Genomic DNA, 72,089 nt, shown 5'->3' on the forward strand with positions numbered 1-72,089 from the left:
AAGAGCCAACGCCAAACCCATTGGTTAACACGTCAGATCAATGGGGGGGTGCTTCTGCTCAGAAAGTTTCAACCTCGGGCGTGGACTACACTGCGTGGAACGGTGTGGACTGAAAGGTGAGCCAAGTGCTGCCCCGGGCAGACGCGGCTGTCGTGCAAGGGCATTTCCAGGCAAAGGCAGGAGGGCTGGCAGCTCCCAGGAGAGGCCGAGGGCAGTACCACGTCTCCCCGAGCACCCTGTGCTTCTGTAGGATTTAAATTTTAAACTAACTGCGCACATTTTCGCTGCTACCCGGAATTTTTATAAAGTGAAGAAAGAAAACCAAAATATCAATACTGAATCCTAACATGGCAGGTTCCCTCTTTTACGAGAAAAATGCGGAATCAGAGATGTGAATCTCTCTTTAAGAAAGAGATCAGTTTTGATTACAGAGAACCTATTAAGCAATCACTCCAATCTAAAAATACTGTCTGATCAGGTGGGGGCGATTGCCTTTCTCTGTGCTGATAAAAAAGGCAAAGAATACAGAATATTCAGGATCTATGGAGCCCGAGAGAATTACTGAATGGCTGGCTGATCAGGGGCCCTCAGGTCAATGGTGCTAAGGATTTTCATCAAAATTTAAGGACACTGAAAAAACACAAAGACTCTGTTATCAAGTTGATTTGCCCGTATCTGAAATCCGACACCCTAACTTGGGTTTGTGTGGCCCTCAAACTTTGCTGACTGCAGAAAGTCACGAACATGCCTATGACGGGACACAGCCACAGCTCATAAACCGCACCTACCACTGTAATCTCTAAAAAGTAGCTCAGCTCAGAGAAAATGTTTTTCTTCTTTTCTGTCTGGAATGATGTCCTTTGTTTCTCTGACCAAAGATTCCGGTGCAACTTTGGGTTTGAGACAACAGCTCACTCTGCTGCCTTCTCTTGCCTGTGACGCTACCTTCTAGCCCACACTTCCTGTTCTCCTCTGTAAAAGGTCAAAAGTGTCATCAGATATCATCCTGGCTCTCAGGGAGCTTAAATGTAAATATGTGATAAGCACCGCACTCAAATATACAGTGGTAGTATGAGGCGATATAGTATATGTAAAATGGTACTCCATAGACTAGAATGACATGCTGACACGTGTCTCACCACCACTAAGTATCTGATAAACTGAAGAAAAAGAAGAATGCCCTCCTGTGTTTGGTTTTCTGTCACTCAGACACGGCACTCCTACTGGGCACTGCCGTTTGTTGCCTGGCACATTCTGTGGTTTCATAGATACGGGTACAAACAATCCCCCTACAGTCTTTGTGGACCTTGCACTGTGAAGATGAAAAGATCTGCACTCAGAATGAGACCAGACACACAACACACAAGTACAGAAGCCATTTCAATTTTAATTCAGAATCACTATTAGCCCTTTGGTATTCTGGTGATATAGTTCTAAGTTAGAAGACAAAATTGTTGAGAGGAAAGTTGAGAATTTCAAATGCAACTTAAAATTACTACACTACATATTCTGCGAGCTGCCACGTTCCAGTGTCTCTAGAAAAGGAAAGCTCTTTTCGTTTCTAAGTATGAGAAATTGTTCATGTTCCTCCCTTTGGTCTCCCCACACTCCTCACCAAACACCACCAACAAAAAGCTAAAAGGATGACAACAAATGCAAAATAAAAAAGGAAATTTAAATAGTATGAAATTAGTTTTTATTTTAACCTCAAAATAAATGCTTAACATTTTTCCAAAACTAAAGATGAACACTTAGAAATAAGGGCGGAAGATTATTTTTTCCTTCCCTGGGGAAACCAGTGAGGCAGACGTTCTAACGTGGCTTGCAAGGTTCTTTCATTGGACTAGTCTAGACACACAGAAAAACCCTCCCCAACTTTTCCTCTATTGTTAGGTGTACCTACCAGGGTTATGGCTGGAAAGAGAAAAACCCAAAGCAACCCCCGGCCCCACCCCCGCCCCGCCCCAGCAACACAAACAAGGGATTTGAAAAGTTGGGAGAATCATTTAACATGTGACCTAGTGTTCATATAAAATCCTTCTAAGGAGGTTTAGTGAAGGTGCTATCCCTCGGCAACTCAGCTGAAGTTTCTGCCTGGTCAGTCGGTACAAAGCACGTCAGGCGGGCGAATTCACACCGCAGTCACTGGGCTGCCACGCCTCACAGCTCACCACAGGGAGGTCTTAAAGTTGAACTTCAGCTTCAGCAGGTACTTCAGACTGACCTGAGCGATATCATAGACGATGTACCTGGAGGGGAAGCATGTCAAGGTACAAACGGTTCCACGCGGAGTGCACTTGCTGCGGCTAAGCCAGCCTGCTGGCCACACCCTGCAAACCCTCACTGCGGGGGGGTGGGGGGGGTGGGGGGGTGGGGTGGGGGAAGGGCGGGGGGCGGGGGGTGTTCAGGTCTCTCACCCCGACCAGGGAGACCACTGCGGGGAACGACACACAACAGGATAGTCTCTAGCCAGCCTACCCCAGGTTAACTGGCTGCGTATCAGTGACTCCACAGCCCCAGAACATTCCTTTGGGCTCACACAGCACACTCGTAAAAGGATACTCGTTATACAGTAGACAGGTGTCGTTAACACCAGATGAAATCCCGGTCCCAAGAGGAACCTCTACACCATCCATAGTAATACTAGCTGAAGGGTCAGGGGTAGTTTTGCCCAAACCTGCAAAACAGAAGGCAGAAGTGATATGATTTGTGGCAACAGATGTTGAAAATGCTCCAGAGAGATGAGATTCTATGTGTTCATTTAAAAGACACACAAATCCCATCCCATACTGCATCCTTCTTCCAGACATAAAGCTGTAGGTATATTATCAAGTTCCAGGGTATCAGCCTTAAATGATTTTCGTAAGCATAGTAGTGGCCCTGGCCCTCTTTCTGTTGAGCAGAATTCCAAAGCCCTCGCTTCAACTAGTCAGTAGGAGGTCCTAATCATCACGGGCCATGAACTGCATCAATTCAAGAAGCTCCAGGTGCCACCAGAGGTCCCTCAATGCTGAAGCTAAGAGTCAGGTTAAAACCCAGAGCCAGTGCACCTGGTTACTGGAGCTCCAACCAGGACTCTCCTATGGCATTTGCGATACTAGTGGCAAGCATAGAGAGTCTTTTTTTTTTTTTTTTAAATGAACCTGTAATAGCTAGCCACAGGAACTATGGCTTTGGGGAAAAGAAAGCCCCCTCCCTGCGCCGTCCAGGGTGCCTGGGGCTGCAGCAGCAAGTTTCTGAAACACATTACCTTTGACACTGTGCTTGCCCTTGGGTAACTTGCTGATATGCGAAGCATGCTTCAGTTCATACCTATTTAAGAGAAGACAGGTTCAGAAGGGCCTCCAAGGTCACTGGGCTCTCAAACCAACAGTATGACTAGCAGAGCAAGGCCACGGGAGCTGCTGAGATAAACACTCAGAGAACCCAGTCCACCTTCCATGCTAGGAACTCCCTCCTTCTCTGGTTCTAGAAACTGACGGCGCAGCCCCTTTTGAACAGTTTATGCCCATGATCACTGCCAAGGGGCCGCTTTCAGGAAAGGGCCCGTTTAGAGCTGTGGGGTGGCTGGGCGTTCTGGAGGTTTCTGTCCAGCTCATGAACCTGGGACCCCTCCTGGTCTGTTACATAACCCTGCTCTCTTTGGGTTACGGTTGATAGGACCAAGGTGGACAATCAATCCAAGCTGGGCCAATCAGACTTCCTCTGCAGGGAATCTGGAACTGGGATTGAGATTCCAGTTCAATCTGAGCTGGTCTCAGACAGAAAATGTACACATCAGCAGGGGGACAGGGGCCATGAGGTGACCATCCTTTGTGCAAGTCAACCTCTCTGTTTCGCAGCCCACAGAAAGAATGGACACTGCCAGTTCCCGAGGCCTGGCTGTATTCCTGTCCTTGGTCTCGTGAGGCGTTGCTGTATCTTGTTTGCTTAACATGCACTGGCGTCTGATACGCACTGCCTAACTGGTGGGTCCTCTTAATCACGGTGGGGAATTCTCAGGATCAACCCCCAGCCAAGGGAAGCTCTCCTTCCTACAGCTCACCCCACCCACCCCCATCAACTGCCACCATCCCCAAAGCCAGGGTTACTCACATGTTTCCAAGGGCAACTTCTCCCAACAGGATTAAGCCTATTGGGTCTCCCTGGGATGTGTGGCAGTAGTTGGCACTCTTAGAGACCATGTCGGCGAAATAGATCCCCTTACCAAACATGTAGCCCGTCTGGAAGGATGGAAGAGGGACAGCTGAAGACCTTCTCACGGCAAGTTAGCAGCACCACCTACTACTGACTGCGTGTCCCCACTTCCCACAGCGCCCCCGGCAGGCGGTAGAGGCCCATGCTCCGGAGCAGGCTGTTCAGATCCCAGCTCTGCCGGGTACCCAGGGGCTGGGAGAAGTTACCTAATCTCTCTGGACCCCACTTCCTTCTCCGAACTGGGGGAAAGCACCCCAGGGGGCTGCTGTGAAAATTAAATGAGTTAATAACAGCTTCTTAGACCAGGGCCTGGCACGTGTGAACACCCAGTAAACATGGCTATTATATTTATTCCTTTTGGTAAGTGAAAACGAGGTTCAGAGAGGTTAGGCGTTTGCTACCACGCAGCACTCATGAGTCCGGTCATTAAGCCTCTTTGCTCCCCTCTTTTTACACGTACAAAACGAGGGGCTTGGAAGACGAGGGGCTTGGAAGACTATTCCTAAGTCCCTGCCTGGTGGGTCACGTCTATAACCCAGCAGGTGACACAGCAATCGCTCAGGTCTGGGTCAGGCTCTACTCATTTATCGGCACATTCCACCGAGGCATGTGCTGAAGCTCAAGGAGGTCCCCCGCCGGGAGGTGGGAGAGGCAGGTCTGAACTCAGCCTGGCCTGCGGCCAAAGTCTGCTCTCTGTCAGTCAACACACCCAATTAGCATTCAAAGCAGGGCCTGGACACTTACTTCCTTTGTTCCAGAAACTCTGCTTGATACGTGTGCAGCTACGCTCTCAATAGTGAGGGTCAGGAGAGGGACATCTGGCAACATTCACCTTATCAACCATGGCTACACCTACATCTTTAAACAAGGCCCCTTATTCACCGGGGCATGTGCACTTCTCACGCAAGTACCCACAAAGCTCTGGTGGAGACAGCAGCAGATACAGGCACTGCCCCCACCCCCCACTCTCCCCACAGCTCCCGGGCCAGGCACGTACCACAGGTGCTTCAGGTGGGGCTATCCGGAGGCCCTGGGACAGGATCCCGGCGAAGTTGGTGGTCCTGGACCCGTGCCACAGCAACCTTCGGTTATGCAGCTGCTTGAACGGCTTGTAACGCTGGCTCTCTCCTTCACGCTCTATCTTAAAGATCTGGTCGGAGCATTGAATAAAGGAGAGAGGCAGGAGGAACCACTTGTCACTCTGGTTAACTGGAGATCTGACTAGACACAGGAGAACCGACCAGCTGTCTGTCCCCAGAGCTGGAACACTTTAAGGCCTTCTGCAGTATGCACGGTGTTTCAATCAGGCTGGGACGGAGCAACGCTGCTACTCAAGGTCCCATTTAGCAGAGACTAGCTATTAAAATTAATGCTACGTGTAGGTGCACACTTGAGGCACTTTATTTTGGATCTCTGATAACAGTTCTGATTGCAAAACTAGGTTTCGGGGTAGGAAATGTCTTTTAAAAAAAACAGAATAAAAAGCCAACCCCAAACCATAGGACTATGAACTTGTGTGTTCCACAAACAACCGAGTCACTTCCTCTGGTGACTGTTAACTGCTCCTTTCTACCCAGGCCCAGGTCGGAGGAATGAGCAGGGAAGAGCTGGCAGGACACAAAGGGGGCAGAGGGAGGAGAGAGCCTTACATCCACGACTTCCAAGTCATATGCGTTGTGTGTGGTCGCGTGAGTGTTCTTAACATACTTCCTAATGATCTCAGCCTCTTCAGAATCTTTGTCCACCACCTAGAAGGAAGGCGCCTGGAAATTAGAGCAAGGGAGACCCCAAGAGAGCCGCACAGAGGCAGGAAGAACAATCACAGGCTCAGCTGATGCACAGGTAATAAACGGCCCACGTGGAGCCCGGGCGGGACAGAGCCAGCCTGTGTTCCGAGCCCTATCACGCTCGCTCCGGGGCAGGTGCCAGGCCAGTGCCCCCACCTCCCCAGGCATCGGCTTCTTCATCACCTATCTGGATGAGCCCAGTGTTCCTTCTGCCCTAAAACCCTGTGCTTTGGGATATCAGGAAAGCTAGAAACACGGGGCTCACTGTCTGGGAAGAGGGAGCCTCTAGAACAAGGAGCTGGCTCTCAGGTAACACTCCAGCTCACCAAGAGTTAAAACACCGGGGCCAGGAGACACCCTGCAGCCAAGACTTGCAATGAAAAGCAGCAGGGAGCCCACGGACTACAGGGGTTTTGACAATGGGGATGAATGCTCCATCTCTGGATCCTCAGGGCGGTGCACATCACGGCTCAGAGCAAACACCCACCAAATAACCATCAAGTAACGGAATCTCTGCCTAAATAAATGGGTGTGTTATGGGAAATACGACGTGTGTTCTCTTACATTTTCATACTCTTATCCAAAGTTAAGAGAATTCAGGAATTCTGGTCTTCCTCGTTGCCTCTTAATTAAAGGGCTTCAGAATCATAGATGGAGAGAATAACAACCCTTTCACGAAGAACCAGGCCGTTTGGTGTCCTACCCTGCATACACCCACAGACCTGTACTTTGTCCTAAGCACGGAGCAAAGACTCTTTCAGTGACGTAAACACACGACACCAGGCTCAACAGATCCTGGTGCACTTGAACCTCCTAACACTGCAGGGAAGGACACGGGGGCTGAGGAAGAGAGATGCGAGACTGGGCTCAAGGCCAGGGCAAGCTCGGAGCTGAGGCAAAAATTTCTCCTCCGGGTGGCTTAGGCAGGGTGATTGCTGCCCAAGCCTCCAGCACACCCAAGTTCAACGACTATGTGCACCAGTCGAAGAGCCACTTCGACTCCAGAGGACATGAACCCAGGCACCACAGTTTTATTACAGCTGCCGTCAGGCACCTCTACGTCTCAAGTAGGATACCAGTAACAGATCCTGCAGAGTTCACACCTCAACAACCTCCAAAAACAGAGACCCTCTCTAGATGAAGGGGAAGAACAAAACTTTAAGGCCCCACAAAAACAGGCCTTTACACTCAGTTGAGGCCGCGAACTGGAAGTCTGCCTCACAAACAAGGTGCTTCTTTACCGGTGAAACGCTCTGAGGTTCTCAGAGTATCACAAGCAGCAACACCTGGGAACCTGTTGGACGGTCAATCCTCGGACCCCAGCAATCTGTCCTAACAAGCTCTCCAGGAGATGCTGACGCACATTCAGGTTTGGGGACCACTGCTCTTGGGATGAAGGGTTTGGATGCTTCAGGAAGGGCAGGCCCTGTTACCATAATGTCAGTTCTGAGCTTCTCGTAGTTGACATCGATGGGGTCCTTGCTGCTGTCATCAGAACCACCCCTGAGCAGACTGTAGGCCACCTCGATGTCCAGCAGGTTGTCGAGCATTTCCACCTTGGCCTGGAGGAACACAAGAAAAACCCTGAGCTAAGGACCAAGGTGAGGGAGGAAGACTCACCCAGGTAACGTCCAACACAGAGAGTGACGAGGTGCCTCCTAGCTGCTCAGGGACAGCCCGCCATCCGTTCGCAGATGAACACTCCTAAGGATTTCTGGAATGCTAAGGAGGCTGGGAGAAGAGGCAGAAGCCACACGGTGATGGTAAGAACGGTCTTTCCTCTTGCACGCACTGGTTGACAGGTGGGGACTGATCACTGGCTCCCTTATGAAGCAGGGAGGGAAAGCAGGGAGGAAGACGCTCCCTCTCTCCTAAGGCTCCTTTTCCCCAGACTGACGTGGTCCAGGAAGGGCAGGAAAAACCAACCGTTCTACCCTTGGGCAGGCTCCTAATAGGGGTAGAAACCCCACTTCAAAACGAGGGCCCAGTGGTGGGCCTCCAGCACTGGCCGCTGCCCCCAGGGATCGTGACATGGAGGGGCAGTGGCACGGGAGCGACACCCAGCCCTGCAAAGCCCGGGACCCGGGGCTCCCTGCTGGACCTCGGTGCTACCTGCACGCTGTCTGAGTTGCTCAGGAGCGGAGGCTTCTTCATCCCGAAGTCGTGGGGGATCAGAGTGTAGAAGCGATTTGAGAGATCCAGGATCTGGGAGTCGCTGCTGCCCTGGGACAGAACCTTTAGGAGAGGGGACAGAGGGAACAGACTGAAGCAGCACTGAGTCCCCAGCACCTGGCCGGGCTTTCTCCTCTGGACGCTGGGTGCCGCAGCCGAGTCCTGAGGCAGCCTGCGGTGCCCGCGGGCCAGGAAACCTCCTTCCTGGGCTGCCACTCAGCTGGGCGGTGGCAGGATCTCATCCTCAAACTGTGTGGCTTGGCACACACGGGGCTTCTCGTACACAACTTCACTTGTACAGAGAGCTGTGTAGTCACACACACATAAACCTCCACCACTCCGCAAAACGTCACCTGCGGCATCTAGGTGGTGGGCTCAACTTTTTGTATGTTTGTAAACATTTCATAATAAAATGTTGAAAGGGAGAAAAACCCCCACTGCTACCAAATTCAGTCAGGCCCCTTTGGCCACTGACCTTCATCTTTAAGGTGGGGAATTTGTCCTTGGTGCCCCCAGAGGGCCAGGGCCAGGCACAGAAAGGCGAGCCCCTCCCTATGCTACAATGCCAATTAGCGCTCTATGCAGAAGGTGCTCAGTAAACGCACAAAGAAATGGAGGAGCTGGACTAGTCACTGCGTACTTGGCAGACACCCTAGGGGCCTACAGGATGGCAGGGGGGCAATGACTCGGCACCCTGCAGACACGAAGCTCCAAGTCTGCTTCTCACCGTGACACGGTCTTGTCCACACCCTAAACCTCTGCCTGTGCTGCAATTTGCTCTGTGCTATGGGCAAAGGACACCACCCCAGCCCCTCCGCCTGAACATTCTGGAACAGGAAAGAGCCTGGGCTGAGGAAAGCCTTCCAGGTCTCAGGCAGTGGGTAACAAGGAAAGGGGTCACTGCTCAGGACTGGCTGTAACCAGATTTAATTGCTACATTTCAGGGCCTCCTCTCCAGCACCAGCCAGAGCCCACCTCCCTGGTCCCACTTGAGTTTCCTGTTTGCTTTTCTTCTTTCACACGCCACTCCCAAATACAAGTGGAACCCTCCAGCCCCTTCAGGGCAGAGGCTTAAATCAGGCTCCAGGGACTGGGGGACGTTGGAGATGCTCAGCAAATTGATGTTGAATGAACATAAATGAAAGAAAGACAATATTTAACTTCCTATTTGATGATTTCCTAGTAACTGCAAAATAAACTCAGCTTCTCTTAAGGACACACAAAATAAAAATCAGAACATTTCTATGAGGCAGGAGAACGAAATTCCTCATTAGGCATATAGGGAGTTTACTGCATAGCTGATAACTGAAAACACCGCTAAATCATCAGTACTGTGACCATCTTTTCGCAAGTGGCAGGCACTTGTCATACTTGTTGAACTGAAAACATCTAAATCATCATGAATCAGTATGCCTGTTTCATGTAACCTTGAGTAAATGTACTGCTGCGTGCTCTCCACTGCCCCCCTGCCGTGACAGGGCAGCCAGGAGAGCCCCTGGGCAGCTGGAGGAGAGACCGGTCCCTCGCTTACCTGCTGGACCTCACTAAGGATGGAGTACGCAGCCTGGATCTGCCTTTTGCTCAGCTTCCCCAAGGGCATCTTCTGAAGGTCAATCTGAGGAGACAGGGGTATTTTTCCCTTTGAAAGCACTGTGCAGGGAGATGATGGGAGAGCTGGACCAAGCGGCACCCCAGGCCTCCTGGGCCCTTACAGAAGCAGTCACAAGTCTTTCTGGTCCTCCCGGGGACACCTGGTGACCCAGCTCCACGGGCTTTGCAGCCTCGCCCCCACGGCAGGGGACAGGAGTCTGGGAGGGAAGATTCTGGCTCACTGCCATTTGCGGCAGGGAAAAGCCAAGCAGGGCCCGCCCACCCCTGCACTCAGTCTGAAACAGCCCCACGCTTCTGGAAGAAGGTGACACAGCAGGACTCCCATCTAATTCTAAAGTGAGGACGAAGGTGCACCCTCCCTGGGGTCTCAGAGCCAAGGCCATTCCCACCCGGAAAATAAGAACCATAAAGCGGTGAACATTATTTTTCAGAGGACACACCCCTGAACACACATGCTTACACCAAATCAACAGTGTGCCCTTCCAATCAGTCACCCCAGAGGTTAAACATCCGTCCCTACCACAGTGCTGCTCACAATACCTTGGGAACCAGCATCCAGGGAGGTGGCAAGCTGGCTGCAGCGGCAGAAGCGTGAACTCTGGGGGCCGAGGCCTGGTCGCCAGCTAGCGGGCGAGGCACCCGCTCCCTGTGGGAGCGACCTGCCCGAAAGCTGCCTCGGCCCCTCTCCCGCCTCAGTGCCGCACGGGGCCCCTCACCCTGAAACCGGAGCCACTGTCTCCAGGGCTGTTCCCAGTGGACCCTCTGAGCTCCCGGCCCCAGCACTGCACCTTGCCCGTCTTGACATCTCCAGCACCTGCAGGGCCTGGAACAAAGACTGGGCTGGATAAGCACTTGAGAGATGAGACCACTACGCCGATTAAACGAAACAGGATGTGAAAGTGCTCACAGCCCATGAGGAACCGATCAGGGGCCAGTGGTGACAGCGTCTAATGATGACAAGCTATGGCACCTCAGCGTCTCTGTACCCTCAGTACTGTCCATCCCCAGGGGAGAGCCGGTTTCTGGGAAGAGTTAAATAGTTGGCGCTCAGTCCGGGGAAGGAGGTGGGTAATGTATTCTGAGCCAAGACCACAGTAAAATAAAAGAACAGAGTGACCTTAGCATGGACTGAGTTGGCTCTAAAGCAATTCTAAAGAAGGAACTCCGGAAGATGCTCTGACCAAGGGCAGTGTGACCAGAGTGAGAGCACATGCTCTGAGGGGAGCGGCTTCCCTGAGCTGTCTCATTTCGGTGTTTATTTAAAAAAAGACCTGGTGTCTCTAACCGACACCCTCAACACACACACACACACAAAGGCCACAAGAACAGGAACAGGGCTCAACCAACACAAGCTGCCTCCCCTCCCGACTGTGGGCTGGGGGCAGGGGCTCCACAGCAGCTGCGTTTAGGGAGAAAGTGAAAAGTGGGAGAGATGCCTTGGGCTCAGGGCACTGAGAGCCACAGCTGCAGCCAGAGGGAGGCTTCGAGAGCTGTAGCCAGGAGTCTGGATACAGCACACACCCTCCCGACCTCAGCTGGGACTCTGCTCTGGGCTCAGGACTCACCCGCCTTACAGGGAGCGCTCAGTTCCCCTGGGCACCATGTTTACTCATCCACCTGGCCACCCAATCCCACGTGGAGCCCATCAGGCTGGGAGCGGGCGCCCCCCTCGCCACATTCTCAACACAGGCTGCCTTCCAGCAGCAGGCCCCTGGCCCTCTGCCTCCTCTTATCAACTAGTTCCCTGTCTTGAGTGTAAAACAAGCTAAAAAAAAAAAAGTCATTTTCACAGAAAGAGACTGGGTCTGATCACAGTTGAGAAATTCTATGAATCACAGATAAGCCAGAGCACAGGAAGCCGGATATGATACGTGGGACATTTCTTTTGAAACGTTAATGAAACGAAGTTGCCTCCTGCCCTCCTCCCCGCCTCCACACATCTCGCTGCCAGCATTCCTGGGGAGCCCACCCACAAGCTGTTCAAACTAGTCAGACCTCCCAGACAGAAGTCGGGTTGTTTATCTGTTTGAACAAGACATCCGCACAAGCCCTGGCTATCTTCAAACCCATTAGGGGTTTCCTAGGAGGTGACCCAACACTCAGTTTTCTAACAAGAGTGGAGCCTGAGCAGTCCTGCCAGGCTGAGCTCCAGACACGGAGATGCGGGGCTGAGGAAGAGAGGCTGCCAGTGGTTTATACCACTCAGATTCGTCCCGCCCCCCTCCAAGGCTGCCGGGAGCCTCTAGGAAGGCCCTGGGAAGAGGCAGGGAGGGAGCCAGCCTGCGAAGGGGCGCAACGGCCAAGGCCGATCTGCAATTCTTGCTCTCTCGGCTGGTCCCTGCTTGTTTTTCAGAGCAGCCTGAAGCTTCTGGGCTCGGTGGCTGGAGAAGAGGGGAGAGTCTGTTTGCCAGCCAGATGTCAGCAGCGCCTGGACGACCTCTGTGGGAATGCCCCTTGGGTGAGCACTCAAGACCTCTGATGCCAGAGGCAGCAAGAAGAAGGGGCCCTTCTGCACTCATTTCCCAGGGAAACAAACTGAAAACGCCTGGCCTTGGCCAGGGTCCCCGCCACTTTCCCTGGACAAAAACAAATACCATCACCCCCATCCCACCCAGCCCAATCTCTCCTTAAAAACAGCTGGTATGAATTTTATCTGATGAAGCAAGTGTCAGAAGCTCTCTGCATTTCTGTCAATGCTGGTTACAGGAGTTCTTTTACTGTAAGTGGGCTATGTCTTGGACTTCCCATGACAGCCCCAGGTGGCCCGTTTGGTTGGGCCATGAAAGACCATGCCCACACTCCATCATGGCAATGAGGGGAAAAGTGCAAGTGGGTCTAGGGACCCAGGGGACAACACACCATCTATTTCACAGCAGGTCAACGATCCTCTGCAAAAGAGCACGCACCCCAGGCCTCAGAGCCCCTGCATGTCTCAGGCTGAAGACCAGCCACCAAACTCGTTGCCAACTTGGCACTCAAATCATCAACCCCAGCGAACGCTCACAAATAAAACAAGAAGTGCAGTAACCTCGTACTCCACCATGGCTTTCTTCATACTTTCCACATCAAAGATCATCTTAATGAGGTCCTGCACTGGCTTGGGGAGCTTGGACTTGGTGCCAGGGTTTACCGTCAGCTTCTTTACTGCCTCTTCATCCTTTAGGGAAAAAGAAAATCAGGAAGGGACACAATTAAACAACCTAAGCAAAGTGGTGGTGGTGTTTGGCAGAGAAAGGACACAGGATGGAGCGCCACCAGCCAAAAAAAAAAAGCTGAGTGTTAATCAAAAGGGCTTGGCGTTAGTTGCCAGGAGAAGCATGTATGCGTGTGTACAGGACCAGATACTTGCTGTGCACCCCTCCAGGTCCTCCTGGCTGCTCCAGATTCTCACTCCAGACACCACTGAAGCATCCAGCTCTGTACAGGCAGACCCGCAGGCACCCACACTCCCCTCATGCCCTCACCTCCTCCCTCACTGCCTCCCATGCCGGGGGTGCTGGTGCCCTGTGCCTGGGAACCTGCCCGGGGCCCACTCCTGCCCAACCTGGAAGTGCTGGGCAGCTATGAGGGTGATCCTTGGACCCAGGGGACACTGGACTGATGGACAAATCTTGTCTCCTTTCTTCTCTTGCCCTGCCTCCCCAAAGACGGAATCCACACAGCATTCTCTATAGTGCCAGAGGACCAGGCTAACAGTCCGACTTCCCGCCAGGCAGCTAAAGTGCATCCCAGCATCAACCCTCCCAAGTCTGCACCCCTCACCCCGGTTCCCTGGGACTGCTCTTCCCAATATTCTACTAGCACAGGACTTCACCCCTGCCATCCGGGGAATCCAGGCTGAGCCAAGATCCGGCTATGCTGAAAACGCCTTAACCCTTCTCACGTTTGAACCCACAAGGGTAGGGACTATGACCATCATGGTGTCCCCTAACAACTAACGGTGTTTGGTATTTGTTTTGAATGAAGGTAACTGGCATTGGGCCTTGAGCCTGGACTCTGCCTGGCTTAACAAAGCTGCAGAGGAACCTGTGTGCTAGTGCTCAGGGCTGCTGCTGTCAGGGGCACAATACATCTACTCTTGATGCGGAAACACAAGTCTTAGATGCATTCTTATCCTCTAGCTCAGCGGTCCCCAATCTTTTTGGCACCAGGGACCGGTTTTGTGGAAGACAATTTTTCCACGGACTGGGGGTGGGGGAATGGTTTCGGGATGATTCAGGTGCATTACGTTTATTGTGCACTTTATTTCTATTATTAGTACACTGTAATATATAATGAAATCATTATACAACTCACCATAATGCAGAATCAGTGGGAGCCCCGAGCTTGATTTCACTTGCCACTCACTGATAGGGTTTTGATATGAGTCTGCAAGCAACTGATTTATTATGGTCTCTGTGCAGTCAAACCTGTCTGCTAATGATGATCTGTATTTGCAGCCACTCCCCAGAGCTGGCATCACCGCCTCAGCTCCACCTCGGATCATCGGGCATTAGATTCTCATAAGGAGCACGCAACCTGGATCCCTTGCGCACGCAGTTCACAGTAGGGTTCGCACTCCTATGAGAATCTAACGCCGCTGCTGATCTGACAGGGGCGGAGCTCAGGCGGTAACGGGAGCGATGGGGAGCGCCTGTAAATACAGATGAAGCTTGGCTCGCTCCCCTGCCCCTCACATCCTGCTGTGCGGCCTGGTTCCTAGTAGGTACTGGTCCATGGCCCAGGGATTGGGGACCCCTGCTGTAGCTGTAACTTCACTGAAGGCAAACTATTAGTATGTTAAAAAGCCTTATCTAAACACGTATACTCTGTGACCCGGGTAACTCGATCTCTAATGATAACAAGCACAGAGGTAAGTATATCAGCATCATTATAGCAAATACCTGGGAATAATCTAAGTATCTAATTGGGGCATGGGAGGGCGTTGTTTGGTAAATCACAAATAATGGCCACCCACAGGATGGAATTCTATACAGACTTAAGAAATGATGCTCTAGTTCAGTGCAGTTTAATACAGTAGTCACTGGTTTTGACATGTGGCCACTCTGAATTGAGCTGTGTTGTAAGAGCTAAAAATACACCAGCTCTCAAATATTCAGTTAAAAAAAAAAGGTAAAAATATCTCAATGATATTAATATATCAAAATGATAATATTTTGGATATTCTGGGTTAAACACATAACTAGTATTAATTTCACTGTTTCATTTTGCTTTTTAAAATGTAGCTACTAGCATATTTAAAATTGCCTAAGTGGCTGCCTATCTCTCTCTGTTGGACAGCATTGCTCTAGAAGACATGGGGAAATGCTCCTAGAACAGTAAGGCCAAAAGCTGGTGGTGAAAATACAGTATGTAGGGAAAGACTCCAGCGTTACATTGGGGAAAAGTAGCTGTGAAGTGAAAGAAGTATATAAAGACATACACCATGATTTTAATTCTTTGTGCCTCTGTCGTTCTCAAAATTTTCTAAAACAAATACAGTTGACCCTTGAGCAACTCAGGGACTAAGGGCATTAACTTTCTGTGCAGTCGAAAATCCGAGAATAACAGAGTTGGTCCTCCATATTCCTGGTTTCTCCCTATCCTCAGTGCTGCATCCGTGGATTCAACCAACCACGGATTGTGTGGAACTGTAGTATTTACTAATGAAAAAAATTCCACATGTAAGTGGACCCATGCAGTTCAAACCTGTGTTGCTCAACTGTATATATTTTTGAAATGGGAAAAATAAACTCACTAGGGGGCACTGCTGAGTTAGACCAAGTCTGGGCAACTCTAAACTCCCAAGTTCTCCACCTCAACATTATACAAGAGCTAATTTCTATTTTTAATGGTAGAGCTCATGACACTCTCTATAAACTAGAGAATTCTCCCTTTAAGACATGTTAGGCCTCAAAAATTTGGAATTAAATCTGTACCATCTACAAATCTCTTTCTTTCTACAATATAAGCGTGCACCACTCCCCATTATAAAAGCAGTAAGTTTTCATATAAAAACAAGGTGGGACTTCCCTGGTGGCACAGTGGTTAAGAATCTGTCTGCCAATGCAGGGGACACGGGTTTGATCCCTGGTCCGGGAAGATGCCACGGGCTGCGGACCAACTAAGCCCGTGGGCCACAACCACGGAGCCTGCGCTCTAGAGCCCGCGAGCCACAACTACTGAAGCCCACGTGCTGCAACTACTGAAGCCCGCCCACCGCAACGAAGAGTAGCCCCTGCTCGCTGCAGCTAGAGAAAGCCCACATGCAGCAACGTAGACCCAACACAGCCAAAAATAAAAATAAAATAAAATAAAAACAAGGTAAGCATTTTGTGAAAACCAATGGCCACCAAAGTAGCAACAAATACAAATAATGTGAAATTATTAGGAAATAATTTGGGACTAAAAACTGGGACCTACTGGAGCACGTCAAGTCACTATAATTCTATCTTGATGGTAAAGCAAGTCGCGTGATCTATGATTCAACATAGCTTCAGATAAGAAACCTCACCTGGAATCTGTGAATTACTCCCTGTTGTGTTTAGGGAGCAACTTCAAAGACTGTTCCTCCTTGACAGTCTTAAAAATGCTCACACTGCTTGTTCTCATCTAAGCGCCATCTCATATTTCACGGGGTAGATTCTATTCATGAAAGGGTGCTGGATTTTATGAAATGCTTTTTCTCTGTTTATCAGGATGACTACGTGGCTTCTGTCCTTTATTCTATTCACGTTACATTACATGGACTTGACTTCCATGTTGAACCAACCTTGCATTCCTGGGATAAATCCCACTCAGTCATGGTGCATAAATCCTCAAGTGCTGCTAGACTCAGTTTGTTAGTATTTTGTTGAGGATTTTGCATCTATATTTATAAGGATATTGGACTGGAGTTTTCTCGGGATGTCTTTGTTCGTCTTTGGTATCAGGATAATACTGGTCTCACATAATGAGTTGAAGAGTGTTTCCTCCTCTTCTCTCTCTTGGAAAAGTTTATGAAGGACCAGTATTAATTATTTAAACATTTGATAGGATTCACCAATGATGCCATCTGTTCCATGGCATGTTTTCAAAAGAACAGTGTCCCTTCCTTTTATCAGAACGAGAAGGTGTAAGAGCATTAAGTGATTACCTGGCCATAGTCAATCTCCAGAGGGTAGAACTTTTTGGGGTGTTTTGTGAAGTTTTTGGAGTGCCAGGCATTCCCGGTTTTCTCTTCATATAATTTCGTAAAATGCTCAATGGCCTCCTCCTTGGATGGCATCTGCTCCAGTTTGTTACTACCAATTACCGTGCCCACGCGGCCCCAGGACCTGAATATCCAATACCTGTGGGAGGAGAGGAGGAACATCAGATACAAATTCAAGGGTCAGCCTGTTGTATTTCAGGATGAGTTTCCCTTCCCTGCCATTCCCCTTGAGGGAGAAACAACTGCAAACACCCCAAAATGAGGGTGACTGACAAAGAGGAACAAAAGCAACTGGTATTACAATGAAGGACCTTAATTTTACTTTGATTAAACTGAGTGTTGTAAGTTTAATTTAAAAATGCCCTTCCAAATCATATTGGCAAATGGGCTATAAAAAGTACCAAAGAACAGGTTAACCTTGTATCTGGCAACCAAACTTGAGGAGTAAATCCTGAGGCCTACAGAACTTTACATAAGAGTATCCAATTCTTCTCCCCAAAGAAACACAGCAAGCAACACTTGGAAGTCATGCGTCCAAGGTGATGCAACCATCAACGACGTGTGTTAAAAATAATGAAGAACCTTTGGCTCAGATCAGAGGCTGAGATGTGATGAAATGGGAGGGGGCGGGCCACTGGCCTGCAGGGTCAGCCACCTACAGACCCAGGCTAGCGTCTTCAGTTTCTATCTCAATCTAGGGCCAAGTCTTGGGTACCCTGTGGGCTGTGCTGCCTAGCTTTGGGCGAGTTCATTTTTTTTAGTGGAAATCAAGCATAAGTTAAATTTTACATCACAATAAACACAGATATATTGGAAATCCAGAAAGATGTGGATGCATTTTAAAAATAAAACCAGAGATTTCAAAGAAGATTTGGGGCTTCCTGCTGGCTTTCTGGGCTACTGCCCAGAGAAATACAAATTCATTCTCTGCTGGGTTATTTCCCTCTGGAAATGTTTGGAAGACACCACGCTGACCTATCCTGAAAAAAACCTTCTGACTCTAACAGCCCACACTGTCCTTTCCCTCTAAAAACCAATAAATCTAGGCCACCAGAATAACGCCCATGTCCAAAATCACCATTAGAATTTGCTTGCTGGAGGTGGACAACTCTGTTCTCATTTGCCTGTTGTTTAACACACTCTGGCACTCAGCACATTTCCACAAAAACCCTATCCCTTCTCCTGCACTCCAGTACACATCTAGCTTTTGGAAGGTATGTTTTACAAGCAAGATACCCTACTTTGACCTTCTAATCTCCAGCAAGAGTAGGTAGTAAAGTAAATGACGCAGGCTTTTATTTCTTCAGAAATTTTAAGTGGCCACACAGATACTGTGTGCTCTTTTAAGGGTCACTTCTGACATCCACATTTTCAATGAAAGGTTTGGTGAGATGTGAAGAGCCTGAGCCTGCCAGTGCCTACAACCTGCGGCTGGCCAAGATGCACCGGGCGCTGACTGTATCTCCCGGGGGCTGCCACTCTCACATGGGTTTTGCCTTTCAACAAGGAAAGCTTTTTGGATCTCCTGGAGTTCCAATGTGTAAACTGTTTTCATTTGCTAAAAAGGAAAGGTCAGTTTAATATACGGAAGTGCTCCCCCCACCTTCCCCACTTACATGCAGCTCCTGTTCTGTGCTGGCTGCAATGAGGGCCCATCGACTTGGCAGACAACTGCCCGTACTAGTAAAGTGTGCGTGGCCAAGCCAGCCCAGTCCCTCAGCACCCCAGAACTGGCTCTTACCTGCCTCCACTATGTTCAAAATAAAACAGATGCAAACCCAAACGCCTTTAGTAACGGGGGAGCCCGAGGTAACACTGATGAGTGAGGACAGAAAGGCTGTCTGGGGGCGAGGGCCTCTTCCCTCCCTCACTGCAGGTCTCACGACACACCCATGCTCTTCATGAGGCGGCTGGCTTCCCAGGAGCACTGAGAGCCTCTCAGGAGCACAGCTCTGCTGGACACTCCCGCCCTCGGCGCACCTGCTCTCTTTGTCATCCTCCAGGAGCTGCAGCTTGTAATAGGAGTTGGTTCCCTTAACGATGTCCACCAGGCCGAGGGTGGCGCTGAAGACCTTCCCGCCTTTCTCCAGGACGTGTGCGCTGTGTTCCAGACCTGTCACGGACAGAGCTCCTGTGATGAGTCTCACAGGGAGAAGGGGGTCTGCGGGCTCCCCACAAGACGTGTGCGTTCTCAGGACCGGGGAGCCTTGAGGCCAGAGGGCGAGGCGCAGCCCTGTCCCACATGGTTTCCCTCATCAACGGGGTGCCCACAGCTCACTCTGCTCACTCCTGTTCCCTTACCAGAATCAGGGTCGACAGCTGCTCCTCCTTTAAGAGTTAATTTCATTCTCTTTTCAGATTTGTTGGTACCTTGGAAGGGGATAGAGAAGTGCAAACATTAAATTAAAAATAAATAAAAAGTAAGGGGAAGGTAGCAGGCAGGGCGAGTGGGTCACCTTCACCTGTGTCAGATGTCAACATGGCATCTGTGTGCTGCCTCGCACCATCCTGCGCCCAGGGAAAATGAATGAGAAAACTGGTGTGGGCAGCGTTCAAAAGACCATTCGGGCGCAAAGGGAGAGGCTGTGCACAGGTGGACCTGGCCAGCCTGGCAGAGGCCACGGCCCCCAGCAGGATGGGGCCACGGCAGGGCGGGGCAGCTCGGGGCCTCACCTTCCTCCTTGACGGGGCCCTTGCTCTTCTTGGAGAGCACAGCCCCCGACTTCCCCTTTGGGGCCACGGCTTCAACAGGCTCTGCCTTCACCTCGGCCCCCCAGGGGGACAAGAGGTGGGTTGAGAGCAACTCCTGAAGGCTCTTGGTCGAGGCGGAGATGTCCTGGAGGAAATCCTCAGACACGACGCGGACGTTAGCTTCTTTTACTTCCTCCATCTTTTTATTCATCTTGTCGACCTCCTCTGTTCAAATCGGAGGGAAAGAACTTTGAAATCTCAAGTCACTACACAGTTATTACTTGCTGGGTACTTCCCAACCCTCGTCACCCACAGCTCTCCTCTCCTTCAAAATCTAGTGCTTGGGGCTTCCCTGGTGGCACAGTGGTTGAGAGTCTGCCTGCCGATGCAGGGCACACGGGTTCATGCCCCGGTCCGGGAAGATCCCACATGCCGCGGAGTGGCTGGGCCCGTGAGCCACGGCCACTGAGCCTGCGCGTCCGGAGCCTGTGCTCCACAACGCGAGAGGCCACAGCAGTGAGAGGCCCGCGTACCTCAAAAAAAAAAAAAAATCTAGTGCTAGGGGCCTTGGTTCATTTCAACAATCGTCTCTCACCAGCAACATCCCCCTTTTTCTAAGGTGCGATGAGTGAGAGCTGCTTTCTCCAAACCCTTCTACAGAACGAGATGTTAATAGGTATTACATAGAGAAAGGAGGTCAGATTCCTATGGGAAGAGCGGTGCACTGTTTTCTGGTCTTGGAAACTCACAATGGTCGTCGGCATATTAAGCCTGCAAAGAAGCCTGTTCACCTTCGTTTAACTCTGCATTTTCCAAACTTGCTTAAGCTGTGAACTTTTTGCCTGGAGGCAAACCTACCAACATCTTGTGAACAAGGTGAGAAGAGTGGGCTGTTACAGTCTTTACTTGGGAGTTTTTGGTGCGTGAATATAGACCACAGCATGGAGCAGCAGTGCCAAGTACGAGTGCCCACACCCCTTTCCAGAGGACCTGAACAATGCCAGCGATGATAAGAGACACATTTTTGGGGTCCCTCTGTGTGTCGGACCCTGCGCTCGGCACTTCACCTCGTTTAATTCTCAACACCACCATGAGAGACAGGGATCCCTCTGGTTCACAGGCAGACTGAACTCACTTTTGCTACTGATGCACAGGGAGGCCTTGTTGACGGTCCCTGTCAACTTCCCCCCGAGTTTCTCGATTGTGGCCTTCACTTCATCCTTGTTCCGGGAGAGTTTCCCAAGAGTCAGGATCTTCATGTTGGATAACGGCTTGTCTGGGATGGGAGAAAAGGATCACTAGGCAGGGCTGCTGCCCGGGGTGGAGGGGGGGAGCAGGAGACCAGGCAGCAGCTCCCAGGGGAAAGCCAGACCGGCTGCAAGGCCCCCGAACGGCCTCAGCACCCTCTCTGATCAGGGAGAAACGGACCTCCTTGAGGAGAAGTCTACATAAACAGAAGAAAAGAGTAAGAGTAGCAGGAAAGCAGAGGACAGGATAGCAACCTGTACGCAGTCCTCAGCACAGAAAGGACCAGCCAGGGAGAAGTCGTGCACTGACACTGCTCCACAGCAGGCCTCGAGCAGAGGTGGCCGGGGGCGCCCTGGGTCTGCTCCACAGACAGACGAGGAAGACCAGGAGGCCGGCCAGAGGGTGGGACGCCGGGGTCACGTGAACTCCCGATTTCCTTCTGTTATTCTGTTCCCACCCCATGCCTAAAAGCAAACTACAGTTCTCACAGGATGCTTATTAATCAACCCCATTAAAAAAACGAGCCTTGGGGAATTCCCTGGCAGTCCAGTGGTTAGGGCTCCACGCTTCCACTGCAGGGAGCATGGGTTCGATCCCTGGTTGGAGAGCTAAGACCCTGCATGCCGTGCGGCATGGCCAAAAAAAATTTAAAAAGTAGCCTTGTCCACGGCAGTCACTGAGAGCTTTGGTCAGCATGGCCACACTGAGCGGAGAGAACTGACTCAGGCACCAAGAACGCTGGCATTTTAGGTATTTAGCGCTGATCCCGGCCAGAAAGACCTGGGTCAGGGGTGTGCCTTCTGTTTGTTGCGAACGGGAACATACAGAGCTGGTTACACATTTCCACAAGAGACGCTGTGGGGAGGAGTCCTTTAAGCTGTCCCTGTGAGGGAGAACAACTAGGGATACCCGTAGGGTTTAACTGAAAGTTGGCCGAGGTCTCCGCAGGGAACGGAATCACTTAGCTGTGAACTGCAAGTAAGGGGAAAGCAGAAGGGACCCTCAGGGCAGGGCCCGGACGTCGACCCCGCCTGGCCCACCACACCTGCTCTTGGACCCAGGCTGCAAGCAGCAGGTTGAACTCGGGATGACCACCCACACGCCCCCTCCCCAGAGGATGGAGGGAGGTCACTGCTGGGCTCGCGTTCACAGAAGAATCCTCATCCTCCACCCAGCACACGGTGGCCATAACCATTAGACTACGCCACACGTGTCCCTGAGTAAACAAAGACAGCAGTACCTTCTGCCACAAAAACACAAACTCATCTCACTGCCTTTGTTGGTGTGGAGCACTTCTCGCTGACACTGATCACAACAAGTACGGCAGGTCTCTGCAGGCGACAGAGACCTAGCAGCACATCAGGCTCAGGATGAATGGTGGGGGCAGGGCTGCCCGGAAGCGCAAGGCTGAGCCCTGGAATGCTGCTCTGTAGCGTAGCGCAGTCAGGCAGGGGAGTCTGAATGCCCCTTGCAGGTAACTGTCTCCCTGGCCTTTCTCAGAAGCCCCCCTCCCCAACCTACCTCCTCCTGCTGGGGGTGGGATGGGGAGAACAAGGGCAGAGCTTCTCCCCAGGATCAGCCAGCGAAGAACCCAGACGGACGCCCTCTCCACCCTAAGCTCAGGGCCCCAGTCCCCCCACCCTCCCCCGAGGCTGGCCCGGAGCTGCACCTGGGGGAGCGGAGTTCACAGTGGCGGGCGCTGAGGCTGCAGAGGGCAGGGGTGCTGCCGCCAGTGGGGTGCTGGTCTCTGGGGGGAATATACGGTCCTGCTTTCGGATCTTCAATTTCTTGAGGTAAGAGATTTCTCGGAATTCCTAAAGAGTGTAAGTTTTAGTTAAGAAACCAGTTCTCCCTTGAAATAACCACCTGATAAAGAACTTAAGAATCTTTTTCTTCTTATGATAAAGAATAACACAAAATAGGAAAATTTGAGGCTTTTAGTATGAAATACAGTATTACTGCTGCTATGGTGCTTATCTGCAGTACTTCTACATTTATAATACAGCTGGTACCGTGACGCTTGAAGAGAAAAACTATTTTCCTTAAAAAAACAAAAACAAAACCAACAAAAAAACCCAGTTGATAATCTGGTCAGGGAACCACTGCTGGAACCTGATTACAACCCCCAGGCCTCATTCTGGAGTTGTTCCCCTCAAGAATAAAGAGGCCTCTTCCTGGGGTCGTGTGTCCATTCCATGACCAAAAGCCACCCCAGACTCCCCAGAGCACGGGAGAGAGATTACTACCTGAAAGGAAATCAGGGCAATTCCCTTCCCTTCCTAGAAGAAGGGACCGTGAATGCAGGGAGCCCATTAACAGTCAGTGTTCAGTATTAACTCTGCCACCAGCACGGTCCACCGGCATTCCAGGCGATTCACAATGGGCTGTGCCCTAAGTGGTCACTCAATAAACATCACATACACCAGGCTCAGGGATCAGGTTCCTACCCTCCTAAGCCTTCTTCCCATCAAGAAACAGCCCTTCCCTGCTAGATCCATGGTCAACGACTGCCTGGTGGATAAAACGTATGCTGGGCATCTAACACAGTGCCACACATCACAGTGAGTTTAGAATGAGTTTCTGCCTTTGAGAAAGAAGCTCAGCCTTGACCGACTGTCAGATATACAAAGGCAACTTCTACACAGGAGCTAGCTTCTAAACCAGAGGCGTGCTGAAATACTGGGAATGCTGGGAGGGCTCCTTGGAGGCAGTGACCTGCCAAGTCAGGGGCAGAGAGAGGGAGAGAGGGAGAGAGGGAGAGAGGGAGAGAGGGAGAGAGGGAGAGAGGGAGAGAGGGAGAGAGGGAGAGAGGGAGAGAGGGAGAGAGGGAGAGAGGGAGAGAGGGAGAGAGGGAGAGAGGGAGGGAGGGAGGGAGGGAGGGAGGGAGGGAGGGAGGGGGAGAGAGAGAGAGTGTGTGTGCGTGTAGGGGTGGTGTGAGTGTAATGTGAGGAGAAAAAAGGTGGCAGAAAGACGGGCTGCAGAAGGTAGCTGGAGCCAGATCATGGAGGGCTTTGGGGGAGGGGAGTTCAAGCTAAGGAGATGTCTGTGATTCTGTGATCCAAGCCCCTGGGGGCAGCACACTCCCTACCCACAGTCTGTAAATCCATGAATTTGCATGAGCAGCAAGCACTGTCCACCAGACAAAATGTCTTGCACCTGTAGGTACTGTTTTAAAATAACCCTTTAAAAATATACACAGATACAGTGCAACTGACACATAAAATCCTAAATAGTTCACATCACGATCTTTTTTCCTAACCTACGATATTAAAAGGGATACAAACACCACAAACGGGCCTGTAACAATGGCATTCTCAGAAACACTGGGAAAATATTTCTAGAAGAAATGGGGAATCACTGTGAGGTTTTAAGGGTGGGGAAAGGACAAGGTCAGACTTGTTGTAGAGCAACCGAGCAAGCGCAAGTACAGAGATACGTACACAGTAATGATGGCAGTGGACAGAGAAGGCAGGAAAAGAACGAGTGGAAGAGGCAAGCGGGGAAGCGGGGCTCAGCTCTGGATGCCGAGGTGCTAGAGCCCCCAGGGCCCACAGGCAACACTTCTGGAGCGCTTACTATGTGCCACTGGGGAGGAGGCACGGGCGGTGAGGGAACTTGACGGACATCAAATCCCAAGCCCGGGGAGCCCACGACAGCCCCAGGTGGTGGGGCGCCAGCTCGCACGAGTCTGAGGGCACGGGGGAGTCCACCCAGCAGCCAGCCCCCCAAGACACTTCTGGCTCCCCCAACAGCGCGGCTCCAAACAAGGTCCCCCAACTAAGGAGTTTTACATTCTGAGAATTCAAGGGAGAGAGAGAGAGATCAACAGGAGACTTGAACTCTGGACACAACTCCCCGTCTAGCACCAAGGCAAGGAAATGTCTTGCTCTGAGAAACACTCTCCCATCACAGAGGCAGGAATTACCATTTGTTCACCACCATGTCCCTTGTGCCCAGGACAGTGCCTGGCAGAGGGTAGGCACTTGATAAACAGAAATAACACTCACAGTCTTTGCAAGCAGGAAGATTTTACACCAGTTGGACAAACCTGTGCTCCAGCTGGAAGTGCTTTGGTACTACATCTGTGTAGTGTGCCGATGTACAGAACCAAGGGCATAGTTCTCTAATCCGATTATGAGGATGGCCCCGATGTAAAGAGGTCTGAGAAACTGCTCTGCAGTTGTGGTGACCTGGAGTGTGGACAAGCCCAGAAGATGGGACCAGGTTTTTCTGCAAATATATCCCAGGATCCACACCCCCACTTACCTTTGGGGTCACCCACTCCTTCCGGTTGGGCGTCTGTGTCTTGACCATACACTTGGTCCAGGCAGTGACATCCCCGGTACAGTAATAGGCATCGCTCTTGAAGACCAGCTGGCCTGAGCATTCCTCGCAGGGAAGGAGGGCACCGAACACCATGCCATCGGCCACTCGGTCCAAGATCTGAAGCCAGTGAAGAAGAGAAGCAAGTCAAGGAGGAAAGAAGCAGCTACAGGAGAGGACATTTACCAAGAATCTGCACGGACTCCACTCGCTAAAAAAGAAGGGAGGGACTGCCCTGAGGTTCCTAACATTCCCCGGAGAAGGTGGTTTACAGTTGGAGCTTGCATTTTTGTGCTTTATGAGACCTTACTTCCACGCATGAGGGGTTCCTGCAGCTCCCCTTTCCCTCAGTGACTTAGAAATAAAGGCAGAACCCAGAACATCCACTGTTTCTGCACCAGAGGGACGGCAGGGCAGGGCCTGCAGGGGAGACAGCCCTCGCAGCCCTCGGGGAGTCTGTGAGAAGAAGGCAGCAGAGAGGGCTCCTCGGGCCAAAGTTTGTGGTGTGAACACACGAGGCAGATGTGCAGCCCACCTCGGTCCTTGAGCGCCTGCCCCTTCCTGCCCCCGCAAGCGGCGACCTCGATGGCGATGACCATGCAACACAGACTATGGAATTTCACTCCCAATTAATACCAGCAGGTGTTCACCCGGAGGGCCTCCCACACTCCACTGGGGCAGTCACCGTGCACCGCGCATGGCCTGGCTGCTCGGCTTGCGGCGCCCGTAACACAAAGGCAGCTCACCGCAGACTCCCCGGAGGGCACTTGTTGCTTGTTGAATATGAGCAGCTCTTTCAGGTCATTCGTTGAACATGCTTTCTTTAGCTCGTCCTTGATGTTCCAGATCAGGTTGTTCTGGGCCTGTGCACGAGAGCCAGCAGCTGAGCGACCAGCTCCTCTCAAAGAAAGAAACCCAACTGGAGGAAGACTCCACCCTGGCTTGCTTCTGCCTCTAGTCACAGCCCCGTGCTCAGTTGAGCTGCCCCGGGGCTGCCGCAGCCCCAGGACTGTGCTCCCAGCTCGCGGCCGCGGTGTCCGCCTGGGGCGCGGGCGCTCAGGGAGGGCCAAGGCAGGTGGGGAGGCTGCGGCCCAGGCGCCGGGGTCCCCGGAACCAGCCCCTCAGGGACAAGTCCCAGGACACACAGGAACACACCCGAAGCACCAGGTTCATCTGCCCCAACACCCGGCCCCTAAGGGAGGAAGGGGCGGCTCCTCAACAACGTGAAAGCAAGCAGCAGGGGCGATCCCCAAACACCTCCCACCTCCTCAATACTCAGTGGCACGGAGGAACAGACTTAAGCTCTTCTGAAGATAGAACTTTAAACCTCGGTGGTAATACTCATGCAGCGCCTACTCTGCATGGGACACTTTTCACGCCATCGCACGCACTCTCACGACCACCTTGGCCAGCAAGGCAGTAGTCTCCCGACGTCAGAGGCAGGGCAGGGAAGAGCGTCCTCCCGTTTGAGGGTGGTGGGCGAGTTACTCACGTCTCAGCCTCAGACCCCACCACCTCTGCAAAACAGGAAAATGCCGGCCCTCTCTGCACCGAGCGAGGAGTTGTTTAACTCGCTTGTCACGCACACGCACACACACGCGCGCGCGCGCCCTTTCCCAGCCTCTGTAAGGGCCTCTCTAGATAACATCCTTGCCTGCAGCGCCACGTGCTGGGCCACTGGTGACGGAGATGAGGGAGCACGAGGCAAAAGTCTAAGGGTATAAGGTTAGATCAGAGAAGCAGAACTTTGTCATCTGCGAGACCAAGGATGGGAGGCCAGCATAAATGGGTGTGCCAGGGTGGGGACCATGCGCAGTGTTCCCAGCTTCTGATTTTCGTTTTACCTCTGACAACACTGGAGACGGGGAAGATGGGCATGAAGGGCAAATGCAGAAGAGCACCCCAGCTCCACTGCAGCTGGGGTTGGCACCAAACTGACACAGTTTTCATTGAAGGACAACACCACCGAATCTGTGATTCTTATCAAGCAGCTGGAACCACACCAGAACTTGCTTTTAATTTTTTACACCACCAGCTAAAACCGGAATAGTCACGGAAGAGTGCAGCAGAGGGCTCATGGAAATCACGTCCCCAAGAAGCGACTGACTGCTCTCCCCTAGTTTCCCCAACACTCACCTTTTTCTGGTTAACAATTTTTACTTCGTTTCGACACACACGTAACCAACACGGTGATGAATTTCTCTGGTCAGTGACCGCTGACCTAACGGGCAGTTTGCTCCTCTTAATACATGCCTTTTATTATTATTTTTTTTAACAAGAGATTTTCATTAAAAAACATGGAACTTCATCTCTTCCAGCCATTGCCTGTGCCAAGAACCTGTGGCATCCTTGAATTTAATACGCAGTTTCCAACGTGCTACAGGTCCGGGAGGCACAGTGATGCACAGTGTGGCTGAAGCACGACGTGCCCGTCCCAGCGTGAGGCTGCCGAGCGGGAAGCAACGGCTCAGCTCCTGCTGAGCCCAGCTCCTGCTGCTCTGGCGCCTAGAGCCCACTGTGGGTGCTCTATTAGAACTAAAAGAACTTCTAAAAGAACTACTGCTTTGGGAGGAGGGAAGCAAACCTGGGGGAAAAGCCAGGCTATTTAACAACAGCTATCAAGTTGGGAATTTTTACAGCTCTCATTAAGCAGGACACACGCACCTCCTTGAACTTGCTTCCCAGAATGAGGAAGAGAGTTGAGACTGAATGGCGAGAGGAGACGCCCAGCTCGGGACTCACCTTGAGGGCCTTTTCAAGCTTACTCTCCTTGTCTTTTTCTTTTCTAGATTTCTTCTTGGCCACTTCCTCCATTCCATCCACCTCATCGCCTTTTCGCTTTCTGAAAGAGACAAAGGATGTAAGGGAAAGAACCAGAGCCATTAAAGCCCTGAAAGCCAACAGCTCTGGCGACACACCATCCTAAGGCCATTCTCATGCGGCTCAGCCGGGCCCTGCCCGCTGAGAAGCTCGCCCTCTGCTCAGGCAGTGTCTGGGGCTGACGTCATCCACTGCAGGAAGCACAGCTGCCAGGAGGGGCCCGCGGTCCCTCCAGGGCCTCGGAACAACCCGGCGCAGCACAGATGAGAGAGATGGCCTGGAAGGTTCTGGCAGGGACTACGCCAGAGGTAAGACCGTAGCCGAGGGCGGGGACTGCATCAGTGCCAGGCGCTGAGCCTTTCAATCTAAGACACAGGGCTGCTCCTGAGGCCAAGAGGCTGTTCTCAGACTGGGGAGGCTGTGCTGCCACTTCCAGCCCAACAAGAAGCGGTGGTCTAGGCGCTGCCCACCAGTCTGCCTCAGCAAACGCTGCTGACCAAGTCCAGCGGCATCACTCCTGACCTAAGAGGGGGCACGGAGGGTCATCGGTAGGCCCTAGAATCAGGGCAGGTCAGCCACGGAGGTTAATACTCACTTTCAGCCATCACACAGGCCTGAGATCAAACCCTTGCATTTTCCCTCATCCGTAAAAACAAGGGAAAGAATACCGTCTACTCTGTAGGATCGTGGTGACGGTTAAATGAAATATCCTCTGTAAAAGGCTTAGCATGGCACGCCACAAGTGCTCAACCAATGCTGGTTGTTACAGCATCAATGTGAGCTTGTTCACTCCTACACCTACACCCCACATCAAAGCACCCTGAGGCTTTTCAAATCTGTGGGTCCGACTTTCCAGTTTTCTTTCCCATTCCAGAGCCACGTGTGCGGTGCAATAAACTTGTGCGTTTTGAACTGAAATACTGCGTGAAGGCCGCTTGAAGATGGGGAGGTGGGGTCACCCCGACCCTACACTGTCCAAGGAGCACAGTGTACACCACCGCCCTGCCACGCCCCCCTCGGTGGGCTCGTCACCAAGAACTAGACTGGGGCCAAGGGACTGGCAGAGGGAACACAGGAAAGAAGTACCACAGGATCAACACAGACCTAAATGTTAGCACCGTATGAAAGCCATTCTGAACTCAACCAGATAACTTATCGACCGCCCACCCCCGCTACTTAAAAAGAGTCAAGATTCTCCCAGCGCCGTTCTCAAGAGAGACCCAGACACACAGGGACACATCCACACACGAGGACATCAGGGGGACGTGAAAGTTGGTCACGCAGGGGTCAGAGGAAAGGTGGCGGTGGTGGACTCCAGCCAGGGGAACGCTCAGACGGAGCAGGGGGAAGTGGGATTTGCTCTCTGCCTGTCCACGGAGGTCAGATGCGGGACAGGGAACAGACCACCAGCAGCGGCAGGAACACGCACTGCAGCTTCCCCAGGCCTTCCCTGCTCTGTCCCCCACTGCCTCAGCTGGGGAAGGGGCGGAGCTCTGCTGCCTCACAGCGCCTGCACCCCCAGCTTTCTGACGGGCAGCAAGGGGAACACAGGAGTGATATGGACTCTGGGCCTGTGTGAAGCCTCCACCCTGCCGGCCCCGGCACCCACCCTTCACTCTTGATGGCCGGGAGCTGCCTCTTCAGGGCTTCCTTGTCCTCTGCGGCGAGGAGGCTGAAGCCCTTGAGCTGGCTCGCGCTGTACTCAGGCCGGAAGCCCAGCTCCTCTCTGTTCTCAACAAAGCAGTTCGGGTGGTACCAGCGGTCGATCATGCCTAGCTGGGGCTTCTCGGGGTCCAGCATCTTCTTGGACAGGCGCACCTGGCCCTGTAGGAGAATCCACATGTGTTACCAAAGACAGACAAGGAAGGATGGTCAAACATCAGGGGGCCAGGGGCGACCAGGTCCACACCGAAGGCAATGGGCGGGCTGCTGGGAGGTTTTGGCTCTTTTATGCCACCAAGGATTGTGTTTCCCTCAAGCCTCAGCACCCCATTTAAGAAGGGGTTAAGTCCAACCAGCTACCAACCAGCTACCCACCTACCTAGCTGCCTGGGCAAGTGAGGAAGTAACAGCATTACCCTGAGGATGTTCTGCTGACCTGGTGCAGACATAAGAACAACACCTGGGCTGCTACATCGCAGGCTCAGAAGGAGCCAGTGCAGGCCCCAATTCTAGCAGGGACTTTCTGCAATCTCCCCACCCAGACTCTTCAGTCTCTTTACACATATGAAGACCCCCTAAGATGCAGTAATAAACTATCTTATGCTAGAATCTAGCCCTGCCATCCTCCCCAGGTTTACAATTCCCAGGCCTGACATTCCTGAGCCCAGATTGGAAACCTTGTAACAAGGAACACCGGACACTACTCCACTTCAGGCCAAGCAACACTCAGCAGCACACAGCCTCGGGCATTCCCTTAACTTTTGCCTCAAATTCTTGTGGTTGAAGGTAGCTGGAAAAGATCTAGCAATTTCATGGTTTTCCTTTCTAAACACCCACTGACTCACCTCAATTTCCTGTATAATACCAAGGAGGTAGAAACCTTTAATCGATGCCTTGAATTAATCAACCAGCATGTTTACCTAAGATCAGAGCATCTTGGGTGATAAGGCGAAAGGGCACAGGCCGACCCCTCCACCTGTGTCCCTGCTACTCAGGTAGCCGTCATTCTGCCAGACAAGCTGTCATTCTTCAGGGACCAGAGCTGGTGGGGAAGGGTGGTTAATGAAGTTCCTGATTAAGAGGAAGAAACCTGGAGGCTCATACCAGGGAAGAAACACACTCCTTAAACTTAATCCTACCATAAAATACAGCTTTCCCCCAGCCACTGCACAGCCCAGGAGAGAGCCCTTGTGTAAATGTTTTTCAAACTCCGCCAGGTCTCCTAAAAGCGGGTGCAGCGACGTACATGGGCTGGACCATGAATAATCAGGGCCAGACCTGCCTGGAAGAAAAGTCACTGTCATCTCCTGTCTCTACTAAGATCTTCACTTTATTTTTAACCACTGGTGTTGACCCAGCACCTAAAGCCCCTATTTTTTCTTTTCTTTTGAGATATCCGATGACATCCAATGCAAGAAATCCAGAAAGTCAGACAGGTGACGTCCAAAGCTCTCACTCACCTTTTCTATCTTCTCCATGCAGCCCTTGCACGTGCTTCTGTTGGACTTGGCGTACTCTGCCGCAAAGTCGCCCAGTGTCTTCTCCGTCTTGCTGCCAACTCCATCTTGGCCTTTGCCTGAAGCATGAAACACAGCCACGCTCATTTTAGCAGCCTCCGCGCAGCTCCAAGGAGCCCCTGTCTTCCTCCTCTACCTCTTGGGATTCCTCTACCAGGACACCTTGTGTTCTGGGTGACCACAGCTGGTCCATCTCATCTACACTTGTTTCTTACCATTGTGGTTGGTTAACAGAGCTTCTTTTCTGGCAATAAAATAAAAAAATTTCTCAGACAGCCTCCTGGAAACAGCAGTGTTAGCTGGTGGTGGTCTCGCTGTCCCCCTCTCTCCATTTCCTCTGTAGCCCCCTTCTTCACTTTGGAAAGAACGTAAGTGCTTACTATGAAAACCCTGTAACATACTAAATTCCAACACTGCCTTCTAATTTCCATTACACCTTCACTTATCAGAGTTGAGTGTTGAGTTAAAAGGAGTATCTTGATATAGGAACAGATAAAAGTATATGTAATAATTAAACATGTGGAGCTACAAGGATATATTGTACAACACGGGGAATATAACCAATATTTTATAAATACAAATGTAATATATTACACGAGTCACTCTATTGTACCCCTGTAATTTATATACTATTGTACATCAACTATACTTCAATAAAAAAACAAAAACAAGAGAGCTGACAAACAACGAAAAAAAAACAAAAAAACCTCCATAATCAAGAGAAAAAGAAAATTAAATATGTGGTACGGTGGCATTCCTAATAAGCGGGGAAAGATTGAATCATTCAGTAAAGAATCTTGGGGAAAAATGGCCAACCATTTGGGACAAAAACTAGATTCTTTTCTTATATAAAAATAAACTCCAAGACTGAATGTTTCTCTCCTAAGATCAGGAATAAAGCAAGGCTGTCTTCTCTTACCACAGACAACACTGTACTGGAGGCTCTAATATGTGCAGTAGGCAAGAAAAAGAAACAAAATGTGTAAGTGTAGAAAAGAACAAGTAAAGCCATCTCTATTTGTAGATGACATGATTGTAACTGGGATTAGTCTTAAGAATCTACAAAAAAGCTACTAGTACTATTAAGTGAATTTAGCAAAGTTGCAGAGCACAAGGTCAATATAAAACATTTCTATATATTAGCAATAAACATACTGGAAAAAGAAATTAAAGCACACTACTATTTAAACAGCATTAAAATACACAGAATACTTAGAGATAAATTTAATAAGACATACAAGATCTCTCTCTACACTGAATCTACAAGATTTTGCTGAAATTAAAGAAGAAATGAATATCATGTTTATGGACCGAAAGACTCAATTTACTATGATGTCAATAATCCCCAGTTTGATCTACAGATCTGATGCAATGCCAGTCAGAATCCTAGCAAGCTTTTCGAGGGAGAAATTGACAAGTTTACCACAAAATTTGTAAGGAGATGACAAAGGACCTAGAAAGGTCAAAATACTATTGAAAAAGAACAAATTTAGAGGAATTACACTACAAGACTTCATGACTTACTCTAAAGTTACAATCATTAAGACAGTGGAGTAGCATAAATCAGTGGAACCAAATATCAAGACCATATACAGACCTATCATCAGCTGATTTTGGTAAGGAAGCCAAAGTCTTTTCAACAAATGGTGCTGGAACAAAATAATAGCCACATGGGGAAAAAAAACCAAAAAACATGTGCCTCACGCCTAACACAAAAGTTAATTTAAGATAAATAAAATTAAATAATTTAAGATAAGCTAAAGCTACAAAACTCCCAGAAGTTCTGGAGCATATCCTTCAATGACCTTAAACAGTAAGCAAAGATTTCTTAGGAGACAGAAATTACTACCCCAAAAAGGAGAAAAAAAACCACAAAAAAACAACAAATTGGACTTCATCAAAACGAAAAACTAGTCTCTTTAAAAAATGTCAGTAGGGCTTTCCTGGTGGCGTAGTGGTTAAGAATCCGCCTGCCAATGCAGGGGACACGGGTTCGAGCCCCGGTCTGCGAAGATCCCACATGCCGCAGAGCAACTAAGCCCATGCGCCACAACTACTGAGCCTGCGCTCTAGAGCCCAAGAGCCTCAACTACTGAAGCCCGCGCGCCCAGAGCCCGGGCTACGCAACAAGAGAAGCCACTGCAATGAGAAGCCTGCGCACCGCAATGAAGAGTAGCCCCCGCTGGCCGCAACTACAGAAAGCCCGTGCAGCAACAAAGACCCAATGCAGCCAAAAATAAATAAATAAAATAAATAAATTTTTAAAAAAGTCAGTAAATAAATGAAAAGACAAACCTCTGAATGGGAGAAAGTATTTGCATTATTTATATCTAATAGAGGACACGCACCTAGAATATTCTAAGAACTCTTACAACTCAATAATAAAGACATGCAAATTAAAACCGTGATATCACTACACACTTATTGTAATGGCTAATATCAAAAAGAGTGACCATACCAAGTGCTGACAAGGATGTGGAGGAACTCTCAAACAGTGCTGGTGGCAATGTAAAATGGTCCAACCGCTTTGGAAACCAGTTTGGCACCTTCTTTAGAAAGCTGAACGTACATCTAATGTATGATCTACCACTCCATTCCCAGCTATATACCCAAGAGAAACGAGAGCACATGTACGTACAGAGCTTGTACACAAGTGTTCGTAGCAGCTGTATTTGTAATGGTCCCAATCTGTCAACAACTTAAAAGTTACCAACTGGAGAATGGATAAACCAAGTGTGATATACTCAAGAGACTACTCCTCAGTAATAAAGAAAAGAACTGACGACACATGAGACAACCTGGATAAGTCTCACAGACATTATGCTGAGCGAAAGCAGCTTACGAGAAAAAGATACTATTCCTTTCTCCCTGAAACTCTAAATCACACAAAATTAATCCAAAGGGATAGAAATCAGAACAGTGGTTACCTTGCTGAGGCGGAAGATGACTCGGAAAGGGCATAAGGGACCTTTCTGGGGGTGGCGGATACAGAAATTTGATGGGGTGAATATTAGATGTGTGTATGCATTTGTCAAAACTCACTGAACTGTACACGTAAGTTTGTGCATGTAATTGTATGTACGTTATTTTTAAAATTCCGGATGAAAGATTTCAAAATACCAAAAACAGATACTTTATTCAAAATACCCAAAACAGGTACTTCTGGGCTTCCCTGGTGGCGCAGTGGTTGAGAGTCCGCCTGCCAATGCAGGGGACGCGGGTTCGTGCCCCGGTCCAGGAAGATCCCACATGCCGCGGAGCGGCTGGGCCCATGAGCCATGGCCGCTGAGCCTGTGTGTCCGGAGCCTGTGCTCCGCAACGGGAGAGGCCACAACAGTGAGAGGCCCGCGTACCGCAAAAAAAAACAAAAAAAACAAAAAAAAACCAGGTACTTCAAGTGAGAAAACAGATATGACAAGAACATTTAGTCAAAGATGAAGCTTCAATATGATGAAACAGAAAATAACCTATCTAAAAGAAAAATGTCAAACCAGGAAAAATATGTGCAAAACATGAGACCAAGAATTAGTATCTTTTGTACTTCACTAAGGAAAAGAAAAATACCCCAAGAGAAAAATGAGGAAAAGACACACACAACTATTAAAGTAACACAAATGACTGATCAACACATGACAAAATGTTCCATGTCACTAGGAGCAAAATGAAAAGGAATGAAAATACTTAGGGATGGTGTGGACGTGGAGAAATGGGTACATCTCATACTGTTGGTACAAGTGGAACAGATACAACCTTTCTGAAAGGCAAGCTGGCACACACACAGAAGGCCTTCAAATACTTTCTCTTTCAGCAGTATTTCCCCCCCCTTGGAATTAAAGAAAAAACTGGACAGGTGCCCAGGATATACCAGAAATCTGAGGCAGCTCTATGTGTAATAGAGCCAAATGGTTTAAAGTCTAGTTTCAAAAGCAAGAGAGTCTAGACTTGAATCTCAGCTCGAACATTTACCACCAGCATGACCTTGGGCCACTTACCTAACCTCTAGGTGTCTCAGCTCCTCAACTGGAAAAACTGGTAAAGGGCTGGGGCAAGGATTCAATGAAATTAATATACGTCAAATACGTGAATGATGCGCAAAACTGAGCAAGACCTCAAGAAGTGAGTACTACGTACCTTTAACAATAACGACGGAAATCTGTAACTTAACATGAAGAGTAAATATTAAGCTGTATAATGCAATAGGTAGGTATGGGGAAGTACAAATCAAGATCACCATGAAATACCACTTCAAATCATTAGGAAGAGTATTACTAAAAAGAAAAAATCCTGAAAAACCAACCTCCCCTCCCCTCCCGCCAAAATCCAGAAAATAAAAGTGTTGATACGGATGTGGAGAAATCAGAACCCCATGTATTGCTGGTGGGGATGTATAATCCCGCAGCTGCTGTGGCAAACAGTACTGCAGTTTACACAAAAAATTGCATATAGAATAACTATAGGATCCAGCAATTCCACTTCTGGGTACATACATAAGAGGACGGAAAGCAGGGTCTGGAACAGATATCTGTATACCAATGTTCACCAATCACCAATCGGCAGAAACAACGCACGTGTCCATCAATGAATGAATGGATAAACAAAATCTAGTATAGCCATGTAACAATATTATTCAGCCTTAAAAAGGAAGGAAATTCTGACACACGCCACATGAATGAATCCTGAAGACATTAGGCGGAGTGAAATAAGTCAGGCACAAATGGACAAATATAGTATAAGCCAAACACAAAAGGACAAATACTGTATGATTCCACCCATATGAGGTACTTAGAAGTAGTCAAATTCATAGAGACAGAAATAAGAGTGGTTGTCAGAGACTGGGGGGAGGTAAATGAGGAATTAGTGCTTAATGGGTATGGAGTATTAGTTTGGGAAGATGGCAAAGTTTTGGAGATGAATGGTGGTGATGACTGCATAACAATGTGAATGCACTTAACACCACTGAAACGTACACTTAAAAATGGTTAAGATGGTAAATATTGTGTTATGTATACTTTATCAGAAGAAAAGGTGACTGAACATTAAAAAAAGTTAATACCTAAGGTAGAATCCCACTTCTGCAGGAATGAAAACACACACGCATCAATATTTGAATAGAGGGCTTCCCTGGTGGCGCAGTGGTTGAGAGTCCGCCTGCCGATGCAGGGGACACAGGTTCGTGCCCCGGTCCGGGAGGATCCCACATGCCGCGGAGCGGCTGGGCCCGTGAGCCATGGCCGATGAGCCTGCGCGTCTGGAGCCTGTGCTCCGCAGCGGGAGAGGCCACAGCAGTGAGAGGCCCGCGTACCACAAAAAAAAAAAAAAAAAAAAAAAAAAAAGAAAAAAAATTTGAATAGAAAATAATTTTCTAATAAGACACCCGCAACATTAATGATAGTTCTTTCTGAATTACAGGATCTGGGACGATTTAACTTTTTGTTCTCATCAACAGCCTGGAGTCACAACAACAGGTTAAACTGGGTCAGTTCACAGCAAGGCAGAGAAATGAGAATTCAGTCTCAGGAGATCTTCAAAAGGGGACAAAAAAAAAACTGTTTAAAATTTAAAGGCATCTCAGCAAGTCTGCGGACGCTGACAAACTGACCAAGGCTTATATGGAGAGGCAGAGGACCCAGAACAGCCAATACAATATTGAAGAGGAACGAAGTCAGGGGACTGACACTGCCTGACTTCCAGACTTGCTATAAAGCTATATAATCAAGACAGTGTGGTACTGGTGAAATACACAAATTGATAAATATGCCAGAATACAGCCCAGGAGTACACCCACACAGATACAATCAACTGACGTTTGAGGAGCAAAGGCAACACAGTGGAGAACAGCCTTTTCAACAAGTGGTGCGGGGACAACTGGGCATCCGCATGCAAAAAAATTTAATCTAGACGACAGATTAAACCTGTCGCAAATATTAACTCAAAATGGATCACAGGGGCTTCCCTGGTGGCGCAGTGGTTGAGAATCTGCCTGTCAATGCAGGGGACACGGGTTCGAGCCCTGGTCTGGGAAGATCCCAAATGCCGCGGAGCAACTTAGGCCCGTGAGCCACAACTACTGAGCCTGCGCATCTGGAGCTTGTGCTCCGCAACGAGAGGCCATGACAGCGAGAGGCCCACGCACCGCGATCAAGAGTGGCCCCTGCTCGCTGCAACTAGAGAAAGCCCTCGCACAGAAAGGAAGATCCAACACAAATAAAGAAGCTTTCATTTAAAAACAAACAAACATTGTTTTCAGAATAATACTGTGTATCACTGATTTGTCTAAATAGCACTCCCACACCCAGTATTTGGGGGGAAAAAAATGGATCACAGACTTAAATGTATTGATAGAACACAAAACTATAAAACTCCTAGACGATAACACAGGAGAAAATCTAGATGACCTTGGGTATGGTGATGACTTTTTAGATACAATACCAGACCTAGTACATGAAAGAAATAATTGAGAAGCTGGTCTTTATTAAAATCAAAAATGTCTACTTTGTGAAAGACAGTGCCAAGAGAATAAAAAAGACAAGCCACAGACCGGGAGAAAATACTTGCAAAAGACACATCTGATCAAGGACTGTTGTACAAACTATATGAGGAACTCAATAAAACGAACCTGATTAAAATTGGGAGAATATCTGAACAGACCCTTTACCAAAGAACATATACAGATGGCAGACAGACATGTGAGAAGATGCTCAACATCATATGGTACTAAGGAATCGCAAATTAAAATGAGATACCACTACAAACATTTTAGATTGCCAAAATCCAAAACATTGGTAAAAAATGCTGGTAAGAACGTGGAGTAACAGGAACTCTCATTCATTGCTGGTGGTAATGTAAATGGTTTGGCCACTTTAGAAGACAGCTTGCAGTCTAAACATACTCTTACCATACAATCCAGCAATTGTGTGCCTTGGTATTTACCCACGTGAGTTGAAAACTTAGGTCCACCCAAAACCCTGCACATGGATATTTATAGTAGTTTTATTCATAAGTGCTAAAACTTGGAAGCACCCACGGTGTCCTTAAATAGGTGAATGGATAAACTGTGGTACCTCCCAACAATGGAATATTATTCAGTGCCCAAAAGAAGTAAGTTATTGAGCCGTGAAAAGATATGCAGGAACCTTAAATGCATTATTACTAAATGAAATAAGCCAATCTGAAAAGGTTGCACACTGTTTGATTCTAACTATGTGACATTCTAGAAAAGATGAAACTATGGAGACAGGAAAAATGTCAGTGGTTGGCAGAGGGAGGGATTAACAGGTGGAACACAGAGGAATTTTATAAGGGAGTGGAAATACTCTGTACGACGTTATAATGATTGATATATGTCATTATACATTTGCCCAAACCCATGTAAGATGTACACCACCACGAGTGATGACTAATATAAACTATGGACTTTGGGTAATGATGTATCAGTGTAGGTTCAGTGACTGTAACAAATGGACCATCTGCTGGGGGATGTTGATAGTGGCGGAGGTCATGCCTCTGTGGGTACATGGGAACTCTCTGTACTTTCTGCTTAATTTTGCTGTGAACCTAAAACTACTCTAAAAACAAGGTCTATTGAAGGTAACAACCGCAACAAATGTAAAGGCTACATTTCAAGCATCTGGAGAAATATCCTGCACCAAACAGAACACTGGGTCCCTGAGGCGCTGCTGAAATAACAGAGGGGTAAGTGAAGGACCTTTTCTTTGCTGCCACAGAAAAGCTCCCCCTCCCCCCACAACCCAGGAAACTTTAGGGGTTGGGGCGACCCCCGCACCTCCCCGGTGTGCACGCACCCGTCACTCCTCCAGCCTCAGCCGTCTTCTTGACCTTCTGCTGGTCATCCCAGCGGAGCTCGGAGAACCCATCCACCTCGACGTCAGGGTGCCGTATGGAGTGGCCGACCTTCCAGAAGCAGGAGAAGTGGTACCAGTGCGGGACTTTTCCGTCGAACATGGGCGACTAGAAGGGTGCAACCAGAGGAGGAGAAAGCGCAGTGAGCCTCAGGCCCGGCCCTCAGCACCTGGCATCCTAGCCCCCCCGTTCGCTTACCTGTAAACCAAGGGCAGCCTCCTCTCCACTCCCCGACGCCGCAGAGGAAAAGCTGCCAACATGGGCAATCAGCACCCACCCCTCAGCTATGAAAGCTGCCTGCCGAGCCCGCCGTGGGGACAGGGACCAGGACATCCCTCGGGACTGACCGCCTTTCTGGCTAAGAGTTCAGCGTACTGTTACCAAAGTCGCCGCCGTGCTTCAGTCACAGGCTCAGCCCAGAGCTCGGTGAGGGCACAGGAGACGCAAGTCCTGCGTCCCGCACGCCCACACGTGGAGAGACGCCACCGCCAGGCCCAAAGGGCTCTGTGCACTTAGAACAATGCGGAACAAGTCCAAGCTCAGGCGCCAGGCCAAGCAAACGTGTCAGAGAAGCGTCACGCCGGCAGCGAGCCACGCAGATGTGCGTGGGATGAAGGACTTCTACGAGGGAGAGGGAGAGGGACGGGGGGGGTGTCACCTCACCCCCAGCAGCTGGGAGGTCCCTCCTGCCCCTCACCAGCCACCAGGGGACACCCTGCAGTTGTCTCTGGGGAACCAGCACCGTTATTTCACAGTTGCATGGGGGTGGGGGTCAGACAGGCAGCAAGTGACTCGGCCTCAACTTGAAACAGTGACCACGGTTCTTTCCACTACGCTGCTCGGCAGGAAGAGGTACTTAAAAATATACAAACGGTCTGACTGGAGCAAGAGGGGCCCCAAACATCTGCTTTGATAGAACATAAGTCTAAATGTCAAGCAGATGGCATAAAACAGCATTAAAAATAAATACCATGCAGAACTTTCAGGATGGAGTTGTGCGGACAGGGGAAGTACTCTGAAAAAGCAGTGACAAGATCTCCAACTGGCCCTCTCCTACCAGGTGAGCGGCCTCTCTCTGGATTTAATATACAGTATTAAATAAAGTGTAGGGTTAATAAGGCTGGGGCACAAGGACTCTTCAGCACCAAGCAGCTTGGGCTTACAGCAGCATCGGCTGTTCCCTGGGCCCAGAACGTGCCCCAGCCCTACCTGGGGCGAACAGCACTTCCTCAGGTCCCACGACACCCCTTCCCATGCCCCCCCAGAGTCAAGAGCCATTTGGGTTATTATTTGATCAACATCTGTGTCCTGCGTCGGGTTAGAAGCTCCCAGAGAGGCACGATGCCTGCCTTGCTAGCAACTGGCAACGCCAGCTCACGGCGGGCACACAGTGTCTGCGGAATGCCCCAAGTCTGGAAGGAAGGGGGAAGAAAGGTGGGATGAGGGAACTCCTGCCGTGGAAAAGACGCTCCCTCCAAACCTGAGACAGCCCTCCCCACCCCCAACCAGACGACAAACGGCATTTCAGAGAGTAGACTTGTGCCCTGGCTCTCAAACTTTCACCAAGGCAGCCGACACCTCGTTAAGCATCTGGACGTCTTGTTACAACGTCTGTGGTGGCCTCGACCTGGGTCTTCCTGCCCTGGGACCCCCGTCTAAGCCTGCTCTAAGAGCAAAGGGGGGCATGTGGCTCAGCGGCTTTGCCCCCAACTGGAACTCATGGCCGTGGCATTTCTTCCTGGCTCTGCTGGGGCCTGACACTTACCCCTTAAACTTCGGTCTGGGTGCCATGCCCCCAACCACTGGCGCACTGCCAGACACCAGAGAGGAGGCCTGCACAAGGGTGTACTCACGGCACAGGCTTGGGGGACTGTTAGGGCTCCCATCCTCCCCCAAAAGACGAAAGACCCCTTAACCAAGGCAAGGCTTTACTTTAGAACTTAGGACTGAGAATGATACAGCCGGAAGGGAATCGGACCAAGGGCACAAGACTACTGGCTCCGGAAGCAGCCGGATCCTTCGCTCTATACTCAGCAAACATGAGCGCCTACCACGTACCAGGGTCCTTACCCAGCCACTCAAGTCTGTTTCCAGAGAAACGGGCCATGAAAGGAGGCCATACCACGGCCCACTACCCTGCAGAGAGCGGAATGACCACTAGCACGAAGAAAGTCACCACGCAGTTTGCTGCAGGTCCTTCCAAGAACACCAACAAGTCAAAAGGCTGGAAGGCCCAGTTCATCCCCTCGAGGCTGCCCCAGAGCATGCCAGCTAAAGTATCAGGTATTTGATACTCAGAGAACAATCCTCCCATACAAAATGTAAAAGAAGGTATTTAAATCCCAGGGAAGTGGGGCGGGGGCGGGCGGGCAAGAATGGCTTCTTTCTTTCTGGCCTTCACCAGCTCAGCCTACAAGACCAATGTTACATTCTGAGTTAAAACCCCACCCCCAGTTACAGTTAGAGAAAACCACACTTAATTTTAATAATAATTTCCTTCACTATCAAGAAGGATCCAGAATGTTAGACTTTCTTACCGCCTGGACTCCGATAGAGAGAGCCAACCCACCTCTTCATTCCTCACCAGTGTCCTTGTCTCCACACACTGGCTGGACTGAGGTTTTCTGTCTTTCCCAATAGAACAGGGTCATCTTTGGCTGTCCGGTGAAGGCTACGGATGTCCCTTTCTCAGACTAACATTTTAAAATGCACGATAAAATACATATGCTCACAAACGAAATCAATTATATTGAAATAATTATCAAAACATTTAAAATGTTTACTGGGATACAGTAATCTACAAGCTTTAAAGTATTAAATAACGAAACATAGTACCCACTTTAATAACTACTGTGATCTTGTAGCGATGAGTGTAAATGGTTATTTTAAGAAATCCCCAACAACTGTAAAGCGATGTGAAAATAACAGTAACTACTACTGATGACAAAAATCACAGGTACTGCTAATGCGCCTTTGCTTTGCAGCTTACATTCATAATTGTAGGAAGTAATGAATTGTAACTTAAGTCTAGTGAAAATAGAGATGCATGTTTTTTCTCACGGAAACTCATGGACCTCTTGAGTTCTATCTGCCATCCCACAGACTCCAGGTTAAGAGCCCCTGCACTAACAGCAACTTCATAGGATCGGCGGCCCAAACATTAGGGTGAAAAGATGCTCTGCAGGAGATATAGCGCCTCAAATGGTAGGCCTTGCCCACTTCTGCATCCTCAACTTCCTGCCACTTCTGTGGTGAGCTCCCATCTTGGACACATCATGCCTAGGGAACAGCTCCATCAGGTGGCACCCACCCCTGTAGAGCAATGTTTACCAGTCATCACCCCTTTAACCAAACTGGAAGCTCCCAGGCGTGGAGTCTCTCCTTGTGCCCCTAGTACCTAACACAGTGCCCGGAACCTAGCAGCTGCTCAGCGAGTGTTGACTGAACGAGTAAGTACTGTGTGCCAGGTACTGAGCTAGGTGGCCCTGAGGCTGATTCCAAGATGACCACCTCAGTCCCTGCCATAGTATGAAATGAGACAGTCTAAGTACACTATGGTACCCACTCCCCTCCAGCCAGTAACTACTGCAAATCCAGCAGTACCATCCCGTCATTCATAAAACACATACTGCCTCACCGCCTGGAAGGAAAATCAAGGTACCTTGACCATGAGCACTAAGCTTGGATAAAGGCTTTCTGTTGGGAGTGGGGAAGACAGGGCAGGTGGGAACCCTGATTAGGCAGGCAGACAGGAGCTGAAGGAGGCAGGAACCTCCAGACACACTACCTCACTCCAACACCCCTCCCGCCATCGGGCAAGCCTCAGGGACCACCGGAGGGAAATCCCAAATCTGTCAAGAAGCCCAGGTGAGAAACCCCAGGAGCCACTCTTACTCAAACCAGAGAGCTGCAAAGGCATCAGGAGGACGTGTCTGTGAACTTGGGAAGTTTGAGGAAAATGTTAAACCATAAATTAAGCCAAAAGTGAATGCACTGCACTGAAATGACACCAACTTGCATAGTTTTGCATAATTAAAAAAAATGAGAGTGGGTGTTGAAATGATAGCCAAAAATAGATTAAAAAAAAAACAACCCTCACTTGCCAGTCGCCACCATCAATGTAGGACAAAAATCTTCCAGAATAAGGTTAGGTCAAAACCAGACTAGCTTCAAAAGGCCACGCGTACGTTTTCTTCCCAAGGCGAATGGCTATAAAACAAACCCAGAAATAAGGACAGAAGCGGCTGCTTATTTTTACAAAGTAAAAGGCACCACCAGCTCCTGACCGTATTTCCCGGGCTTTTGCTGCAAGATCAGCAAAACCTTCCAGAAGGGTCCACCCGGCGGGCCATACAGGGGACGAGAGGAAGCAGCTGCGCCCGCAGGCCCCGCGCGGGCTCGAAAGGGCCGGCCCGGCCTGCAGCTCCCGACCAGCCCTCCCCCCACCCTCCCCGGACGCGCGGAAGCCCCAGCCTCGCACAAAGCGGCCTCTCCGCCCGTACCTGCACCATGATGGCCATCCGGAGCGAGTCCTTGGGGATGCTCTCACTGCATTTCTTGCAAGAGGCGCGCCCGCTCTTGGCGTACTCGACCCGGTAGAGCTTGTCCGATGACTCCGCCATCCTCCTCTTCGAGCTGCTGCAGCTCCGGGAGCCCGACGCCGCTACCTGGAGACCCGCTGCTGCTACCAACGCCTCGCCCGCCGGTCCGCTCCCCGCTGGCGCACGAGCGTCTAGAGACGCAGCCGCCGCCGCCTCCGAGCAAGCCGCGTAGGCCACCCGCCGCTCTGGATAGATTACTGATGCCTGGCGGCGGGCACGCTCCGGCGTCCGCGCTCACGTGGCGGGGCCGCCGGCACGCGCGCCCCCTGCCGGCAGTGGGGTGGTGTTTCCCCGGCGCCTGAGGCTGCGGGAGCTCGACCCTGGCTGCGGGCCTAGGCCGGGCTTACCCGGCGCCTGTAGCTCTTTGAAGGACGAAGCGCCGCCACACCTTTAACCATTTGTCCCCAGGAAGGCTTACGTGCTCTCACAACTAATTCCAGCCTCTTCTCTTTTTAATACGTGTATACTCTCTCCCCTGAGGGCGGACAGGTCTGGAAGGCGCTGGGCTGGCTCGGGAATGTGGTTGATCTGCCAAAGAGAGGTCAACCTGGGCTGGCCCTCGGCGGACGTTCTAACTGCAGTCCGCAGACCGTTGGGACCCAATACTAACTGAAATCTAGCATTGCCTTCATTATGAATTGTAATGCATGGATACAGATTCTGGGAGTCTTAGCAATACCTGTGACTTTGTCAGCAATAGTTAGCACAGGTGCTTTCCTATCACTTTGCGATTGTTGGAGAGAACTCAGTATTAAGCTCATCACTACTTAAATTGCGGTAGTTAAGAGACCTGCTACTAGATCTTGTTTTTTAATGTAGAACTGTGTTTTTATATAACTGGTTTCTTTTAAAATTCTATGCATTTAATTTTATTCGTTTAAAACCCTGTAACAGAGTGTGCTGTCTTTGAGACTCTTCAGTTCTATAGAGGACAAGAAAAATAAATGGGATGAATGAAACAAAACTTGTTAGAGAGGAGAAGAAAGCTAGTAGCTTTTGAGACATGGATGCTGAGTAAGCAAGAAGGTTGTGGGACATAGGCAAGAAGCTTAAGTAGTGACCTGTTAGATATGTTGAAGATAAATAGAGTTAAGTGGAATATATGATGGAACAAATAAAAGAATTTTGCTTGGAGAGAAACCAAAAGGCATCATCATTCGACGTCTGGGTTGACAACTATGTCCTCCCTAATGGCCACTCACTGGTGATAACGCTATGGTCCCATTCTGGCTCCCCTACGCTCTGCCCAAGAATTGCAGATAAAACCCACGTCTGTTCAGCGGCTGATTGGCAAGCTACGGTTGTGGCCAGGCATAGTTGCCCCTGTGTCTTTCTGATACGTGACTGTGAGTTGGCTCCAGATACTCTCTGTTGAGTAGCCTCGAGCATCCTCAGCTCTGGTCTTCATAACCCCACTATCAGTGGGGTTGAATGATGAAGCAGAGAGAAAGAGAGACAGAAAATGAACATTGCATGACCCCAGGTTTAGATGGTGTGGTCCACCTCACCTCTAGCCTGTCCTGGGTATGGCATGCATCCCATGTTGTTCCCTGCTGCAGGAAGTTTCAATCAGGTGTTTCAGATGGATTTAATAAGCCTCACAATTCAAGCATCTTAATTTGGTCTGTGGGGCTTTCTGTTTTGTGACTTAGATAACTTGCCTGATAGTGTATCTAGAAGCTACCATTGCATTTGAGGTCCACAGACTTCATTGGATCGACAAATGGGTCCTGAGTGCACACACAAAGGTTAAGAATTCCTGCCCTACGTATATCCAGACAAAACTATAATTCAAAAAGATACATACATCCCTATGTTCATAGCAGCACTATTTACAATAGTCAAGATATGGAAACAACCTAAATGTCCATCAACAGATGAATGGATAAAGAAAATGTGTTTTATATATATATATATACACACACACACACACACAATGGAATATTACTCAGCTATAAAAATGAATGAAACAATGCCATTTGCAGCCATGTAGATGGACCCAGAGATTATCATACTAAGTGAAGTAAGTCAGAAAGAGAAATACCATATGATATCACTTGTATGTGGAATCTAAATTATGACACAGATGACCTTGTCTACGAAACAGAAACAGACTCACAGACATAGAGAACAGACTTGTGGTTGCCAAAGAGGAGGGTTGGATTGGGAGTTTGGGACGAGCAGATGCAAACTATTATATATAGAATGGATAAACAACAAGGTCCTATTATATGCCACAGGGAACTATATTCAATTTCCTGTAATAGACCGTAATGGAAAAGAATATGAAGAAGAATATATATATATATATAATATGTATAACGGAATCACTTTGCTGTACAGCAGAAATAACGCAACATTGTAAATCAACTATACTTCAATTAAGAAAGAAAAGAATTCCTGCCGTAGAACACTGAGGAGAGCCAGGTATATTCTACTGCCTACTCGATATTTCTGTTTGGATGTCATATATATATCCAGTGATGTCCAAAACCTCCCCTAGTACTTTCCACCTCAGGAAATGGTCCATGGTTCTCCACGTTGCTTAAGCCAAACGCCTTGGAGTCAACTTGACTCCTTTTCTCTTTTGTTCCACATCCAATCCGTCACTGAATCCTGACTTCCATGACCTCAATAGTTTCTCACCACCTTCCCATCAACACAGCACCACTGTCTGGACCGCCATCATCTTTTGTGGTTCCGAGACAGTCCCCTTCCCTGCTGGCCTTCCCGCAGTCTTTTCTCCCCATGAAAGCATGTGAGGTCACTTTAGATCTCAACCTGTGTTACTTCGACATTCAAAACCTTCCAAAGCCTTCTCATCACACTTGGAATAAAAGCCAGAATTCTTCCTGTGGCTGAATCTGAGCCCTGTCTGCTACCCTGACTTCATGGCCTCCGTCTCCTGGGGGCTCCAGCTGCCCCAGCCACACCGGCTTCCTGCCTGTTCCTCAAACGCCACAAATTCACTCCCACCTTGGAGATTTGGAGATTTGCATTTACGTTTCCCGGAACAGTCTTTACCGGTGGGTGCAGGGCTCACTCCCTCTCTTCGTTCAGCTTCTGCTCACACATCACTGTGATGAGCCCAGCTAAGATGCTTCATCTGCACGCCATCTTCAACTTCTTGCCCTGCTGTGTTCTTCTTTGCACTTATTACTCCTAAGCATATTTCATACACATGTATATGTTTATTGTCTGTCTCTTTCACCAAAATGTAAGCTCCACCAGGGCAGGGGTTTTTATCAATTTTGCCTGTAGTAATATTCTCAGTGCCTGGAACAGTGCCAAGCACTCAGAATATTTTGTTGAATGAATCCACATTTGGCACTTCCTCTGCACAGCCCACCTGTTTAATAATAAGGTTCCTTCACATTTATATAGATTTTTGTGTTTTACAATGGGCCTTCCCAAACATTATTTTGTTTGCTTCTCATTATAATGCCATAAAATAATTTTCTTTTTTCAAAAAACTAATAAACTATTATATTTACTTAGAAGCATTCAAGCTGTCACAAAACTGTTACAACTCCCCCGACCCCTAATTACAGAGTAGAGTTCAGTAACAGAACAATTATTTCGTATAAGCTGCATGAGAGACAACTGAGAAAACGACAGTGCCCCTATATAATTAATTTGTCTTTTGCACCTACAAGAACCTGCTTTGAATTCCCATGCTGGGTCACAACCCGTATACAACACCAGGTAAGGTTAGTGGCCTTGGAAAATATCACCAGGACAGGGTTGTATAAAAATTATTTGGGAATTCTTGTTAACAATAACCCCGCATTCCAAAAAGGGGCAGTTTAAAAGAAAATCTTACCCAGCTTTACATTTCAATTTTTTTTTTTAATTTAAAAGGAATGAAAGAAAAATGAATTGTGTCCAGGGAGGTTAAATGCTTAATAGACAAGAAAAAAAATGCTGCCCTAGAACCACTTCATTCATCATCATCATCTTCAACTTAGTTGTCTTTATCTTCCTCTTCCTCATCTTTCTCTCCTTCTTTCTCGTTCTCCTCTACCTTTTTTTTTTCTTTTTTTTTGCGGTACGTGGGCCTCTCACTGTTGTGGCCTCTCCCGCTGCAGAGCACAGGCTCCGGACGCGCAGGCTCAGCGGCCATGGCCCACGGGCCCAGCCGCTCCACGGCATGTGGGATCTTCCCGGACCGGGGCATGAACCCGTGTCCCCTGCATCGGCAGGCAGACTCTCAACCACTGTGCCACCAGGGAAGCCCCTCCTCTACCTTTTTCTTCTTGTCTGGATCAGCCTTGACAGCCTCCTTTTTTTTTTTTTTGCCACATCAGCTTTCCTTTGCCTCAGGATGCAGCAAGATCCTTTCAGTACTTTTCCTTCCTCTGAACAGACTTCTTTTCAGGCTGCCTGCCATCCACAGCACTGTCACTCACATCTCTCCCAGTTTCTTTGCTTCATTGCCAATAGACAGACCAGGATCTCCTGTGGTTTGGGGGTGGTACTCAGAAGACGAGAAAGAGGCCATAGGAGGCTTTTTGGGTGGTTGAAATCCCTGAACTTCTTTTTGTTTCCATTTTGGGAGGGATAAAAGTTTTCATTTCTGTTTTATAAGGGGCCTTGTCCACTCTTGACATTTCTCCAATTTCCTTTCTCTTTGGCAGACAAGGCTTTCCACCTTTCCGAGCATTTTAAAGAACATCTTGAGAAGTTGACCGAAGCATCTGGATGGTTTTTCCTGAGTTCCTTCCAGCAAGTTTACCCAGAGTGCCTATGATGCCATTTGGCCTCAGGCTTTGTAGGACCTCCTCTGCCCGTGTTTAGTTATTTTTCCTCAGGGAGGCACAGAGTTGCTCAGTGCCCCTTGCTCTCACTTGCCTCGGCAGTGTCTCTAGGTATTTTTAATACCAGTTTTCATGTAAGAACGTGAACCCGACAGGTCTGGAGGCTTGCTCATCCCTTGGTCGTTTAAGCCTTGTCTACTGCCTCTCCTGTTCTTTTCTCTCCCTCCCTCTGCTATCGTCTTCACCACCTCGCCCCGCAGCATTATTCTTCTCACCCTCTTTCAACATGTCCATTGCTTTTTTAAAAACAAGTTTGGTCATGACGTCTATCCTGCTCAAACCTCTCTGTTGAATCCCTGTATTAAAACTTTCTGATTATACGTGACAGAAACCCGGCTTGAAAAAAGATAGGCCAAAAGGGGAATTGGGGGAGGGGGTACTGGGGTATCTACAGAACAGAAGGAAGAATTAACCAGACCATGGGAAGGACTAAATGCAGATGGACGGCAGAGATGGTGGGATCTAGGGACTGAGATGCCTCTGGGACTCTGTCTGCTTCTTGTCTCTGCTTCTCCAGAGCATCTTTCTTATAGGAGACCGGCTTCTGCCACATAGGCAGAGATCAAGGCCACTGATGTCTCTTGACCTCTCTTTTTTATGGCTCCTACCACCAGGAGGAGGGTCTTTTTTCCTCTGTTTTGCATAAGATATTCCGGTTGAGAATTCTGATGAAACCATTGTGGGTCAGATGCCCACCCCTGGACCAATCAACAGGGACCCAGAGGTACAGTCATGTAAGAACATGGGGGCTTCCCTACAGCCATGTGGATGGGGTGAGGGATGTCCCCAGAGAAAGAAGGGGCTAGGCAGACAATAGTCACTCCACTTTGCCGAACCAGACCCAGACAGCTGGTGGCCCGAAGGCCACATTTGGCCTACGACATTGTCTTGAATAGGCTTAACATTGTTTTGAACTATCTGTCAACATTTCAAAACCTGGATATTTCTCATAAAAGCCTGGATTTCAACATATTCCTTGAAAATGTTGAAATGTGAGATCACTGGGCCCTTACATTCTCACGTGGCTACAATTGGCTGGAGCTGAATGGAGGTTGCTCATGTAAATGGCGGTATTCAGGGCTTCCCTGGTGGCGCAGTGGTTGAGAGTCCGCCTGCCGATGCAGGGGACACAGGTTTGTGCCCCGGTCCGGGAAGATCCCACATGCCGCGGAGCGGCTGGGCCCGTGAGCCATGGCCGCTGAGCCTGCGCGTCCGGAGCCTGTGCTCCGGAATGGGAGGGGCCCCAGCAGTGAGAGGCCTGCGTAGGGCAAAAAATAAATAAATAAATTTAAATGGGGTATTCAATTGTTGCTGTCCTGTGACCTCTTGCTGCTTCCCTGTTGTAGTTATCTATTGCTGCATAATCAACCACTCAAAACTAAGAGGTGAAAAACAATAAAAGTCATTTATGATCATTACCTGTCATGTTTCTGGGGTTCAGCCAGGTGGGGCTCACCCAGGGTCTCAGGTGGTCGCAGTCAGAGGGGGATGAGGCGGAGGAGTCAGAGGCTTCCTTCGGTGGCTGCAGCTGGCTCCTGGCTGAGCTGTCAGCTGGGGCTCTCAGCTCAAACACCTCCACGTGGCCTGGGCTCCCTCGCAGCATGGAAGCTGCCCTCCCCTCTCAGGGCAGACTCAATCCTGTGCTCAGTGCTCTGGGTTCGCTTTTTAAGTTACATGCTTTCATTTTCAGGTAAGAAAACGAGGACACAGAGAGATGAATGGATGTGCTTAAGGTCACCTCGTATTCAAGCCAGGAAGATAACTGAACCTCTGCCTTTTCCCTCTCAGCTTACAGGGTAAGCTGCTGTCTCCTCCATCCTCGTCTCTGTGCTGAAAGCTCTGTTGTCTTAGGCCCTTCCTCCTACTGCAGCCAGCTGTGGCCAGAGCTGGCCCCTCGCTAGGTTTCAGCTCTTCCTTAGCAGAGACTGTTTTGCCCAACTTCTTTTCTCTATGCCAGCTTGCTGCCTGACATTTAGTAGCCCTCAGAAGATGTTTATTTAAACAGATCCCTGTTTTTCAAGCACCCTCAATTTTCTCTTAGTTGTCTAGCCAGCTCCAAAGGAACCCCAGTTCCTGGTATGTGGGGGGATGGGCAACTGAGTCGGAGCAAGGAGATGTGTCCCCACCTGCTCACCACCTCTCAGGACCTCCAGAGATGCCTGAGGAGCCCCTGAGGCCACATATTGTTGTCTTGTGGGGGAAGGGTGTGTGTGTGAGAGACTGAGCTTAAGGGATTTACTGTGGCTTTCCTTTGATAAAACTAAACAAAAACAAACAGCAAATTAACTAATACAGGCATAAATAGAATAAAGAGTAAAAGCTTTTAATCAATCCCTCCCTGTTCCTGTTCCCACACTTTGGAGGTCATCACTGTTTACAGTTCCTCCTATATCCTGCCATATTCTTTCTGTATACATACACACGCACACACACGCACACGCACACGCACACACATGAGATCGTATTATGTACATATTATAATCTACATTTTTTTAATATCCCAGAGATATCATTTCTTTCAATGGCTGCAGGCAAATTTATAATATAGATGAACCATACTTTTGTTGGTCTGTTTGGAGAGATGACAATGTTATTTACATTTATTTTATCTATACGGAGTTTTCATATTTCACACATGGTATACAAACACATCCTTTTTGTAAAATATTTAGACCTGTGTTCAGTACAGCAGCCACTAGCCGCACGTGACTACCGAGCACCTGAAATGCAGTGCGTTGGAATTGAGATGTGTTGTACGTGTAAATGCACATTGGATTTTAGAGACTTAGTATGAAAAAAATAAAGTAAAATATCTCATTAGTAATTGTTTATATTGATTACGTGTTGAAATGATACTATTTTGGAATATTGGGTTAAATAAAATATATTATTAAAATTAATTTTATGTTTCTTTTTCTAAAGTGTGGCTAGTAGTCACAGGGAACTATAGTCAGTGTTCTGTGATAAACCATAATGGAAAAGAAATTTAAAAAAATGTACACAGGGGGCTTCCCTGGTGGTGCAGTGGTTGAGAGTCCGCCTGCCAATGCAGGGGACACGAGTTCGTGCCCCGGTCTGGGAGGATCCCACATGCTGCGGAGCGGCTGGGCCCGTGAGCCATGGCCACTGAGCCTGCGTGTCCGGAGCCTGTGAAAAAAGTGGGTACCAATAAATACGTGTGTGTATTTTCTAGCATTAAATTAAAACAGTGGAGGATAAATAAACCATAATAAAAAAAAAATGTACACAGTATACGTATAGCTGAATCACTTTGCTGTACAGCAGAAATTAACACAACATTTTAAATCAACTATATTTCAATAAAACAATAAAATGTGGCTAGTAGAAAATTAAAAATTACATACGTGTCTTGCATTATATTTCTTTTGGGCAGGGGTGATTTAGAGAATACAAACGTGTACAGAACAAAAGATGAAAGTTCTGCTTCATCATCAAACCTCCTTCCCTCCCTGAGTTGTCACTTATTTTTATCTTTTTTCCAATGTGTATTTAAGGCTATATACTTTATCCTGAGTTATGTTTTTGCTTTATTTTTCAGATTTTGTATGTATATTGTGCTTTTGTTTGTTTTTGAAAACGTTTATTCTCTTATTTTCCATAAATACTTTAATAGCAAATAGAGTTGCTTTAATTTAAACAAGTAATACATGACTTTTAAAATAAAGACAGTGAACTCTTCCTGTTTTTCCACAACCCTGATCCTTCTCCAGAATGCATTGTTTTGGGTATTGGCATTGCCACCTACAAATTAAAGACAGAAATAGAAATGCTAATATCTGAATAATAGGAATCCCAGAAAGAGAAGAATGGAAATGGAGAGAAGGAAATATTTCAAGAAATAATGCAACAAGATCCTACTGTATAGCACAGGGAACTATATTCAATATCCTGTGATAAACCATAATGAAAAAGAATATTTAAAAAAAAAAGAATGTCTATATGTGTATAATTGAGTCACTTTGCTGTACAACAGAGATTGGCACAGCATTGTAAATCAACTCTACTTCAATAAAAAAATAAAATTATAAAAAGGAAAAGAGACATAATGAAGGTAATTCCTCAAAATTAAAAAAAAAAAAAGAAACAAACATGAAAGACATTAAGATGCACAGAATTCCAGAGAGAAAAGAAAAGGAAAAACCCACCCATAGACTCATACAGAAGTGTAAGAATACCAAAAATAAAGAGAAAATTGTAAAAACCTTTGTAAAGAAAGAGAAGATCACACAAAGAAACAAGAATCAATTTGCCATCAGATTTTCCAACAGCAAAATGGTGTAGTATTGATCAGAGAGAGACTTCAGAGGGAAGGATATCTTTCATAGGAGAAGATACGGACATCAAGATTAACTAGCAAATTAACACATTCACCATAAACTGTAGACGTTAGTCAGACCTTATGAGGAAAAAGAGACAAAATAGGGGGAAAACAGGCAAGGCCTCAGAGGACTTTCCACATTTTGATCACACCAAAAAAGAAGGCAAGAACACAGAGAGAGTTGAGGTGTCAGTGGAAGTGGAAACTGCACATTCTGATGGGCCTGGCAGAGGAACCCTCTTGTGATAATACTATTATACTCAAAAACCCACATGCTAGTGAAAAAACACAAATTTGAAGGAGCCACCCATGATTTAGAGTGCTTCAACTTGGAGAAACATCTGAGGTAGAGCTTGGGGAGGGTCTGAACACAAAGATATGAGGACATAGAGAAAGAACTTGAGTTATGTTTTAAAAGTATCAGTCTATATGATCAAGAGAGCTTCCGTAAAAGAAAACACTGATAAGTTGTACTTCATCAAAATTTAAAACTTGTGCTTTTCAAATGATACTATTAAGATGCCAAAGAAACAAGTTATAGAATATATTTGCAACAGGTGTATCTGACAAAGAATTTGAATCCAGACTATATATCAATAAAAAGCTTCTATATGTTAATATTAAACAAGCAAGCAACCTAATACAGATGAGCAAGAGACTTGAATAGACATCTCAGGAAAGCAAATGTATGGATGGGACTTCCCTGGTGGTGCAGTGGTTAAGAATCTGACTGCCAATGCAGGGGACACAGGTTCGAGCCCTTGTCCGGGAAAACTCCACATGCTGTGGAGCAAATAAGCCCGTGCGCCACAACTACTGAGCCTGCGCTCTAGAGCCGGTGAGCCACAACTATAGAAGGCCACGCACCTAGAGCCCGTGCTGCGCAACAAGAGAAGCCACTGAAATGAGAAGCTCACGCACCGCAACAAAGAGTAGCCCCCGCTCGCTGCAACTAGAGGAAGGCTGCATGCAGCAACGAAGACCCAATGCAGCCTAAATAAATAAATAAACTTAATTAATTAATTTAAAAAAAGAGAAAATGTGTGGATGTATTATAAGCACATATGAGGAGCTCAGGAGCATGAGTCAGCAGGAAGTGCAAATTAAAATCATAATGAGACACTATTTCATACCAACGGAACAGCTACTATTAAAAAGGCTGACAATTCCAAGTGTTGGTGAGGATGTAGAGGAAGTGGAGCTCCTCTACGTTGCTGGTGGGATTATAAAGGGAACAACTACTTTGGAGAACTCTTTGATGGTTTCTTATAAATTATATACGTACATCTATGCCATGATCCAGGAATTCCATTCCTATATTCTCAAGAATAATGAAAACATGCTCCTTAAAAAGACTGAAAGAATCATATCAACTTTATTTACAGTAGCCAAACACTAGAAACCACCCAACACCCTTTAATAGGTTAACAGGTAACAAATTATACTATATTCTTACAAAGGACTATGCCTCAGCAGTAAAAAGGAATAAACTACTGATAACAATAAAGACAAATATTAAAAACATCATATTGAGGAAAAGAAGCCAGCTACAAAGTATTAATACTATATGATTCTGGTGATAGAAATCAGAACAGTAATTGCAGCAGGAGTGGGTGGGCAGATATTGACTGGAAGGGGCATGTGACATCTTTCTGGGGTGATGGAAATGTTTTGCATCTTGTTTGGGGTTTTAATAACTTGGGGGTTTACAGCTGCTGAAACTCACCAAACTGAACACTTAAGATCTGTGTAATTTATTGTGTGTAAATTATACCTTGATTTTCAAAATTAATTAATTAATTAATTTGGTCTTATTGGGACTTAGTTGTGGCAGATGGCTTCTTAGTTGTGGCATGGGAACTCTTAGCTGTGGCATGCATGTGGGATCTAGTTCCCGGACCAGGGATTGAACCTGGGCCCCCCGCATTGGGAGCCCAGAGTCTTAACCACTGCACCACCAGGGAAGTCCCTACCTTCATTTTTTTAAAAATGGTTATTCTTTAAAAAAAAAAAGACTGAATAAAAAATTAAAATGCTCAGAACTGAATGATAGTGAAAACATTTTGTTTCAAAGTTGTGGAATCCAGCAAGATTGACCTTCTAAGGGCAATTTATAGTCTTAAATACTTATATTAGAAAAGAAGAAAGCCTCAAAACGAGTGAGCTAATGTCCATATTTAAGAATTGATAATAAATATCCATCAACAGATGAATGGATAAAGAAGATGGGGTATATATAACAGTGGAATATTACTCAGCCATAAAAAAGAATGAAAAATGCCATTTGCAGCAACATGGATGGACCTAGAGATTACCACACCAAGTAAAGTAAGTCAGACAGAGAAAGACAAATATATGATATCGCTTATATGTGGAATCTAAAAACGATACAAATGAACTTATTTACAAAACAGAAATAGAGTCACAGAAGTAGAAAACAAACTTATGTTACCAGGGAGGAAAGGGAGGGAGGGATAAATTGGGAGATTGGGATTGAGATATACACTCTACTATATATAAAATAGAGAACTAATAAGGAGCTACTGTATAGCACAGGGAACTCTACTCAATACTCTAATGACCTATATGGGAAAAGAATCTAAAAGAGTGGATATATGTATGTGTATAACTGATTCACCTTGCTGTACAGCAGAAACTAACACAGCATTGTAAATCAACTATACTCCAATAAAAATTTTTAAAAAATGATAATAAACAGGATTTACTGTATAGTTCAGGGTGCTAGATTCAATATCTTATACTATCCTATAATGTAAAAGAATGGAAAAAAATAATATGTATATCTGAATTGCTTTGTTGTACACCTGAAACTGACATAATATTGTTAATCAACTGTACCTCAATTTAAAAAAATAGGTTAAAAACAGGGAAGTGACAAAAAACAATAAAATAAACTCAAGGTAAGTATAAAGACAGAGTAAAATAAATAAGAGCAGAAGTCAGAGATCAGTAAAATAAAAAATGAAGGTAAAATAGAAAATATCAGCTAGCCAAAAGCTGTGTTTTTTTAATTTATTTTAACTTGATGAAATACACATAACATTTACCATCTTAATCATTTTTAAGGGTATGAACCATTTTGAAGAGAATGTTTTAGATGTGGATGGACCTAGAGAGTATCATACAGTGTGAAGTAAGAAAGAGAAAAGCAAATATCATATAATCTTATATGCAGAATCTAGAAAAATGGTATAGATGATCTTATTTGCAAAGCACAAATAGAGACACAGACGTAGAGAACAAATGTATGGATACTAAAGGGAAAGAGGTGGTGGGAGAGGAATTGGGAGACTGGTATTGACACATATATATTATTGATACTATGTATAAAATAGACAACTGATGGGAACATACTGTACGGCACAGGGAACTCTACCTAATGCACTGTGGTAAGCTAAATGGGAAGGAAGTCCAAAAGGGAGGGGATATCTGTATGGGTATGGCTGATTCATTTTGCTGTGCAGTGGAGGCTAACACAACATTGTAAAGCAACCATACTCCGATAAAAATTAATAAAAAAAAGAGAAAGTATTCAGCTGTAGTGTTAAATTCACGTTGTTGTGCAATCAATCTCCAGATCTCTTGCCATCTTGTAAAACTGAAAGTCTATACCCATTAAACAACAACTTCGCGTTCGTTCCTCCCTCTAGCCCCTGGCGACTACCATGCTACTTTCTATCTCTGTGAATTGGAGGTATGTTCTAGGTACCTCATATAAGTGTGGAATCATATAGTATTTGTCCTTCTGTGTCTGGCTTATTTCACTCAGCACAGTGTCCTCAAGGTTCAACCTTGTTGTAATGTAGTATGTGTCAGAATTTCCTTCATTTTTAAGACTGAATAATATACCGTTGTATGTATATACCACATTTTGTTTATCTGTCCATGGACACTTGGGTTGCTTCTTCCTTTTGGCTATTGTGAATAATGCTGCTGTGAACAGGGGTGTACAAATATCTGTTCGAGGTCCTATGTTCAATTATTTTGGGTATATACCCAGAATATATATTGATATTTTGGGTATGTATGGTAATTCTATTTAAAACAATTTGAGGAACCACCATACTGTTTTTCACAGCAGCTGTATCATTTTACATTCTCATCAACAATGCTTAAGGATTTCAATTTCTCCACATCCTCATCAACACTTGTTATTTTCTGTGGGTTTTTTTTTTTTATAGTAGTCATCCTAAAGGGTGTGAGATGGTAGCTCAATGTGGTTTTGATTTGTATTTCCCTAAATGATCAGTAATGTTGCATCCTTTAATATGCTTGTCAGCATTTGTATGTCTGGAGAAATGTCTATTCAAGTCCTTTGCCCATTTTGTAATTGAGTAGTTTTCTTACTGTTGAGTTGTAAGACTTCTATATTTTGAATATTATCTCCCTTATTAGATATATGATTTGCAAATATTTTCTCCCTTTCTATAGGTTTCCAACTCTGTTGGATGTGTCCTCAATGCACAGAAGTTTTAAATTTTGATGTAGTCTAATTTATTCCTTTTTACTTTTGTTGCCTGTGCTTTTGGTCATAACCAAAAAAATCATTCTTAAATCCAGTTTCATGAAGCTTTTCCCCTATGTTTTCTCTGAAGAGTTTTATAGTTTTTGCTCTCATGGTTAGGCCTGTGATCCATTTTGAGTTAATTTTTGTACGTGATATAAGATAAGGGTTCAACTTCATTCTTTTGCATGTGGATACCCAGCATCATGTGTTGAAGAGACTGTTCTTTTCCCACTGAATGGTCTTGGCATCCTTGTTGAAAATCATTTGGGCCATACATGCGAGGATTTATTTATGGGCTCTATATTCTATTCTTTGCTCTGTATGTCTGCTTTCAAGCTGGTACCACACAGTTTTGATTACTGTAGCTTTGTAATATGTATTGAAATCACGAAGTGTGAGACCTTCAACTTTAGTCTTCTTTTTCAAAAGTTGTTTTTTAAAAAATCAAACACTCTGTCAGAATTGATCAAGAGATGAAGGAAGACACAAAAAAATGCAATTAAAAATTTTTTTAATTTAAATTTTTTATTTTTCTGTTGAAGTATGGTTGATTTGTAATGTTTCAGGTGTACAGAAAAGTGATTCAATTATATACATACATATATACATCTATTCTTTTTCAGATTCTTTTCCATTGTAGGTTATTATAAGATACTGAATATAGTTCCCTGTGCTATAGTAGGTCCTTGTTGTTTAGATATTTTGTATATAGTGGTGTGGAAGTTTGACCACAAAGGGGGCCCAAAGCCCACCCAGGGATTTCCTATCAAGCAAGCGAGGCAGAGTTTGCACATATGCACTTGGTTCCCATTCCACTAGTCACATGCCATGTTAGGTACAAGGGAGGTGGTGATGCAGTCTAGCCTGGGTCCCAAAAGAAGGCCGGAACAGTGTCTGCCTTCTGTGGACAACCGGCAGTGTCTGCTACAGTTTCGTTCTGAATCATTCTTCTTAGTACGAAGTGGCCATTGCATCTAAAAAGCTGGGTCTTCAGTTCTGGGAAAATATTTTCCCTACCATCGCTTTGACTATTTACCTTTTTCCATTTTGGAAATATCCTCTCAATTTCAAAACTTTCTGTTTATTTCCTTAACCTGTTGCAGGCTGGTGAGAGGTTTTCTCAGCTCAGTTTCCCAGCTCGCTAATGAGTGCTTCAGCTGTGTCCTCTGTGCTCTCCACTCCACCTTTTATTGGCTTTTTTATTTTAGCCATTACGTGTTTTACTTTCTAGTATCTCTACTTGGTGTTTTTATGGATATACTCTTGCATTTATTGCTTTTTAAATAGTGTTTCTTTAGGTGTTAGTTCTTCTGATGAGTTTGGTACTTATAGATCCTACAGTAGTACAGGAAGGGTTCCCCCCAAAAAAACACAAATGGTAAAATGTTGAGGTTGTATAATCGTGAGGTTAATAAAAGGACTGCTCTGAGCCTTTCAACTATAGCCAGCTGGCGGCAGTGGTCCTCTCTGTCTTACATATTGATAAGGCAGTTTCGGGTCCTGCAACTGCCTGGGACTTCTGGACAGCATTTCCAGGAATCTCCTCTTTTGTCAGTCTGATCCAGAAATCTGGATTTGAAGAATACTTGGGGCAGAAGGATCCAACCTCTGCCTTCCACTTCTGAAGAGGGTCACTTGCCGTTTCCTTACCTGGCTGTTCTTTCCTCCATGCCCCCGACCTCCATCTCCTCCAAAGATAAGATTTATCTTGCCCCTATTAGAGAATCAAGGCATGGGGAAGAAGGGCGCCGTGACCAATCACCCGAACTCTGAGCCAGAGCTGTCCCTGGGTTTTCCTGTGTGCGGCTTTCGTCGTGTTGGCAGTCTTCAAACGTTTAGTGGTTCTTGGTCATCTGCTGATTTGTGTGATATATATGTTGATATATATGTTCATCTCCGGTTTTGTCTTCCATGGCCCATGATTGGTGATTTTGTGTGTGGGAAGCAGGGTGGGGGGAGGTGAGGGTGGGTGCATGCTCCTGCGATGGGGCTGCTCGTGGGTTGTCTTCTGCCTGCAGGAGTTCCCACACCCCTCCTGGGGTCAGCAGAAGCCTGGAGCCATGAGAGCCTCTTCAGTCCCCACATCTACCCTAGATGTGCCCTCGTAGCCTTGACTGATGCCCCTGAACCCCTCTTCCTCCACTCAGCTGTTGTCTGGGTGTGCAGTTTTCCTTACCCACTGTATGGCTGTTAGCATAACTGACGCCATCTTGGGCACTTACAGTTTCTCCTGTCCTTCTGCTGATCCTGCTCAGGACTGTACTGTGCAGTGAATCACTTCTCTGTTGTCAAGGGCTTCGCAGTTAACAGATATTGTTTTATAATCATTAGGACCAGGTAGCCTGTATGCTCTGTTATTCCCCAGACAGTGATGAAAACCTTCGCTGATATATTCCTGGCGCCCACGAGACTAGTTACCCATTCATAAATCTTGACTTAGGTATGCATGTCCTGTTTCCAAGCACCTACCTCCGTTCTCTAGGTTCACTTTAAAATTGCCCCAGGTGCAGAGTCCAGCTACAAATGCTTCCTGATTGCTGTCTACCCGGTCCTGATCCCACCCTGTGAGTAAGTGACCCTATAATACGGAGCTGCCTGCCTCATGTTTTTAGTCTCAAGATGCCTTCTCAGATTGGTGGGCACTTGTCATTCTCTCCATCCTCCAACACCCAGTCCTGCCCCTGTGGCAACTTCTCCTGTGGTGTCATCTGCAGGTCTCCCCACACGTCCTACCCTACCTGCTCTCTACCATTCGGGATTTCCTGAGGTATTGGTCCACTGTGTATTGTAAGGCTTGGGATGCCACATGGTGCTTTGCCATCTTTGGGCCTCACAGGGCCCGACCCTGAGTTCCCCGGCTCTCACCAGTGTGTCCCCCCCAGACAGGAAAGGCTCCCCAGTAGCTAGTTCCCGTAACAGTTGGACCAGCAGTACCCCACCCACCTGAACCTCGTTGACTGGAAAAAATGCACAATCTACAAGTTGAGAATTATGTTTTATTTGCTGCATTACTGAGGACTTAAGCCCAGGAGGCAGCCAGCCTCCCTCAGGTAGCTCTGAGGGCCTGTCCGAAAGAGACAAGGGAGGAGCCAGGATATACAGGGGTTTTTGAAAAAACAAAACAAAACAAAACCCCAAAACACAGGTAGTTGAACATCAAAAGATTACTGCTGGGACTTCCCTGGTGGCGCAGTGATTAGAATCTACCTGCCAATGCAGGGGACACGGGTTCGAACCCTGGTCTGGGAAGATCCCACATGCCGCCGAGCAACTAAGCCTGTGTGCCACAACTACTGAGCCTGCGAGCCACAACTACTGAAGCCCTCATGCCTAGAGCCCATGCTCCGCAACAAGAGAAGCCACCGCAATGAGAAGCCCGTGCGCCGCAGGGAAGAGTAGCCCCCACTCACCGCAATTAGAGAAAGCCTGTGCACAGCAATGAAGACCCAACGCACCCAAAAACAAACAAATAAAAAAAAGATTATTGTTAATTAAAGAAAAATCAGACATCTCAGATTAATGAATTTAGTACTTTTCTATGTTTGGGAAGATGTAAGAGTCTGGGCTTATGTCTTTGATATGCGCCTTAACTCTCTAGGGCAAGTATCCTGTTTTTCTCCATCTTGAATCCCCTCAGGGTGCACCATCATGGGTGGCTGCAGTGGCTGAGGGCTTGAGGGCTACAACATCCTTGTTTACCGAAAAGGCAGGCGATATTCTTTGTCCACAGCCTCACCCTAAGGGGTTTCACCTTCCTGCCAGTCTGAAAATTTGCTCAAATAAGCCAATCACATTCTCCCGTGGGAACCAAAGGTCACCCCACCTTCTCGTCACTACAAAGCCTGCCTCTGACAGTCACTGCTTGTTCACTCTGCTCCCAAGTGCAGCCCTGGCGTGGCCCTTCCTGGTGTGGGGTATCCTCCACCCCGGGCTGTGATGTAGGTGATTAATAAACTGCTGTCGTCCTCACCTGCCCAGTGTCAGCTGTCACGTGTTTAGCCATCTCTACTGTTTAGGGCAGGGGATGCCTCCTTCACCAATCGGGTGATGGGGAGGTGATCAGAACACACTGATGGCAAGCTTTCTTGTTTTCCTGTGCTATTATGGGCTTATTCATTACTTTAAAATATTTCTTCGCCACGGGCTTCCCTGGTGACGCAGTGGTTGAGAGTCCGCCTTCCGATGCAGGGAACACGGATCCGTGCCCCGGTCCGGGAAGATCCCACGTGCCGCGGAGCGGCTGGGCCCGTGAGCCATGGCTGCTGAGCCTGCGCGTCCGGAGCCTGTGCTCCGCAACGGGAGAGGCCGCAACAGTGAGAGGCCCCCGTACCGCAAAAAAAAAAAAAAAAAAAAAAAATATATATATATATATATATTTCTTCTCCAACTTCATGGATTTGGGGTGGGACGGATATTAGATGACATGCACTCAGTCTGTCTCCCCTTAATTCAGTTGGCTTTTATAAAAACCTAGGTTGTTGCCTACTGTTTTTTTTTTGTTTTAAAAATAATGCTGCCATTTTCACCTTTACACGTGTGTCTTTGTACACCCCCTGCTATGATTTCTGAGATGAAATCCTAGAAGTGGGATGATGAGATAAACGTTCTTAGAGACTCTGGCAAATTGCTGTTCGAGGAGGCTGTACTGCTTTATACTTCCTCTAGCAGTGCTCGAGACTAACAATATCCACTGGAAATTGGGAAAGTGTGAGGAAACGCACAATCCCTTAAATTCTGAGACTCTAATGACTTCCTGATTTTGCTTGTAACGATGTTACTGAAGAGCAACATACAGTGACGTGCACACATCTTGAGCGAACAGTTTGATGAATTTTACTGAGTGAATCTACCTGCACGATCACCACCCAATTCAGGATACAGAACATTCGCAGCTCTTTACAGGCATCATGCCCTTTCTCCGCTATCACCTCCCACCAACCACTGCTCAGCTCCTATCTTTATAGTTTTGCTTGCTTTTAAGCTTCATGCAAATGGGCACATACACTCTGTGTTCTCTTGTGCTTGCCTTCTTTTGCTCACCATTACGTCTGTTAAGATTCACCCCATGGTTGTGTGTGTTTGCACTTTGTTCATCAGATTGGCATGTACTATTCCACCGGGTGACCACACCTCCATGTACTTCTGTTCTTATTTTTATTTTTTTTTGCGGTACGCGGGCCTCTCACTGTTGTGGCCTCTCCCGTTGGCGGAGCACAGACTCCGGACGCACAGACTTAGCGGTCATGGCTCACGGGCCCTGCCGCTCCGCGGCATGTGGGATCTTCCCGGACCGGGGCACGAACCCGTGTCCCCTGCATCGGCAGGCGGACTCTCAACCACTGCGCCACCAGGGAAGCCCGCATAGTTCTTTTTAAATGATATAAACATATCTTACTTTATTTCCCTGTTTGTTCTTAACTTCCAAATGCTCTTTACCATACATTATGTTGCCTGGTTTATTAACAGAGCGAGACTAGACAAAAATAATGCTCTTGCACGATGAGGGAAGACAGAAATGATGGTGGGAGACTGGGGTGTGCGGTTGAAGCCAGGGGTCTGTGCGGAGTGAGAGGCGGAGAAGGGCTGTTTCCATGGCTGCCTCCACCACACGTGGCATCACCATCCTTTTCTTGTCTTCCTTTTTAAAAAGCCACAATATAAACAGCCTTGTTGTTTTTCCTGATTATGTAAGTAATACTTGCAGCCTGTAGAAGCAAAGCAAAGCCACATGACTTCGAGGATGAGAAATCTAGCAAGACTCCTGCTCTGTTAACGTTTTGATGGCTACCCCAGAGGGAGGCGCCCTCGGGCAGGCCCTCTGTGCATCTAGTTCTTGTTCACTGCTGGGTCCCTGGTGCCTGGAGCAGTGCCTGGCATAAATGTGGCGACGTGGATGACGTCAGAGCTCCCCCTCATTTTGAAGACTTCCTCCTAAGCCTCGTGCAAGAGGAAGGCATGTAGTTTGAGCTGAAGGAGCACCTTGAGCCCGGAGCCCTCCTGGGGCCCCTGGTGGGGGACAGGGAATCTCCACGACAGTCTAGTTGTTTAGTTTAATATACAGTCCACAGTCGTGCTGTAACCAGTACCCCTCCCCATGAGTCTGAGCCCTGGCATCTTCGGGGCCCTCAAGGCCATTGTTGCTGTGGACCTCGGATGGAACCATTTCAATCAGTCAGAGAAGTTTTGGCGAGTGGGTGGAGAGGTTGGGGGCTGCCTTTTTCTCCCAAGAGTCTCCTTGGGCCTCTGCAGTTTTGTTCTCTCCCACCCCCCAGTACCAGATCTGCACACCAAGGAGTCCTAGGCAGGAAACCCTTGGAGGCCTCACCTCAAAAAGGGGTAATGGGGGGCTCTGGACTTTTTGAGTGCTTGGCAATACTTAACATAGATCATTCCAAAGCGACACCTGGGTCAGGCAATTTAGAAAAAACAACTTCTCTAGAAGTGAACGAATGAATGAATGGAAGGCAGCCCCCTGCAGTGACCCTCAGCGTGCCAATCGCATTTCCTACTAAACTGTAAATCCTCCTTGAGAGTCTTACTCATACTATACCTGCGGTGCCCTGTGAATGAATGAATGAGTGAGTGAATAACACAGCTCTCCTACTTGGCCACAGAGGTAAGTTTTAACACATGAATTCTTTTGTATTCTTTACCCTCAGCCTTGCATCCGCACATGGTAGGCACCTAGTGAACATTTGCTGAATGAATGAATCAGTGATTGAATACATATACAAATATGTAAAAAAACGTTTTTTTGACTTGCCTTTAAAGACGTGAGGGCAAGTCCAACAGGGCCTGGTGAAAAGCAGAGCCCCTCAGAGGAGGACGCAGTTCAGCCGGCGGGTTTGAGCCCTGGCCTGTGCCTTGCCTCCTGAGCGCATTTCTCACAAAGCAAATAAGCCTTGTTATTTTGAACCACGAGGCTGACATAAAGAAACTCACAATTGCCTCCGAAAATTATGTTCCCTGCTAAGCCCACACAATTGTCCTGCGGGATGATTTTCTGTCAAGAACAGGGCTTTGCTGGGATGGACTGAAATATTCTAGAAAGATGAAGATCAAAGCTTGGTCTGTAGGTCTGGGGCCGCTGCAGGAACTGAAGTGCTGGCAGTAAGCTCATTTCTCGAGTGAGAGCAAAGCCACGAATAATGTACATTTTCATTCCCTTGTTTCTAGTTTGAAGATCTCTGTCCCTGTTCTCTTAGTGACTAAGCCGATCTTACTTTACTCCTTTGTTCTTTTACAAAACATATAAAGGAGGAAAGGGAAGAAATTAAAGCTACGGGTAGCTTCCCAATTCAAGAGGGTCATAGCTTCCCCGAGCCACAGTTACATTACGATGCAGTTGGGAATCTTTGTGTTTATGAAACAGAGCTGGTTTGGAAATCATTGCATAATTCCCATCAGAGTGAAGATTTCCTAACCGCATTCACACAGAGGCGCCTTTCAACTGTTATGATTTATTGTTCAATAACTATTCCTTTTTTAAAAAAAAATCAAAATCAGTGATTCTCCTTTCTGTACAATTTCAGAGGGCAGAAAATTTAGTTAGAACTAAATACACACAAATAATTTAATGTTTTAAGATTTGATTATTTGAATTACAGTAGAACACTATTGTAGTGTGATTTGTTATTTGACTTACTGAGAAATAGATGAGTTGAATTTAATTCCCTGGAATACGATAATAGCAGCCCAATAGCCCCACTCTCCACCCGCAGACTTTTTAAACAGGGAGGGATCTTGGAGTTGTGTCTGGTCTCCTGGATTTACAGCTGAGGCCAGAGGTAATGTGATTTCCCAAAGGTCACCCAGCTAGTGAGGGCAGAGTGGAGAGAGCACCGCTGTTCCAGCCAGACTTTCCCCGCTCCGCCCCAGTAAGGAACAAGATTACTTTATGTGAGTCGAGGGCTAGTGTTCTGGAAAGAAGCATTCTCTTATTGTGAGACAAAGGTGTGGGCAAGGGTATAAAGAAGCAGCAGTGAGCCAACCAGTGATGATGGAGACTCAGGAAGCCAGGTCAACCCCAAGACCGGCTTGGTCACCTGGATTATACCACAGATGCGGCATGGAGGGCAAGGCCCCTCTCCAGACCCAGGGACAGTGCCCTGGAGACACAAACAAAGAGGGCTTCTCTCAAAGCTGCCCAGAGTCTAGACTAAACTCATGGACTCTCCTTAACCATGTGCTGAATCCTGTTTTATAATAATGTGCTCACATAGCTGGCTTTCCCTCTAACCTGTGAATCCTTGAGGACAAAGGCAATATCTGGCTCATTTTTGAAATTCTACTGAGCACAGTGACCGCCACAAAGAGAACTCAACAAATATTTGCAAAATAAATGACCAACGGTGACTGCCCCATTTAGAGCCAATCCCAGTGCAGAATAAAATCACAACCAGCTATTGCCTAATAAAGTTGAACTTGTTCATCCTTCTGACCCATAATTCCATTGCTAGAAAAATACTTGCCCATGAGCATCAGAAAGACTAGAACATTACAAAAATGTTGGTAGTAGGATTGTTCATAACGGCCCCAAATGGAAACCACCCATCTTTCAATGGAATACTATACAGCAATGTAACTGAATGAATTACAGCCTACATATCAATGAATATGAATCTCAAAAACACAATGCTGAGTGAAAAACATCAGAGAATAATTCATTTAGACTGCATCCATTTATATAAAATTCAAAACAGTGGAAAACTGAACAATATATTGCACACATATGTTATGATACATTAAAGAAAAGCAAGGAAATGATTAACACATATTCAATAGTGTTTATTTCTGGGAAGATAGAGGGCAATACAACTCAGAGAGCGTCAAAGTTATTGGTGTAATTCTATTTATCAAGCTGGATGATGAGTACATGACTATGATTATTCTTTAAAAGGGTTACACGTAGTATACACATTCACATAGTTCATAATAAAAAATTTCAAACAACACACCACCACCAAACAAACCTAGATGGAAGCTCTCCATAACACTTTTGACCTGGTCTGTCCACAGAGGTGGGAAGGAACCTGTTGGGGAGCCCACGGCCCTTGAACAGTCTGACTCTACCTGTAGTGGGTTTGTCTGCTGGGGTTTGAAACCCTGTCCATTTCAGTGCCTGTCTGCTGAGTGCTGTCCCTCTGGGGTCTGTCTGTAGCGTAAACAGGGACATGGAGGGGCAAGTGTCCTTGGCCCCGGGGGAACTGGATATCACCCCATAGGACCACTTCCAGCATCCTTAAGGAGGAAAGAAAGGCCAAGAATGTGCTTAGAAAATCTTTCCCATCAGGAGTGAGGAAGAATCCTTCCCTCTTAACAGTGATGGTGGTGGGTTTGGGGATGCTCGTGGGTTCATTGTACATGTATGAGCCGCAGCTTTTTTTTTTTTTTTTTTTTTTGCGGTACGCGGGCCTCTCACTGTTGTGGCCTCTCCCGTTGAGGAGCACAGGCTCCGGACGCGCAGGCTCAGCGGCCATGGCTCACAGGCCCAGCCGCTCCATGGCACGTGGGATCTTCCCGGACCGGGGCACGAACCCGTGTCCCCTGCATCGGCAGGCGGACTCTCAGCCACTGCACCACCAGGGAAGCCCAAGCCGCAGCTTTTTATTAAATAAGTATGAGGCAAAGCTATCTCTTATTCCTTCCTTCTTTTCTCTTGAAAACATTGCCTATATGATACCATGAAAACGTCCCCAAAGCCCAGGGTAGTAGACTCTGTGGGTGCTCCCAGCATGTTCCCTCATCTCCTCTATTCAGCACGCTCCCACCTTCATTCCAGCAGCTGGGATCTGCTCTAGTTGACGACTAGAAATACCGCAGCTCCCTTGCCCTGGGGGTGGGATGATTCTAAAGCTCCCAGGGTTTCCCATCTGGATTAAGCTTCCATTGCCCTCAGAGGGAACCTAAAGCAGCCTCTTTTGGTGATGTTCCCTCTTCTGTTTCACTTCTTACGCACCTCCCTCCCACTCCGAAATAAACCACCACCCAAATCCTTGTGTCAGGTTTGCTTCTGAGGGAGCCCAAACCAAGGCACTCTGGAAAGAGGGACTCTCTCCCTCTTCACTCTATCCTTGGGGCAAGCATGGGAAGCATTGAGGTTATGAGTGTATGCCCTCATCCTATGACTGACGGTTCCAAAGAGTTGCCTCTTTATAGGTGGACAGCCATTCGTCCTGGTTTGCATAGGACAGTCCAACTTATACCTGCAGTGCTGGTGTCCATCTGGTTCAGCATTTCTCTTGGAAGACACTGTCCTGGGTTGGATGATAAATGGTACGGTCACCCCATTTCCAGGAGACCTGTGCTTGGCAGGAGGAGTGTGATCTAATCGGACCATAGGCTGTTAGAGCTGGAAGGGATTTTGAATTCATCTGGTATAAGCTGCTTGCTTACAGATGAGGCAATGGAGGCCCTGGGCACTAGGAAAACTGCTCATGGTCAGGCATTTAGCGTCAGAGCCAGCCCTGAGGCTAGGTCACCCTCTGTGTGGAACAACCCTAACCTTCCCTTCCCTGGACCTACTGCCAGGGCCTTCCGAGAAGGCTGTAAGTCACCTTTGCTACATTGACCGTATTGTGGAGTCAAAGCAATCTTTGCTCTGAAAATCTGGCTATGTACTAAATCTTTGATATTAGAAGTCTGACTAGGGCTTGGGGAGTTCATTCCATAGCCTGGAAAGAAGTTGTCCTACTGTCCACTAGATGGTGTCCAATACGCACCCCCTACACATGCATCACTGGAACTGCACAACTAAGCCTGATGTTGATGAAAGAAAGATCTAATCCATCCAAGTTTGGTCGTCTTGTTTTGTTTCCTGGCGGCATGCTCTGGAAGAGATTTGGGGACTGGCACGAGAGGAGGAAGACGTGCCCTTAGACAATCTCTCTGGTTGAACGGTTGCAGGACGTGAGGCAGAGAAAAACAGGGGCTGTCGGGGCCGTGCTGGTGAGAGGGGATGCTGGCCTGGACCATGGCTCTGCGTGATGCGGATGGAGAGCAGTGGATGGGTCTGGAGGCAGGAAAGACAGGCCTCGATGGAAGGTTGCATCTAGCACTGCCTGAATTCCCTAGTTTCAATCTCTCCTTCTGTAAGATGGCAGAGGGGTTGGCTTATCAGTGTTGGCATTTCCAGTGCAGTGCAGATACTCAAAATATGGAGACTTTTTGGAAACGAATGAATAAAACAGCTAAGATTTATTGAGAGCTTATGGGAGCCCTTCTAAGCACTTTACATGTATTAATTTCCTTTATTCCCCCTCAAATACACATCTTGGGCCCCTGCCCGGATCAAAACCTCTGGGACTGATGGGCCTGAGCTAGTGTATTTTGAAAAATCTCCCCATGTGATCCTTACACACCTCTGGCTCTGGTGGGGGAAGGAGCTGAGGTCCAGGCAGGCTTGTCCTGTGAGGGGATCTGGGGCTCCCACTGGCAGGGCTGCAGGGCTACCAGTCAAGGTCTCCCAGGGGCCTCAGGCCTTGCGTCTCTCTTCCACTTTGACCTTTTCCTCACGTTAATCTGCCACACACCTCATGTGCTTTCTTTCCTCCTTTCTCCTGTTCTTCTTCACAGAACACCTCCAGGCCCTGCTCAGTCTCTCTCTCTGTCCCTTACCCCTCCTGTGAACCGTGCACAGCCCTGGAGCACGTCTGTGGTGTTGGCCCTGGTCCCCCCAGGTGAGAAGCCCTGTCCACTCGGTGCCCTCCAGAGGGGCCGTCCTTGCAGCCTCCATCCTGCCCTCCTTGCAGGGGCAGCGTCTGGCCTCCACCTTAGGCCCACAGCCCTCCCCACCCCTTATTCCTGTCGGCCGTCCTCAGGGTCCGCAGTGGCCCCAGCACCAGTAACCTCCATTGAACACGCCCTCCCCGCCTGCCTGTGCTGTGCTCGGAGCACAGAGAGGCGGAGGGCCTGGCGTCACAGAGGCCTGAGGATGTGGCTGCGGGAGAAGCCTTGCTGTGCTGCTCCCTTTCCAACAAAAGGGAGCGGGGGGCTTCCCTGGGTGCGCAGTGGTTAGGAATCTGCCTGCCAATGCAGGGGACACGGGTTTAAGCCCTGCTCCGGGAAGATCCCACATGCCGCAGAGCAACAAAGCCCATGCGCCACGGCTACTGAGCCCACGTGCCACAGCTGCTGAGCCCTCGTGCCACAACTGCTGAGCCCGCGTGCCACAGCTACTGAGCCCGCACGCCACAACTACTGAAGCCCACGTGCCTAGAGCCCGTGCTCCGCAACAAGAGCAGCCACCGCAATGAGAAGCCCGCGCACCGCAATGAAGAGTAGCCCCCGCTCGCCGCAACTAGAGAAAGCCCACGCACAGCAACAAAGACCCAACGCAGCCAAAAATAAATAAATAAAATAATTTAAAAAAGAAAGTGAGCCGGGGCTGTATTTAGTTCAACACCCATTCATCGGGTACCTACTAGGCCTTGGGGTTACCCAAGGTAAGACACCCTCCTCCCACCCAAGCACCTCACTTCTGTTCACAGATGCAGCCACAAAACATCTGTTACGGGACACCTGGTGGAGAGAAGGTGCCCATGCATTGGTCACAGGGAAAAGGGGGATGTTAATCGAGGCTGTGGGAGTCTGAGAAAGCCTCCAGGGAAGCCTGTTGCCCCTTAAAACTTCGCTCAAGTGTCACATCCCCCCCCAAAACCTCAAGCCCCGTTGGGAGGACCCCTAGGTTGATTTAAGAGCCCTGCTTCTGGGCTCCCAGCACCCCCATGGCGGTTACTGCACCATATGAAGAGCTGTGATTCCCAGGGTCCCTCTGCCGTGAGCAGCTTCAGCCTGGAGCCATGCCTCCACTTCCCACCCCAGAAACCAGGGCCTGGCACACAGTAGGTGCTATGTATTTGCCTGTTGAATGAATAGGACGTACCATCTGAGCTGGGCCTTCGCGCACGGGGAGGATTTAGAGGATGAGAGTGGGGGTGAGGGCTCGGGGAGCAGGACGTGAGGTCAGGAAGCACGGCAAGAGGCCCAGCTACTTCGGTGCCCCTTCCTCCGGTTACTCTCTGGGGCATCTGAGCATCAGGGATTCCCCCCGCCGCTCCGCCTCCAGCCAAGCTTTGCAAGGCCAACCTTCTCCCTTAGAGCCCGGGGCACTCGCCCAGGGTCTACACCCCTGTCCCCTTGTTCTCTGGCCTTAAAGGGGGAGGTGGGTGGTGGGATTGACACCCCTTCAACCGGGGATGGCCTATCCTCTCTCTCCCTCCCCAGTAGCTGTAGCTGAGCCTGTCGATCTCATCTCTGGGTGAATTTTAGAATCACCAGAGAAGCTTTTTAAAAACATCCATGCTTTATTTGATTGGGCTGCGGTGGGACTGGGGGAGCATCGTTTTTAAAGTCCTTCAGGCGATTCTAAAGCACAAACGCACTGGGGCAGGAACCCCATCCCCACCTCCTGCAGGGCCTCTCCCCGCTCTGCTGCTCCAGCCTCCTTCCCAGCAGTTTTATCTCAAGCAGCACATCCCAGAGCCCTCTCAGCACTGAATTATACCCATCCAAGCAGACTGCTGCCGTGTGAATTACAGAGGCCGGAGCTGTAAAGGCATCTCCTGGTAAAGAAATTAAAGGGCTCAATCATTCGGCCGAGAGCCAAGGCCAGAGAGATTCTCAGCCCCTAGAGAGAAAGACAGGGGATGTGTGAGCGCAGGGAAGGGGAGCGCCTCCTTTGAGGCGGAGGAGAGAGATGGCAGTGTGCTGGGGGCATGTGCCACAGTCAGCAAGGAGGGCCCCCGCTCCCTGACTTTCCTCTTTGGAAGACTGGCACCCAAGACCCCTGTCTGGGGTGTGGAGGCCACAGGCAGGCAGGGGCTACCGCTCGAGGGTCGGGTGAGCTGGGCGTGGAGACCTCTCAGCGCGGGCAGTGTGAGGTTAGCCAGATAAAAGTGGGGTGTTTCAAATGCCACCTCCCGTAGCAGCCCTTCAGGGACTGAGCCTTGTTTCCTAAGAAACAAGGATCCAGCCTCCCAGCCCCCAGGACACAGACAATTGGGACTTCCACAGGCTGGAAGCCCTCAGTCACTCTTTATTTACACCCCGCTGAGTGATACCCCAACTGCAGCTATGGCTTTGGGCAGAGGACAGGGACGTGATGAGAAGGGCTCCTCAGCCTGGGGCCCAAGCTGTGGCCCCGACTAGGGGCTCAATGTTGCTGTCTTGACATTTTTGGAGTCACAAGCTCATGACAGAGGTGTGGGAGTCCCTGTGAGGCAAAGGGGGAGCAAGGAGGGTGGCGCTGGCGTTTCTGCGCTTACTGGGACACATCTTTAAAGATGGCTCTCCTTCTCCTTCAGCAAGTGTCTGGGCCTTTGTCCAGGAACTCTCAGTGGGGACATCAGCTACGGACCACAGATTCCTCCCACGTGGCCATCCTGTCTGTGGGATCTCACAGGCGTGTGATGAGAGAGCTGATCAGTGATGGTGGTGGGGAGCCAGGTCCGTGCTTGGTCTGCTCCTCGATCACAGTTGGTTCCCCGCGCAGCAGTTCCTCATCTGAGCCCTGGGCGGGAGATCTTTCCCACTTACCAGACAGTCAGATGCCTAAACACAGGGCCTCAAGCCAGGAGCATCATCTTAATGCCCCAAGGGTAGCCCCTTTTGGGGTCCCCAGCTCTGATTCTGGATAGCCCAGAGAAGGCAGTGGTAATCCCAACACAAACCGGCGTTGTATCTTGGTGGAGGGATTTCCATAGCACCTGTAACAGAACCACTGCTTGGTTAGATAGCCCTTGCTTG

General features: G+C 48.1%; 1 protein-coding gene across 1 annotated transcript; it reads right to left on the reverse strand.

Moving 5' to 3' along the window:
* Nucleotides 1–1,384: 1,384 nt before the first annotated feature.
* Nucleotides 1,385–43,847, reverse strand: PARP1 (poly(ADP-ribose) polymerase 1). The gene is made up of 23 exons (XM_082672993.1): nt 43,562–43,847; nt 39,002–39,167; nt 31,143–31,258; nt 29,630–29,844; nt 27,943–28,042; nt 25,947–26,063; nt 25,144–25,320; nt 22,547–22,691; nt 20,765–20,905; nt 19,612–19,854; nt 19,240–19,308; nt 18,919–19,051; nt 16,882–17,077; nt 12,796–12,924; nt 9,688–9,771; nt 8,097–8,219; nt 7,418–7,546; nt 5,847–5,945; nt 5,195–5,347; nt 4,096–4,223; nt 3,251–3,312; nt 2,563–2,677; nt 1,385–2,249 (listed from the first exon to the last, which is right to left on the reverse strand). The coding sequence occupies exons 1-23, from the start codon at nt 43,679–43,681 to the stop codon at nt 2,168–2,170; spliced, it is 3,042 nt and encodes a 1,013-aa protein (XP_082529119.1). The 5' UTR covers nt 43,682–43,847; the 3' UTR covers nt 1,385–2,167.
* Between the last annotated feature and the right edge of the window lie 28,242 nt (nt 43,848–72,089).

Source organism: Grampus griseus, assembly GCF_964374135.1.
Source record: "Grampus griseus genome assembly, chromosome: 1".
NCBI classification, from domain to species: domain Eukaryota; kingdom Metazoa; phylum Chordata; class Mammalia; order Artiodactyla; family Delphinidae; genus Grampus; species Grampus griseus.

Excerpts from the sequence above, each read along its gene's own strand:
- PARP1 (XM_082672993.1), bottom strand. The coding sequence starts at position 43,681 with ATGGCGGAGTCATCGGACAAGCTCTACCGGGTCGAGTACGCCAAGAGC. Across the intron at positions 31,259-39,001 it reads TGAGGCTGGAGGAGTGACGG|GCAAAGGCCAAGATGGAGTT; the intron begins GTGCGTGCACAC and ends TTCATGCTTCAG. Across the intron at positions 20,906-22,546 it reads TGTGAACTCCGCTCCCCCAG|ACAAGCCGTTATCCAACATG; the intron begins GTGCAGCTCCGG and ends CTCCCATCCCAG.